This window comes from Mirounga leonina, unplaced genomic scaffold (genome assembly GCF_011800145.1).
Source record: "Mirounga leonina isolate KUSES-001 unplaced genomic scaffold, KU_Mleo_1.0 Mir_165, whole genome shotgun sequence".
Lineage (NCBI taxonomy): Eukaryota > Metazoa > Chordata > Mammalia > Carnivora > Phocidae > Mirounga > Mirounga leonina.
In genome coordinates, this window is record NW_023270415.1 from 37536268 (window position 1) to 37608356 (window position 72089).

The window sequence follows — 72089 nt, forward strand, 5'->3', positions numbered from 1 at the left end:
CTGAGCCGAAGGCAGACGCTTAACGACTGAGCCACCCAGGCACCCCTCCTTTTGAATTTTTTAAAAATGAATTTTATATGGGTTTGAAATGAAAAGTAGTAAAATCAGGCAAGTTGTACAAGTTCTTGATTTTCATAAGCAAGAGAAATATTGCTTAACATTCTTCCTTTTGTGATAACGGGTAAAAAGGGGGAAGCTTTATGATTTTTTTAATGTGTTAGAAGTGTTCATCCTTTTACATTGGGCATATTGTATATTCAAGTAATAATGTGAAAAAGAATCTTGTGATTAAATATTGGCTTCACTTCCTGCCTTTGCATAGTATTGACTATTAGATCTGGAAAAGACTGACTCTTGAATCCTGACTCTGACTTCTAATGTTGTGACCATGGTCAAGTAACTTAAACTAGCTGTTAATTTCCTCATTTATAAAATGGAGATTATGATAGTATTAACTGCTACATAGGGTTTCTATAAAAAGTGAGAGTTAACATATTTTAAACCTTAAATTTTAAGAAAAACTTTTATGAATGTCCAGTTATAATTTGTAATGAATTATGTGAAATTATTAGGGATGTTTTTACTGCTACTTCTTTCTAATTGGGGCCCAGGGTTTAGGGGTATTAATGCCTATTGCCTTAAAGTTCAAGTGGAAAAGGAAAGAAACTCCTCTTTAGGAAAAAAGTACATTACTGTATTTATAGATTTCCTTATGAACAGGAAAACACAAATGTTTTATGTACTTAGATTAAGATTTTTTTCAGAAGACGGATGTGAATTTTCAGTCATTAGGAAAAGAGCAACTGATGAAAAATCATGTCAAAATCCTGTATATTAAGAATTACATATACTGTAGTTAGACTTGCAGAATCTCAATTATAATCTAGTTCAGTCTTTTACAATATGTAGAGTGAATAGTATATAGACTGAATTATTTAGTTGTGAGATAAGACTATAAAAGTGTATTTCCACATTTTAATTCATTTATTTAATAAATTTCTTGATAAAGGTAGCTAATCTGAACAGATCCTGTGCAAGGCACTGGGGAAACAGATGCATTAAAATACAGTTTCTACCCTCATGGGACTTCTGTTGATAAAACTAATTCTTTAACATTTTTAACTAAAGAAAACTTTCTTTGTAAAAGGATAATTTACAGCTAAGACAGTCCAGAGGAATTAAAAAGATGGTTTATAATAGCTTACTAGGAGGAGCAGGAATAATCATGGAAACTATCACAGTACTTTTCTCATAGGATATTTTTCCTTTTCCTTTTTTAGGAACCTAAAAGGAGATAGAGTTATGCCAGAGGAAATAGCTCGCTACTATAAACATTATGTAAAAGTCATGGGTCTTCAGAAGAATTTCAGAGAGAATACTTATATCACCTCTGTATCAAGACTCTACAGAGATCAAGATGATGATGATGGACAAGACAGAAATATGTCAACACAGCATTTACAGATAGAGAAGTCTAAATTTATCAAGAGAAATTGGGAAATCAGGGGTTATCAGCGAATAGCCGATGGTTCCCATGTTCCCTTCTGTCTCTTTGCTGAGAATGTAGCTCTGGCAACTGGAACATTGGATTCTCCTGCCCATCTGGAAATTGAAGGGGAAGATTTTCCTTTTGTGTTTCATTCAATGCCTGAATTTGGAGCTGCTATAAGCAAAGGAAGGTTGCGTGGCAAAGTGGATCCAGTGTTAATTGTAGGTTCTGGGCTTACTGCAGCTGATGCAGTACTGTGTGCTTACAACAATAATATTCCTGTGATTCATGTGTTTCGCAGACGAGTAACTGATCCAAGCTTAATTTTCAAACAGCTTCCCAAAAAGCTTTATCCAGAATATCATAAAGTCTATCATATGATGTGTACTCAGTCATATTCTGTAGACACCAATCTTTTATCTGATTATACCAGTTTTCCTGAGCACCATGTGCTTTCCTTTAAGTCGGACATGAAATGCATTCTTCAAAGCCTCTCTGGATTGAAAAAAATATTTAAGCTCTCTGCAGCAGTAGTACTCATAGGTTCTCATCCCAATCTGTCTTTTCTGAAGGAACAAGGCTCTTACTTGGGCCATAACTCAAGCCAGCCAATCACATGTAAGAGTAATCCTGTGGAAATAGATGCATATACCTACGAATGTGTTAAAGAAGCCAACCTTTTTGCATTGGGTCCTTTGGTTGGAGACAATTTTGTTCGATTTTTAAAGGGAGGGGCACTGGGTGTGACACGCTGTTTAGCTACAAGACAGAAAAAAAAACATTTATTTGTTGAAAGAGGAGGAGGAGATGGAATAGCTTAAAGTGAGTTTATAAGTAATTTATATGGACAGTTAACCATTAAAGATTTTTCATAGTGGTTTTGCAGTGTACTGGCTTGAATTTTCTGGACTTGAATGAACTGTGGAAGAGAGCCTCAAGCTATAGTAACTATTTAAAGTTACAAGAACTTGGTGTTCTGATTTATATTGTATCAGAGGTGTCTGGGAAACACTGCCAGTTTGGTCTACTTTAAGCTTTCACTTAAACATTCTTTTCTTCCAAGACTTACTTTTTATGATCATTTGTGGCTATGTTTGATTCCAAAATCTTACAGCCTTGAATAATCTATAAAACCATACAGTATATTAGGCCAGAAATCATCTTCACTATACTTTAGGTCCACCTTGCTGCTCAAGGGTGGTCTGAAGACCAGCATTAGCTTCATTTGTAGCTTGTTAGAAATGTGGACCCTCAGGCCCCACAACAGAATTAGTGAATCAAACTGCATCTAATGAGATCCTCAAGGAATATGTATGCTTACTAAAGTTTGAGGCACATTGGTCTAAAAGAAAATGTGATATAAGTTATGTATGCTGGGGGTGGGCACGGTAGGAGGCATTTACAACTCAGGTTTAATTTATTTTGAATTATCAATTTCTATAAATCTAATTTATTACCAAATGTGGTATTTTAAAAAAATATTTTTATTGTTGAAACCTTGATAAGTACTTCATATTCTTAGCTTCTAATAATTTAAATAGTCCAATAATGTTGGCATACACTTAGACATTCAGGAACCTGCCAAGGTATTTTTGGAGATTTATTCTCTAACTCACATAACAACCTAATTTGCGATTCAATAAATTGTGAATGAAACTACTTATCCCTGTGTGAATATTGAGTTTGTCATTAAAACTAACATTTGGGCATAAATTCTTATAATATGTAATACTGTTTGGGTACTGCTAGAATTATTTAAGGTTAAAAACGGTCTTTCCCATTCCAGTGCTGATTACTTTGAAATCTGTTCATTGGAGATGACATAGTAGCTTATCCTATCGTTATTTATTGAATTATATGCCCTATCTTGATTTATATTTATTTAGATGTGCTTAATGTCTATATTTTCACCGACGTCTCCAGCATTTGTAGTGTTAGGCAAAAAAGTCTGATTTTTGAAGTTCTTCATGGCAAATTTAATTTCTCAGCCTTCATTTTTTTTTTTTTGTAAAACTTCATCTGGAATGTGTTTATTGAATGTCTATTCCTTTTTCTTTAGTATAAAAAGACTAAAATGTCAATATTTTTCTGTCCAGTTGCAGTGTTATATGCTTACAGGATCATAATTCACCTTAAAACATCAGTGTTTATAATACACTTCTACAAGTAGCTGTTTCAGATGAATTGAATTCTTACACTCGATATGTGTCATGTCTTGATTTAGGTTGGATTAGAAATGATGTAATCCAGTTTTAGTTAACTATAGTTGTAACTTTCAAATTTCACACCTATTGAAATGGTTATAACATCCTCTGCATATGATTGAGCACACTCTTGTCCTTTTGAGCTCTGAATGAGTTGGGCTGGATGTTTTTATAAAATTGAGAACTGTTAACATCCCCTTGTGTCACAAAAGTTTGCTCTTATCCAAATGATAGTATTTTTGTAATGAAAGTATTCATCAAAAAAAAAAAAAAACTTTAGGGAAAATAAAGCTTCAGTAAGGGCCTAAATAAACCTGGTGAATAATTTCACCTGTAGTAAACAACCTTCATTTCTCCCTCCAGCCTAGCTCTTCTGGGGTACAGATAACATTATAGCCTTTTCTCTGATATACTATACTCTTGTACTCTTAACCAATTTCTGTCCCATAACTCTAAATCTTTTATTCAGTATCAGCTAGCTATTCAGGCGGTGGGGGAAGCACTAAATAACTGACTTAGTTATTCATTCCATGGATGTCTCCTTCATCCCTTAAAAGTCTAGCTCAAAAAAAAAATGTTTAAAAAGCAGACTCTTTGGGGTTTGGAAAAAAAAGATTTAGGCAGTCTGAGTATGTGAACTTCATCTTTAGAAACTAAACTGAAGCACAGAGTTAAAAGGATTTAAAAAATGAGCAGACTTAATAACATAAATAGCAAGTGATCTAACATGGACAGCTGGAATCCAGAAGGAGAGGAAGAGAGATTAAGGCAGAAAAATATATGTGGAGAAATAAAAGTTGAAAATTTTCCCAATTTGATTTAAAAAATAAGCAATGCACAGATCCAGGAAACTCAAACTGCAAACAAGATAAATACAAGGGAAATCACACCTATCACATCATCAAACTGCTGGAAAACAAGATGAGAAATTTTAAAAGGAAAAAAGGCAGCAGGGAAAAATGGTAAGAACGAACAAATGACCAGAAGAAATGTACAAATGGACAAATGTCTTCATAGTGCTTAAAAAACTATCAAACTAAAAGTCTAAATGCTGATCTTCACATAAAATTCTATATCCTTTAAATTTAATGAAAGCTGAGAAAATTTGATTTCAGAAGACCTGCACTACACAAAATACTAAAGGAAATTCTTCACATTGAAGGTACATGATACCTGATGAAACATATCTTCATGAAGGAAAGTGCCAGAAATGATATTTTTCTAGTGCCTAAATTAAAATCCAATTTACTTTAAATTCAATTAACGTATTTGTTTCAGGGGTACAGGTCTGTGATTCATCAATCTTATACTTAGTGTTCATTATAACACATACCCTCCCCAATGTCCATCACCCAGTTACCACATCCCTCTACCCCCCTCCCCTCCAGCAACCCTCAGTTTCCTATGATTGAGTCTTTTATGGTTTGTCTCCCTCTCCGGTTTTGTCTTGTTTCATTTTTTCCTCTCTTCCCCTATGATCCTCTGCCTGGTTTCTTAAATACCACGTATCAGTGAGATCATATGGTTAATTGTCTTTCTCTGATTGACTTATTTCGCTTAGCATAATACCCTCTAGTTCCATCCAAGTCATTGCAAATGGCAAGATTTCATTTTTTGATGGCTGTGTAATATTCCATTATATTCAATATATACACACACCACATCTTTATCCATTCATCTGTCGATGGACATCTGGGCTCTTCCCATAGTTTGGCTATTGTGGACATTGCTGCTGTAAACACTGGGGTGCAGGTGCCCCTCTGGATCACTACATTTGTATCTTTAGGGTAAATACTCAGTAGTGCAATTGCTGGGTCGTAGGGTAGCTCTATTTCCAATTAACTTTTGAAAGGAAAATAATAGTGTATTTAAAAAATTTAAAGCAAAATTTAAAAAACTAAGATTTAGGACATGTAGAAGTAAAATACATAATTACACCATAAATAAAGGGATAAGTGGAGTACACATATCTGACATATACATTATACAGGCATAAATGGTATGTTATTTAAGGTAGGCTGTATTAAGAATGTATATCCTTCCAGCAAATATTAAGAAAATGTAAATGGTGTAGTTATAAAGCCAACAGAAGCAATAAAATGGAATATTAAAAAATACTTGATTAATGCAAAGGAGAAAAAAAAAAAATGGGACAAAGAGGAAAAACATGGTAACAGACCTTAACCCAACCACAAATTATGTAAATAGATTAAGCATCACCAATTTAAATGCAAATATCATACTGGATAAAAAGCAAGCTTCAACAATATTGTGTTTAAAAAGACAGGAAAATATAAAGACACGCATAGGTTAAAAAGGATTAAGAAAGACAAAGACATAGGATGCAAACACTAAAGAGAAAGGTGACTTCAAGGCAAGTATTACTAGAGCTGGATATTTCATAACAAAAGATATAGTAAGTCCAGAAGATGTACCAACCTTAAATGTATATGCACCTAATTACTGAGTTTTAAGATAAATGAAGTTCTGGTTAAGACAGTGACACAGGAGGCCCCTGAATTCATGTCCTCCCATGGATACACCAAATCTACAGCTACACATGGAACAATTCCTTCTGAAAGAAACCCAGAAACTAGCTGAGAAACTCTGACATGGTCACACACACACACACACACCCACTCCCACCCCACCCCAAAAGGGGTTGGAGAGGTTTAGAGACACTTGCCATAAGCTCCACTTCTGGCACAGCAGCGAACAATGAGGAAGGAACTTACATATACTCCCAGAGGACTGAAGGGTGTGGATGCAACATCTAATGTCCCAATTTTTAAGACTTCTGAGGGATGAGCCCCTGAAACACCTAGGTTTGAAAGCCAACAAGCCTGGTGCCCACAGGACCCATGAGACTACAGCAAACAAAGAATGGTTCTTAACTGGCTTGGATTTACTGTGGATAACCCACCAGAGGCAGCAGAGATAAATGCGCATTTCCTTCCCAGTCTTTACCGAGGCTTCTTTGCGTATCTTACAAGCTGCAGCCTGAAAGTCTGGTTGCTGATTTAGGAACAGACTGCTATCTTTTCTGAGCCCAGCAGGTATTATTTCTGCACTCTCCTTTGCTCTAAGTCACTTGTGTCTTCCTCCAAGGGGCTGGCACCCATATCAGGTGCAGGAGCTCTTGTAGCTGCCACCCAGACGATACAGCCCTTGACAGCCTGGCACTGGTGGCCAGCAGGGCTTTTGTCTGTGGGTTGAACAAGACTATGGCTAACAAAGAAACAGCTTTAAACCAGCTATATGCCCAGGGCTCAAGAAAGAATCAGTAGGCAAAAATGCCCTTATCTCAGTCTTTCCGTGACAGAGGCCTATCTGCCTATTTTTTTTTTTTTAATTCATTTATTTATTTGACAGAGAGAGACACAGTGAGAGAGGGAACACTATCTGCGTATCTTAAAAGCTGTAGTGTAAAGGTCAGGCTTCTAATCTATTTCACACCTAGGGAGAGACTGCCATCCTACTCAGAGACCAGGAAAGCCAGCATACACCATGGCTGCATTCACCCTGTATGTAGCCCAATCCAAATCACCAACATCACTGGAACTGTAGCTAAACAGAAACAATTCTTAACTAGCTACTCCCCCAGGGTTCAGTGGAGAAGAAGGAAACACCCAGCTCACAGGTCCATGAAAGATGGATACTTAAATAATTTAAAAGCTTCTGCCTGAGGGTCCAGCTTCCTGTCAGTCTGTATCTAGATGCTAAGATCCTTCCCTTTAAGACACTTACAGAACTTGGCACACCTTCAACTATGTTATCTATGTTATCTAATACACAGAAATCAACACAGGGAGTCAAGGAAAATGAAGAAATACAGAAACCTTTCCCACATAGAATAACAAGATAAAAATCTAGAAGTAGACCTTGGAGATTAGTGATTTATCTAATAAAGAGTTAAGAATTATGGTCATAGAGATGCTCACCAAGGTCAGAATAACACATGTACAAAGTGAATATTTCAACAAAGAGAAAACAAGAACCAAACATATCACAAGGCTGAAGAATACAAAACTGAACTGAAAAATTCAGTAGAGGATTCAAAACAGATTTGATAGATGAAACAGGAAGAAAGAGTGAACTTGTAGAGCACGGAATCAGCATAATGAGCAGAAAAAAGAAAAAAAGAATGAAAAAGTACAGACAGCTTATGAGACTCATGGGACCAATATTTGCATTATAGGGATCTCATAAGAAGAAAGAGATAAGGGGGCAGAAAGCTTATTCAAAGAAAGTGTCTGAACATATCCCTAATCTGGGGAATGAAACTGACATCCAGATCCAAGAAAACCAAAAAGTTTCAGTTAATCCCAAAACACCCACACCAACACATTAAATGAATTGTCAAAAGTTAAAGACAAAGAGAATCTTAAAGTCAGAATAACAAAAGCAATTTGTTACTTATGAGGGAACCGCTACCAGATAATGAGATTATTCAGCAGAAATATGGCAGGGCAGAAGAGAGTGGAATGATATATTTTAATTGCTAAAAGAAAAAAACCTGCCAATCAAGAATAGCCTACCCAGTGAAGTTGTCCTTCAGAACTGATGGAGAGATTGAGCTTTCCAGATACAAAAACTGAAGCTTATCATCACTCAACCAGCTTTACAAGAAATGTTAAAGGGACTCCTTCAAGCTGAAAAGAAAAAATGGTAACTAGTAACAGGAAAATATATGAAATTATAAATCTCACTGGTAAAGGTAAATACATAAATTGAAAATACTCTAATATTGTAATGGTGATAGGTCACTTATAAATCTAGTATGAAGGTTAAAAGACAAAAGCAGAAAACGTTAAGTACAATAATTTGTTAATAGTTACACAAGGTAAAAAGATGTAAATTGTGACATCAAAAACATAAGGCTTAGGGGAAGAGTAAAAATGTGGAGCTTTAGTATGCATTCAGTTAAGTTCTCACCGGATTAAAATAGACTGTGTAACTATAAGGTGTTTTATTTAAGCCTCATGGTAAATACAAAGCATCTACATTGGATATGCAAAAGATAAAAAGAAAGGAATCTAAATAAACCACTACAGAAAATTGCCAAATCACAAAGGAAGAGAGCAAGAAGGAAGGACTAAAGGAATTAAATTACAAAACAATTTACAGAAATTAATTAGCCAGAAAACAATTAGCCAAATGACATTAAGTTCACATATATCCATAATTACTTTAAATGTAAATGGTCTAAACCTTCCAATGAAAAGACATCAATAGATGAAAACAAAACAAAACAAAGAAGACCCAACTACATGCTGATTACGAGAGACTCATGTCAGCTTTAGGGACATACATAGACTGAATGTGAAGGGATGGGAAAAGATATTCCATGGAGATGGAACAAAAAGAAAGCAGGAGTAGCTATACTTAAACAAAATGGACTTCTATCCAGAGAGTGTAATAAACAAAGAAGGTCACTGTATAATATTAAGGGTCAATCCAACAACAGGATATAACAAATGTAAATATTTATGCACCCAACATAGAATTACCTAAATATATAGAATAAATATTAATAGATTTGAAGGAAGAGACAGACAGCAATACAATAATAGTTGGAGACTTCAATGCCCCATTTTATGCAATGGATAGATCAGACAGAAAATTAGGAAATATGGGGCTGAAGTGATGCATTAAACCAGATGGACTTAACAGACATTTACAGAACATTCCATCCAACACCAGCAGAATACCTATTCTTCTCAAGCACACACAAATATTCTATAGGACAGATCATATGTTAGATCACAAAACAAGTCTCAAAATATTTAAGATTGGAATCCTATCAAGCATCTTTTCCAATCACAGTGTGAAACTAAAATTCAATTACAAGAAGAAAACTGGAAAGCTCACAATATGTGGAGATAAAAGAGCATACTACTGAACAATCACTGGATCAAAGAAGAGATCAAAAGAGAAATAAAAGTACCCTGAGACAAATTAAAATGTAAAGAAAGTACGTCAAAATTTATGGGATGCAGTAAAGGCACTTCTAAGAAGGAAATTCATACCAATAAGCTGCCTACACCAAGAAACAAGATCTCAAACAAACCACCTAAATTTACACCTCAAGGAGCTAAAAAAAGAACAAACCAAGCCTAAAGTTAGTAGAAGGGAGGAAATAACAAAGATCAGAGCAGAAATACATGAGAATAAAAAGACAACAGAAAAGATCAATGAAACTAAACCTGTTTTTTTCCTCAAAAAATTAACAAAACTTTAGCTAGATATAAAAAATAAAAAGAGAGAAGGGACTCAAAAAAGTAACATTAGAAATCAAAGAGGAGACATTACAACTGATACCACATAAATAGAAAGGATAACAGACTATAATAAACAATTATATGCCAAAAAACTGTAGAACTTTGCAAGAGTGGGTAAATTTGTAGGAACATATGATCGACACAGGTGCAATCATGAAGAAATAGAATATCTGAATAGACCAAGTATTACTAAGGAGATTGAATCAGTAATCAAACACCTCCCAACAAAGAAAAGCCGAGGACTAGGTGGCTTCACTGGTAAATTCCACAAAACATTTAACAAGGAATTAAAACCAATCCTTCTCAAACTCTTCCAAAAAACAGAAGTGGAAGAAACACTCATCTTATGAGGCCTGCATTATTCTGATGGCAAAAGCAAAAAAATAGCACTACAAGAAAGTAAAATTACAGGCCAAAATCCCTGATGAACACAGATGCAAAAAAATCCTCAACAAAATATAAGCAAACCAAACTCAACAATACATTAAAAAGATCATATACCATGACCAGGGACACAAGGATGGTTCAACGTTTGCAAATAACTCAATGTGATACATAACTTTAAGAAAATGAAGGTTAAAAATCATACAGTCATCTTAATGGATGCAGAAAAGCCATCTGACAAAATGTGACATCATTCATGATAAAAACTCTCAACAAGGTAGGTACAGAGGGAACATACCTCCACATAATAAAGGCTGTTCACGACAAGCCCACAGCTAATATCCCACTCTATGGTGACAGGTTGAAAGCTTTCCCTCTAAGATCAGGAACAAGATAGGGTGTCCACTCACCACTCCTATACAATATAATATCAGAAGTCCTAGCTAGAGCAGTCAGGCAAGAAAAAGGAATAAAAGGTATCAGGGGGCGCCTGGGTGGCTCAGATCATGATTCCAGGGTCCAGGAATGGAGCCTCACATTGGGCCCCCTACTCAGCGGGGAGTCTGCTTCTCCCTCTGCCCCTCCCCTTGCTCATGTGCTCTCTCTCTCTCAGATAAATAAAATCTTAAAAAAAAAAGGTATCAGAATTGGAAAGAAAGAAGTAAAATTGTCTCTATTTGTAGACACGATTTTATAAAAAATTACTAAAGACTCAACCAAGATACTGTTACATCTAATCAATGAATTTGGTAAAACTAAGGATACAAAACAAAATTAACTTAAAAAATCCGTAGCATTTCTATACAGTAACACTAAATTTTCTGAAAAATAAAGTAGTAGATCCCATTTGAAATGGCACCAAAAACAAAATACTTAGGGACAAACTTAAGGAGATAAAAGATCTCTACTCCGAAACTACAAAACACCAATGACAGAAATTGAAGAAGATACAAATAGAAAAGTATCCCTTGTTTGTGGATTGGAAAAATTAATGTTGTTAAAATGTCAATACTACTAAAAGTCATTTACAGATTCAATGCAATCCCTATCAAGATTCCAATGGCATTTTTTAGAGAAGCAGAAAAAGCACTCCTAAAATTTGTATGGAACCACAAAAGACTCCAAAAAGCCCGAAAAAATCCCGAGAAAGAACAAAGCAGTAGGCACCCCCTTTCCTTATTTCAAGCTCTTCTATGAAGCTACAGTCCATAAAACCATATGGTACTGGCATAAAAATAAATATACCAAGACAAATATAGAATCGAGAGCCCAAAAATAAACCCAAGTATATATCACCACCCAGTGTTTGTCAAGGGAGCCAAGAACACTCAGTGGAGGAGTCTCTTCAATAAATTGTGCTGGAATAATTGGATATTCACATGTGAAAAAATAAAGCTGGACTCTCAGAAGAAAACTCCGAATGACCAAAGCAGTCTTGAGAAAAAACAAAACTGGAGGCATCATACTTCCTGATTTCAAAGTATATTACACAGCTATATTAAGCAAAACTATTTGGTATTGGCATAAAAAGACACACAGAGGAATCAAACATGACAGAGATAAAAAAATAAAGTCACACGTTTATGGTCAGAAATAAAGTCACACATTTATGGTTAATTAATTTTTGACAAAGGATCCATGAGTATACAACAGGGAAAAGATAGTCTCTTCATAAATGGTTGCAGGAAAACTGGACAGCCACATGCAGAAGAATGAAACTGGACCACTATCTTGTCCCATGTGCGAAAAAATCAACTAAAAATGGATTAAAGACTTAAATGTAAGACCTGAAACTATGAAACTCCTAGAAGAAAACATAGGAGAGGTAAGCTTCTTGACATCAGTCACGACAATGACTGGGTCTTTGGATTTGACATCTAAAGCAAAATCAATGAAATAAAAAATAAACAAGTGGAACTACATCAAACTAAAAAGCTTCTACATATCAAAGGCAGCAATCAACCAAACAAGAAGGCAACCTGTGGAATGGGAGAAAATATATGCATATCATATATCATATATCTGATAAGGGGTTAATATCCAAAATATGTAAAGAACTCCTACAATTCAACAGCAAAAAAACAAACAATCCAATTAAAAAAACGGGCAGAGGAGCTGAAGAGACTTTTTTTTCCAAAGATATACAAATGGCCAAGTTAATGAAGAGATGTTTAACATCAATAATCTTCCATAGGATCTAGCAACAGTACGTATTAACTTTGAACATAATTTTTCATGCTAGGTTATCTCTAACAACATAAAATGCTTAACTCATTAGGGTGGCAGAACCTATGTGGGACCATGAAAATTTCAATCAGTATAAAAAGCTTGTTCTACCTCCCAGAACTTAATGCATCAGTCGTTAGAGTTGATAAAAAGTCTACTATAATTCTAATGTACAGCCAAAGTTGTCTATATTACAAAATCTGAAAAAAGACATTTTTTTCTTACCATAGTCCTTTAACAAAGAAGACAATGTTATCATTTCTATTTTGCAAATAGGAAAACCAGGACTCTAAGAAGCTCAAGAGATATACACCCAGCTCAGTAAGACCACCAAGTAAGTCTTCCCATTCTAGTAAAATCTATCCACAAGCTTGATGAAGTCTTCCATATTGTCTTTTCTAGTACTAGAATAATAAGTGGGTGATATCTTCACCCCTGAAATCCATTTCATGTGGGTCACGTCAGCTCAAGGAAGACTACAGTACAACGGGAGGAAAATGTATGCTCTGATATGTGTATGATCTTCCAATCTATTTGGCAAAAAACAGCAAGGTGCAGAATACTATGCTATGCTATCATTTTTGTAGGAAATTACTGGAAGAATAATATGCATAGAAATTTGAAGAGGCAGCAAAAATCTCTGGAAAGACTCATAAGAAATGAGTATCATGGCTTTTTTTGGAGGAGGGGAACCAAACAGCTAGACCAGTGGTGGAAGGGAGATCTTTTCATTTCTTATTCTTTTATACTTTTAGAATTTTGAACTGTGACTATATTAAATATTCAGTAAGTAAAAAGCCACATTTAGAAATGAAAAAATTACCATAAGAGATGAGATGACAAAGACTGAAAACTGAATAATACTGTCACATACAAAAAAAATGGAATTTGTGCATTTTATTCAACAAATTTAGGCCATAAAACCTTTGTAATTTAAATCCCTTCTATATACTTAATGAACATATGCCAGAGGAAACTTGATGTAAATGCTTGAGAGGGAATGTTTTTCTGTGGCTCCTTTATAAAATCCTCAGTTATCGTCTCCTTTTTACATTAGGATTGTATCTGCAAAGAAAGAAATAAAATTAAAGGGCTTTCAAAACAGTCACACTTTGGCAAACACAATGAGAATGCCAATTTATCCTTAGGATCCGGTATTAAGCACTGACATTTTTACTTTCATTTATCCTTTTGACGTTAGTTTGATGACCATTTGGTAAAAATAAAACATCAACTCTAGAAAAAGTCCTGTAAAAGCATTAAAATAATTAATGAAAATGGTTTAAAAATAAATACATGTTTACACCTATCCTAGTATGGCTTCAAACTCCTTCCACTCCCAACTAAATTATAACATCTGCATAAGAGAGTATAATGAGCCTAAAATAAACATATTTTATAAAATTTTCTCCTATAGTAATTAAACAAATTTAACTGGCAACCAGACAGTCTTAACTACTTACGAAAAATCGGCACCATTTGTCAACATTTTCACCAAAACATATACTGTCAATAACGAAATTAAAGAATCAAACTGGCTGCAAAACAAATTCAAAAATACAGTACTTCTTGGTTCTGCCTTTACATAAATTTGGGAAAATGTTATCCTCCCCTAGTCAGTACCTACCTATAAGTAGATAAAGGAATTTTATTTTATACTATTCGTATTTGAGAGCTAATTATTATAAGGTTTTGGGCCTGCAGGAATGCTGAAAATGTGTTAAATCAGAATTAAATTGTAACCGCCCATTATAACTCCTCTAAACCTCCCACAAAAACCTGATTTGAAACTCTAATCCAGTCTCTTGTTTTTATGCTTATGCCAACTAAAACTGAACAAATGCTCTGGTATTTTGTCTTAACTCAATACCCATTCATTCATAATTCAACTAAGAGCTGAAAATCTCACAAATGTCATCAGCTAAATTCACCAGTTTAGGACCCTTCTTTTGTGTGAATGCCTTCCCAGCAATTTTAAGTATCTTGTGATACAGTTTAGCTGAATCACCCCCAAACCTCGAAGATATATCCAGCAAACCCAATTGAGAGGTGCTCAAGTGGTAAAAAAATAAATAAATAAATAAAAATAAATAAAAAATGAAACATTCTTTAGGTGAAGGGTTTTTTTTTTTTTTAAAGATTTTTTTATTTATTTAAGAGAAAGAAAGAGCACGTGTGTGTCAGGGAGGAGCAGAGGGAGAAGGAAAAGCAGACTCCACATTGAGCACAGAGCCCGATGCAGGGCTTGATTCCACAACCCTGAGATCATACCTGTGCTGAAATCAAGAGTCAGCTGCTTAACCAACTGAGCCACCCAGGCACCCTGTGTCTATTTCTAAAGACAGAATAAACGAATATTTAACCTCTATGAATAAAACTGAATTTTATACACATCTCAAGGATTCATGAGAAAGATGAAATTAAACTTTACCTGAAGAGATCATCAGCAAGAGACTCTTCTTTCGCATGTTGATTTTGCACCTGCCAAAATTAACATAATTTCAAAGATGTGTTCAATGATGAATATATGGTTAATCAAGTGCTATACTGGGTGGTCAGTCATCTCGGATATTTCCACATTGAGGAAATCACCAGGTCTATGAGTTCTTGCCTCTACAGTATTTCCCTCATTCACCAAATCCTCTCCATTTTCACTTCATGCCAAGATTACTGCAAAAGTTCTCTAATTAACTTTCTCCAGCTAATCCCCTCTCCATCAAAAGCAACCAACATATGTATATACTGCTAGCTTGCTGAGTTTTTGAATATTTTTTCCTGAAGAAAGAAGAAATATCACTGTTTTGAGGTCATAGGACTGATGAAGGGGCTGAGGGCAAAATCTATCTCACTTTCAACTAGAGCAACTCTGTGGGTGAAGTGGTTCTCTCCCCCAGTGTCCCAAGTCAGGGCTCTGAAGCTGCTGTTTAACTACTTCACTGACAAAGTAATTTTAAACACAAACTCATCAAAATCCTAATGCACCTCTAAGAGTGAACCCCAGAAAAACTCCATGCTGGGTCCATCTTTCTAAAGTCTAGATCCTATCATATGCCATTCAAAACCCTTCAATGACTTTTTTTTTTTTTACCTACCAAAGAAAACACAAACTCTTGAGTTTGACCCCCAACATGGGAAAGGCTCTTCATAACTTGGCTCCATTCTACATTCTCAATCACTTCTCACGCCCCTCTTCACAATCACTGTATGCCAGTTAAAACTGAATCACAAATCAACCAACCAGACTCACCTCTTAACAAATATCCTGTGTCCCTCTGCTTGTGTTCATGTTTTCCCCTCTGCCCGGAAAATGACCTCCTGTTTCTCCTCTTCCCATCTCTGACAATCTTTCAGTGTGCATTCATTTCAATAATAATTTAGTGCCTACTACGTGTCCAGGAACATGTTCTTCACTTCTTTACCAATGGTTTTTCAATTCTCTTCATTTAAAAATATAAAAATAATGTCTGCTATGAAGAACTCCCATAAAACTTCAGCTATACAACTCATAGATGCCTATTGATTTCCCTCTGTTATAATTCTGTATCTTATCTTTGCTAAAAGACCGTAAGCTCCTTGAATGTACATACTATTTATTTTTACTGTTAATAACTTACATTGTGTATTTCCAGATACTATCTTAAAACTCCTTCTAAAAATATCTCATTTAATCTTCATATAACTTCATTATTACTATTAGACTATTATCCCAGTTTTGTTTTGTTTTTTAAAGATTTTATTATTTATTTATTTTGAGAGAGGGAGAGTGAGCACAAGCAGGGGGAACAGTAGAGGGAGGGAGAAGCAGACTCTGCTGAGTAGGGAGCCTGACGCAGGGCTTGATCCCAGGACCCTGGGATCATGACCTGAGCCGAAGGCAGATGCTTAACGACTGAGCCACCCAGGCGCCCCCTATTATCCCAGTTTTAACCAACAAGGAAGCTAAGACTTAGGTTAAGTAACTTGCAGAAGATGAAAAGGTTGTCATATGGAAGAACTGGGATTTGACCAGGTCTTGCTGAGTACAAAGAGCACCACCAGGTCTTAACTAGGCTATTACACCAATTCTGAGTCTTTGGAAAGGGCTGAGAAGAATGACTTGCAGGGATTCTTCCAGAATGATTTTCTACTCACACGGTGAAATATCAAAATGACATTACATCTTTCCACATTTTCTAATAGGTATAGCAGAACATAAATGGTAAGACAATGATTTTCATAAAGCAGCTGTCAAAAGCAGTTGGTATTATTATTGTAATTATTTTGAAATGCTTCCCAGCAGGGGTTGTTAATTTTAAAGTTATAGTAAAGAAAAATCAGTTTTTATGTGTCTTAGTAAAAACATTAAGTAAAATAGTTTTAAGAAATAGAAATCCTCACATTACTGGCATTTTTTAAGGGTTGGAGAGAGTTACATATCTAGTCTATCAAAATTCAAATCAGGTTGGATAGTGTCTCAAAGAGTTATTATGTTTAATGCACAAAATGAAAATATCCTAAATCTAAGGAAACTTCAGGAATGGATTTGGTGATTATGAAAACAAAGAGTCTGCAGCAGAAGTAGAGAAAGAAAAACTGAAAAAGAATGAAAGGCAAAAAATACTTAAGAAGAGCAGCTGGGACAGGCCTAGGGAAATAGGACATCAAGGCAGTAGCATACTTATATACAGGCACTGTAAGCGCATGAGAAAGTCAACTCTATTATCTTAAAGAGTAAATCCAACATAGTGCACCTAAAATTGCTCTAGCAAAAAGAGAGATTTGGTGGAATAAATCTTAAACATGGGCTCTTTTCTAATTCTAATCAAATAAACAAAAGACAGAAAAAAGTCAACAGCTACACTGTCATTCTCTCAACTCCTCTCTAGCCAAACACCAACAAAACCTAGGATAATCAAGAAGCCACAGACTTGAGAAAAGTAGCCTGCAGAGAACCAAAAGATTGCTGCAACATGTTCTTAACACTGCCCTAACCCATTAAACAAACTAAACCCAAACCTGAGAATGCTTAGTAATACTCCAAATTTGGGGAAAAAGTAGCCTGAGCAGAAAAACACTGCTGGTAGACTACTGGAAAAGGACAAATGGCACAGGGAAGTGAGTGGTATTGACACTGACCAAAGGCACAGGCCCCATGCAGCCCTGACAAATTAGGTAAACAACCTAAAATGACAGGTTGTTCTCTTCTGGGATAAGATGCACCCCCCTGGTACACATTTAATTCCAGTTCCAGGAAGGAGCAGCACATAGCTCCAGCTAAGCCCTTCCTTTCCTGGATTTAAAGTCTTCAGACAACAGAAATTAGATGGAACATGCAATTCACCTCTGATTGAGCATGTTGCCATATTAATGGAATGGAGCCACCAGGATAATTCTGTTCTCTACCAGAACACTAAGAGCTTGGGTAGGAGTAATTTTGACTACATTCACTTTTGCCTCACAAACTGTCTTTATTTTTTTTAAATTTTTTATTTAAATTCAACTTAGTTAACATATAGTGTATTGTTAGTTTCAGAGGTAGAGTTTAGTGATTCATCAGTTGCATGTAACACCCAGTGCTCATGACTTCCCCCATCACCCAATGACCCCATCCCCCCCCCCACCAGCTCCCCTCCAGCAACCCTCAGTTTGTGTCCTATAATTAAGTCTCTTCTGGTTTCCCTCCCTCTCTATTTATCTTATTTTTCCTTCCTTTCCCCTATGTTCATCTTTTTTTTTTTTTTTTTTTAAGATTGTATTTTATTTGAGACAGAGAGAATGAGAGACAGAGAGCACGAGAGGGAGGAGGGTCAGAGGGAGAAGCAGACTCCCCGCCGAGCAGGGAGCCTGATGCGGGACTCGATCCCGGGACTCCAGGATCATGACCTGAACCAAAGGCAGTTGCTTAACCAACTGAGCCACCCAGGCGCCCCCATCTATTTTGTTTCTTAAATTCCACATGAGTGAAATCATATGGTATGTGTCTTTCTCTGACTTATTCTGCTTAGCATAATACACTCTAGCTACATCCATGTCATTGCAAATGGCAAGATTTCATTCTTTAATGGCTGAGTAATATTCCATTATGTATATATACCATATCTTCTTTATCCATTCATCTGGGGTTTTTTTAAATTCAATTAGCCAACATATAATACATCATTAGTTTCAGATGTAGACTTCAATAATTAATCAGTTGCACAAGCTGTATTTAGATTGTAATCCCTGCACAAGATAGCATATGATGCTTCACAAAGCAAACAGAGTACCTGGACAGGGTATTTTATTCTAAACAGCTGCAAGATGAAAGAAAACTGCAAACTACTCCACATACTAAAGGGGAAAAAAAGGGCAGCAACTGGAACAGAACATGCAAGACAGATGAAGAACCTAGTCCATAAGAAATAACCCAAGGATAAAAAAATGAAGTTACTAAGAACATGAAAGCAATAAAATAAAAACCAAAAAGTTAGATGACAAAAACCACAATGACAATGAAAAGGGAACAAATGCTAAGTAAACTAAGACCTATTATTAATAACACCATTTCAGAATCAAATAAACTGGAAATACCTAATAGTGACTGTTTACACTGTTATAAATGCTTTACAAGTAGCATCTTACTTAACCCTCACAAAAATTCTGTGAAACAGAGGTATAATTATTGTTCCCATTCTACACAGGAAGAAATGCATGCATAAGAAAGTAATTTGCCCAAGATCACATAGCTGATAAGGAACAGAATACATTTGAATTTCTGACATAGTGAAAGAGCTCAGGAAAACCACAGTGAATGCAGAAGAAATGGATGTGGAAGGCAAAGGTGATCTAATAAAAGGATAGTAATGTCTTAAACATAGAGAACCCAACAAATATAAAAATGCTTTCCAAGATGTATTAGAAGAGTTCCTTGAAATAAAAAGACCTGCATCTGCAAATCAAAATAACATACTGTATTCCAAGAAAAATGAATGGAAAATTGATCAACACTGAGACATATTCTCATCGTTACTGACTTGCAAGCCTAAGAAGGAATGGGGCAGGCATGCAAGTCACCTTTTAAAAAGGGAGAAAAAGAAAGGACTGTCATAAGATGGTGGGGTGGGGTGGTGGGGGCGGGGGAACAGAGGAAGTACAAATAATTTCTTCACTGTTTACAGCAGTGACCCAAAAACCATATCTAAAATCAAAATAGGCAGTATGAAACAAATACTGATTCTAACCTGACAGTAGTTTTGTTTTGTTTTGGGTTTTTTTTGGTCATATATATCTCCTTTGGTCTTAGAGGGAACTGAGTAAATAAAACACCTTAAGAAATATTTGCAAAAATTCAGCAATGCTTTCAGCTTTACTTCCTTCTATCAATCTCTCGCTCTCTCTTCCCACTCTGGCAATTATTCCTCTTCAATAAAGAGATATCTGGAATAATTCACTTCATATTTAAATGGGTAATTCCTGGACTTCAGGATTTTAACTTCGTCATTCTCTTGTGTAGTACCACAATTCTTTGAAACGCACATTTTAAATAAGGCCATTTATTCTTTAAAAAAGAAAGGAGGAAAGGATGTGACTTCCATTCTTTCATTTTTTGACACTAAATATCCTGAGTGACCTTACCAACCCTACTTTTTGGCAACCCTCCTAACAATTTTTTGATTAAAAAGCATTTTTAAACACAAATTGCTGAAGACTACATTAACCCACAATGAAGCAAAATAAAAACCCTGAGAAGTTAACAAGTACCATGGTCAGCTTTTGCCTTGCCCTGTGGGTTTCTGCAAAGCATAAAAAAAACTGGGCTCTGCTTTGATGTCTGTATGGGGGATGAGCAACATGAAAGAAAATCAAAGATGGGGAATCTAAGAAAAGACTCCAGCATTAAAGAGAGAAAGTGGAATAAACTGTACAACACAAAAAGAAGGCAAGAAAGAAACTTGCCTGCCTCTCAACCCTAACACAGGGTGAAGGAAAAAAAAAAAAACTCTGAGTTTGTGACAAGCTGGCCTTCACTCAGGCTTCTAGTCCAAATACGTATTAACTACCTAGGTGATCCAAAAAAATCACAAGTGGAGGATAAAGTGGGTCTCATATTGGTAGAACAAGACTGGCAGACACAAACAAATCTTTTCTAGAGGAAATAAACTTGAACTTAGGACTCAAGGAATTCCCACAGATCAAATTCCAAGGAAAATGAGCAGTTCACATTCAACTACCACAAAATATATACTTGGAAACAAGGCTCCATAAGAGAAGAGTAGCAGAAACATATCAACAAACACTTTAGGCAAAGAATACAAGAAGAGCTTAAAAATATCAGCAGGGAACAATAAGACCTAGAGCTGAATGAAACAGACAACCAGAAATGAAAAAATACAATAGGCTGAATGAAAACTCAGTGGATAGGTGGGAATACCAACCAGACAGAGTGGAAAGGAAAAGGACCAGACTGGAAGATAATCTGGAGAAGTTGCCAAAAAATACAATCCAGAGAAAAAAAGAGATGAAATATATAGAAAATAAGATAGAGAAGAAAGCGAAATTTGACTTCTGTCAAATTGGAGTTTAAGAAAGAGATAATATCCCTACCCATAATTACCAAATGGCCCTACTTCAAATAGCCTGCTAAGAGGACCTATCTGGAGCCCACCTTTGGGTTCCAGGAGCACTAGATAATCAGGCAATATAAAGGCTAAGAAGAAAACTGTCTAAGCTTGGAAGAGACCTCTGGTTATCTCTCAATTCAACAGTCATGTGTTTCTGAAATCTTAACTTCCATCCAGTAACTTCCTCTAGAACAAAAAGTTGCCACTTTATTGAATTTTATTAAATTCTCCAGTTAAAAATAAGTAAGGGGTAGAAAGAATTATGAATCAGGTATATGGTTGTTTTACATAATATCCACTAGACTCAAAATACCCAGGAAGGAAGTAAAAAAAAGAGAAGCATATTTTCACAATCTTACTTATGAGTTCTCATTACAGAGTATATAAATATATATAGTTGATACATGTAAACAATGAATTCTTGAAAATCACAGTCTAACAGAGAGCTGTAAAGCAGTTCACATCTTCCCAGAAGAACAATGTTATAAGTGAGGTTTGGTTTCCTGAGAGTTAGGCAACATATTACTTATAGATATGATCAAAGACATGCCATAAAGTATGCAAAATTATAAAACTCTAAAGCAATTTCAAGTGTCAAAATTATGCTGCTGGTCCTAATCTAGGATTTAAAACAATATGAACTGATTATGTAAGTATCCTACTGTGAAAGTACATAGAAAAGCATACTCTGACATAACACATATTTGATCAGAAATCTGTATATGTTTGAACATATAAATACAAATGAAATGATAAAATGACTGGGATTTGCTTTAAAATACTCCAGGGGAGGAGCGCCTGGGTGGCTCAGTTGGTTAAGCGACTGCCTTCGGCTCAGGTCATGATCCTGGAGTCCCAGGATCAAGTCCCGCATCGGGCTCCCTGCTCGGCAGGGAGTCTGCTTCTCCCTCTGACCCTCCTCCCTCTCATGCTCTCTCTCATTGTCTCTCTCGCAAATAAATAAAATCTTTAAAAAATAAATAAATAAAAATAAAATAAAATACTCCAGGGGAAAAAAAAAAAGTTGGGAAAGAGAAGAGATGAAGCAAGATGTGCAAATACTGGTATTTGTTGAAGCTGTGTTTTGGGTTTGTTTCACGCTCCCTTTATTTTGTGTATGTTTGAAAAGTTCTCATAATAGAAAGTTTAAGACTTTGAACTACACAGAAAGACTCTGGGGAAAAATGAGATCAGTAACAATTGCCCATGGGAGGAAGCATTAAGGCGAGTTTCCCACAGCAAGCAGTTGTCAATAGCATAACTGACCTAAGAACTCCCTCCCTCACCTTCAAGATGGTGTGCTCACGCATCATTAAACCAAAGTATAAAAGTATACCACAGAGAATGAAGTCAAACTCTAACCCTATAACACCTATGAAAATTAACTCAAAATCAATTCAAGATCTACATATAACAGCTAAAACTATAAAACTCTTAGAAGAAAAAAGGGAAAAACTTTCTGACACTGGATCAGGCAGATTTTTTGGGTATGAGGTCAAAAGCACAGGTATCAACAACAAAACTGATAAACTGAACTACATCAAAATTTTAAATTCCTGTGCATCAAAATACACAAACAACAGAGTGAAAGGCAACCCAGAGAAAGGGAGAAAAAATGTGCAAATCATACATCTGATGAGGGACTATTATCCAGACTACATAAAGAGCACCTCTCATTCAACAACAAAAAATAAACAATCTGATTAATAATGGGAAGAGATTTTTGAATAGATATTTCTCCAAAAATATATACAAATGGCCAACAAGCATATGAGAAGATGCATAACCTCACTAATCATTAGGAAAGTGCAAATCAAAACCACAGTAACATTCAGACCATGCCCATTATCAAAAACAAGAGAATAACAAGTGTTGGAGAGGATATGGAGAAACTGGAACTCTTGTGCACTATCAGTGGGAATGTAAAATGGTGCAGTTACTTTGGAAAACAGTATGGCAGTTCTTTAAAACGTTAAACATAGGGGAAAAAAGATATAATAGGAAAAGGGGTAATAACTCAATAAAATAATGACTGAGAAATTTTCAGAACCACTGAAAGATAATTTCCAGATCTAAAACCCAGTACATTCATATATTATGTAACTGGTATTATTTGCAATAACACCCATATGACTGTACAACTTTCTAATTTTAATTATTATCCTTTAGCTTTCTTTTACATTTTTGTAGGTTAAGTCTCTTTTCTCCCCTTTACATTAGGATATAAACTTAATTCGTTTGTTTTTTGTTTTTTAAAGATTTTATTTATTTGACAGAGAGAGACACAGCAAGAGAGGGAACACAAGCAGGGGGAGTGGGAGAGGGAGAAGCAGGCTTCCCGCCGAGCAGGGAGCCCGATGCGGGGCTCGATCCCAGGACCCTGGGATCATGACTGAGCCGAAGGCAGATGCTTAACAACTGAGCCACCCAGGCGCCCCAATTCATTTGTTTTTTTAACTAATAAGTCTAAAAGTCTCTTAAAGAAGCATTATGGAAAGGTACAAATTAATCTTAATGCTCTATAGCTTAGGAATCTTCCTGAATGAATGACCTTAGGTCAATTATCTTAACATTTGGTTTTAAGGATTTGCTCTAAGGAAACCATGAGGGACCAAAATGTAAACCAAGCAAATTACCAGGCCTCACTCCCTACTAACCTCCATTTCCTGCCTTAACCATTCTTCTAATTCTGTATTCTTCTGAGCACGATGAGCTATTAGATCTGATCCTCCAATGATATGTGGACGTTTTCCTGCTCCAAGAAATGTGACCTGTTATATAGTAAAAATAGTAAGGTTAAATGCATTAACAAATTAAGACCATCTCATTTTTTTTCTTTTTTTTTTTTTGAGAGAGAGTGTGTGTGAACAAGGGGTGGGGGGTCGCAGGGGGAGAGGGAGAGAGAGAATCTCAAGCAGACTTGCCACCAAGGCAGAATCCAACGCAGAGCTCAATCTCACAACCCTGAGATCATGGCCTGAGTTGAAATCAAGAGTCAGACGCCTAACCAACTAAGCCACCCAGGCACCCTCAAAACCATTATTTTTTAAAAAGTTTAATAGGAAAGCACAGTATAAATCATGTGTAACGTAAGTGCCAAATATGTTTATATCCTACAACTGAAAGTGAGTGAGAGAGAAGTTAACTATGCTAGACCCATGTTTTTGCCCTATTTTTTTTGGTTATTGCTATACCCAGATTTAGATGTCACTGGGATTTATGTACCAAGAATTTAATTAAGATTCTTAATCGGGAATTTTTATTAAAAAATGGCCTTAGCTCATCATTTAGCAGTTAAAAGCGACTTAAGGTGAATATAGAGACTATAAAGTATCATATTTTGTTCTAAAGATTTCGAAGTTTAAGCCTTGTCTAGTACTCATGAAAATTTACATCTTCAAAACTTTCTAATTTATAGATCTCTAGCAAAAGATGTTGGAGATGGCAACAATTCATATTTTTAATTAAAATTTTAATGGCTTATTTTAAATAAAGAGGTGCTAAAAATATTGTGAAAATGCAAATGAAGCACACTGCTAATACTGTATTTAGGAAATAATAAATCCTTAATATCTATGGGACATACCTTCAGAATTTCAATATATGAAGTGGAAAGGGAATTTTATTTTAAGATTTTTAACTTAAGTTAATATTTATGAGAGAGAGAGCGAGCGAGCGCACCCACACACAAGCAGGGGGAGGGACAGAGGGAGCCCAGTGTGAGGCTAGATCCCAGGACCCTTGGAATCATGACCTGAGCGGAAGGTAGACACTTAACCAACTGAGCCACCCAGGTGCCCTGGAAAGGGAATTCTAAAATAGTTTTCATCATTAAACACTATTTTAAAAAGCACAAATAGAGCCATGTCATTGGATTTGGGCATAAAAAGAAAAACACAAATTCTTTCATTAGAGCCAATCTAGTTAAATCATCCTGCTATAAAAATTTTGGTTTGAATTTCTTTTACAGTCTCAAAAAAATTCCGTAGTCAAAGATATTAATATTTTTAAGAGTTTAAAATTTTTCCAAACTACTTTCCCGAAGTTCGTACTACTCTATACTTCACCATGCCTGGGTCAACAGTGAGTATTACTACTTTAATCTTTGGTAACTTCATTAATAACAAAAAAATACAATGTCTTTTGAATTTTGATTTAACAATGAGACTTGGTAACATGATACTGAACATGAAGTAACCATACAGTTAAGAATGATCCTGTGGTATTCATGAGCCACACCTGTGGGATGGAAAGGAGAAAGTGGGTACCATCTAAGTGGGAGATATTTCCATCTAAGTACAAGAAACGGAGTTTAGAACCTTTTACACATTGTCATAGTAGGCAAAAAATTAACTGACAAATGTTAACAGTAGCTCACATTAGAGAGAAAAAGCTACAACACCTCATAGTATAGCAAGAATCATACACATCATATTCTAGTGAAAAGGAGTATTCCACAGAAATCACCTGTATTCTGATTAAATGTTTAAGCAAAAGGTGGCAGTCAGTAATAGACATGGAATAAGAAGCAAATATTCCAGGAAAGACAACAAAAGAATACAGACTAGATCAGAAATATTCTTTTAACCATACTGATAAATTAAACATCTTACCAGTTCCTAGAGGAGAAGAAACTCAGGTCTGATGATATTATTTAGGGTACATATTTATATTTTTTATATATACATGTAATAGTAAAGTGCCTACTTTTCATTATTTAATGTGCTCAGCTATTTTCCACAAATCTATTATCTTCATAAAGTCCTGAGCTAAAGAACCCCTTCAGGTAGACATAGATGATTATTAGAGGTAAAAGACCCTATCAATATAACCCAAAGCCTGCCGCTCAAGGTGGAGAAGACAAGGGTAAACAGCACCCTTTAAGGAATTCAGTCTTAAAGAAGTTTGTTTCCAAGTATTCATTATATATTCATCATACATTTATTCATATATTACCTGTCAGTTCATGTCCTTCCTAGAGTAATTTTAACTGTTTTAAGCAGAAAAAATAACATCAGTTTTCAGTATGAACGGCTTTTACTATTTAGCATCAGTGGTATTTCTAAAAACATTTCAAACACTGCCCTCTTGTGATATTTTAGTTAAAGGAATACCATACCTTTTTGAATTTCTTGAAATTCTTTAGTTGACCATAATCACTATTTACCCTGGATGCATTTCTGGAGGCAGAGTTACTAACCACCAGTGATCTAAATTCAGTTAGTAACACCTTCCTTGGAAGCATATCATCATCCTCCTGAAGTTCATCTTTGATCTTAAATGGGGTTAAGATGGATACATAAGCAGAAAAAAATAAGGAAAAAGAAAATTACTTGTCATTTGGGAAGCTATAGAAAAAAGTTCAAATACCTGAAAAAAATTGTAAAAAAAGGTTTATTTCTGGCACCCAAACTTTGTATTTGGAATCAAATCATATCTACTTCAAACGAGAAAATTACTCAAATACTCCACAACCTTAGAAACATTTGTAACATCTATGCCAGGAGACTAAAAGCACATAGCATTTTAATTTAGTAGTTTATTCTAATAAATATCTCAATTAATAATTTATCTTCTTGTATATATTTTCTTAGCAAGAAATCTCAGTATTGTCTACTTCTTTTCATTAAAACCATAACTAACATTATTACAACAATCTGTTCTACAAGTTCTCATCTAATATGTTCAAGCTTTCTTGGATTTTCAGTAATTTTATTATTTTGACACCTCCAAAAAATTATTAATTCTGGATATACGACCTCACTAACTGAAAGCCACTTTTTAATCACAGGTTAATTGTTATTAAATCAGCCTGAAGATTCCGTCCTGTTGCTGGATAAGATTCTTTTTTTTTTTTTTTAAAGATTTTATTTATTTGACAGAGAGACAGTGAGGGGTCACAAGCAGGAGTGTGAGAGGGAGAAGCAGTCTTCCTGCTGAGCAGGGAGCCCAGTGTAGGGCTCGATGCGGGGCTTGATCCCAGGACCCTGGGACCATGACGGGAGCCGAAGGCAGACACTTAACGACTGAGCCACCCAGGCACCTGATTTTAGAATTTTTAAAGACAGCAAAAGGAATTCTTAACTCATAAAATGAGGAAACTTTTTTTGGGAAAAAAAACTGGATGTATTCCATCAGGATCTTCTGGGGTTTTGGTCTGGGTATCCCTACTTTTAAAAAAGCTCACCAGCTAATTATGACACAGCTGGTCCACAGAAGGGCATTTAGGATTCACTCAAAAGAAATAATGAGGATTCTCTCCTTCATATGAAGATGCCAATATTTTGACTACACAGGACATATACTCTGTTTTTTCAACAGTAGTTACAGATTTATAGTGCTTGATACACACTAGGTTCTCAACAAATACCTACTGAGTCACTGTACCTTCCAATCACTTAATCCTTATCCTTTTACTTAGTCCTATCCTTATGCAGTAGCCATTTATAGGAAGGGATGACCACAACCATGAGTGAGATTGGAGCTAACGGTCCTATATGAAAGATCAGAATATTACCTTTTAACTTCATGTGGTCAGTGCTCTCACCTAATGACCTCTAACTATTCTACAGATAGTAGGCAACTTACTTACACATATAATGGGAAATAATCTGAAGTGGTAAGACAAATTATCAACATTCAGGAAAATAGGATAGGATATTAAAGATCAAAATGAAAATAAAAATCCTTAGTGATGTTATAACTATTTTATCTAAAAATTTATTTATTAGTTTACTAACTTTCTTCATTTTTCTGTGTCTGTTTCCTCTATTAAGTCATCTCCTCTACCTATCATCAAGGCCAAAGGTCTGATATAGTAGTATAGTAATAGTACAGCCTGGAAATCTATTAAAATAATCATGAATAACAGTTTTATTTGCTGTCATTTATTATATACTATCAGAGAAACACTGTATTTTTAATATTTACCTTATCAACCAACAAATTCTTATACTTAATACCGGGTTTTGAAGATACTAACTTTTTCCTCAAGGAAATAGAGTGAATGCTTATACTATCACAAGTTTCTTTTTACCATTCTAAGTTTCTATTTGTAGTACTTCTCATTAAAAAATGTTACTTACAGATATTCTGTTACTTTCCAAAATTGCTTCATCATTAAAAGTGCCATTTGTTTCTACATCCAATCTTGGCCTTTTTCTAACATTGACATCTTCCTCTTGTTTTTGAACTTTCACTCCAATTTCTAACTCTGGTTTTGTGTTCTTAAATAACTGATCTAATACTTCATCTTCTATGGCTAAGTCATCAGTTTCTTTTCTTTTTTCTGATCTTAGTTTTTCTGTAGGAAGAGATTCACTGGCAAAATTTTTCACAGTGGATTTTAAATCTCTATCTGTAAGTAAATTATCTGGTTTCTTTTCCACAGGCTTATTCTGAGATAGATGCTCCTCCTTATTTTTCCATACTGAGGGTGTAGAAGGTTGTGTTTGTTCCAAAAGAGAACAAGACATTTCTACTCTTGCTGATTTGGGTGAAGAAATTTCTTGATTTTCGTCATCTCTTTCCCTTAGATTTAAAAAAGGAGAGAAGAAAGCAAAAACAGAAAATGAACACAGCTAAGTAATTTTTTGGTTTGGCAATATTCATTCCCCCATTTAATTCACAACATTCTTAATTTTATTAATTAATATCACTGGAAATAAAAAAATGGGACATCTGAAAAAAAGCACAATTCATATGGACACTGTTTTCGTAGGACTGTCAACCCAATGGCTAAAACAATAGGGAGAGGTTAATCTTCTCTGCTAAGGCAGCAGTAGCTGATAAGTCAATGCAGAGGAAAAGGTAGAAAGATATAAAAATACAAAGCACTTGTTGCCAGGAACAATAGCTTACCTTACAATGTAGGGAACTTGTAGGAAGGGAAAAATTACCTTTGGAATAAAACCTGATGGGTTAGTGAGAGCTAGATTCAAGATAATAAGTCAGAGTGGCTAAATCGAGAATACAGTACAGACTATAAATTGCAAATAATATGTGAATATATGACTAAGAGTTTTCTGTACACTACTGTTTCATTCATTAAGTACTGGATAAATACTTTATTCATTTAAATTGCACTAAGGTCCACAGAGAACATAAAAATATGGATCTCTGCTTCCTATAAGTTTACCAAATTCATGTTAAACTGGAATAGTCAAGGTGGTATTTTAATAATACTAATCTACTATCAGGGTACTGGACAGACTTCTTCAAAAGGAGTGCAGCAAAGTGAAACAACAGATAAGCTTAAGGTACCCACAAAAAAAAGGGATGAGGGAGAATCTATCCATAATGACCTTAGTGAAGAAGGAGATACGGACATTTTTGAGAGGGAATGAGGTCAAAGGGTCAGTTTTCTACAGAAGCATATTCAAGCAGAACACAGACTAAATGCCATTCTATTAATATTTTTCAGAGACACAGAGAGGTAGTATTTAAAAATATACCTTTTTTTGGTAGAAGGCTGAAAGTAGTTTTTGATGGAGCTGGTCTGCAGCTTCTGAGAAGGCTGATCTCTACTTTTATTTACACCTGAGAATTTAGTTGGTGAAAGCTGATAGGCTGGGATTTTCATCCTTTCCAGAGTATTTGATACTGCATTTTTATCATTAGAGCTTATTTTGGGGGGTTCCTTCACAGTGGATGTTTCTTGTGAAGGCATTCTGAATTTTTGTTCCACTCTGGAGATTTTGATTTCTTTAGGTTTTTCACTAAAATCCATACTGTAACAAAAGAAAAGAATACAACATAAACAATCAGATTTATAGCAATTTTTATCTAGAAAAAAAAGTCTTCTAAATAGTACTGTGATACAGCTTTAGAACATAATTATCTTTAGACACTAATTAAGGGAATATATTTCACTATTCCAAAAAAGTTGCTCCTTTTTCATCAAAGTTCCCTAAAGACAAATGATAACTTTCTCTTCTTCATTCCCTATAGCACACAATGTCTAGCATACTCTACTATAACAAACTGTCATACAAACATGGAATATCAACCTAGTATTCTATTATAAATTAAAGTAGGTGATAATCTTAGATAATTTTTGCTTTGTTTAAAATTTTAGAATTATTTTCATGCAAAAAATTAATTAAAAAAGGAAGATCAGAAAAACAACAATCTCCTATAATTCCAGCATCATAATGACATATTTAGATCCCATTTAGATCTAAATGAGATGAATTTAGATTCAGATGAATTGATATGGTTACATTTCAGCCAGATGGCAGTCCCTAGAATACAGTATAACTCTATACTATTAAATATTTAAATATTTAAATATTTAAATATTTAAAAATATTTAAAACACACACACAGTTTCACAATGTATGGTTAAATAAACTGCCTTTAATATTCTTATTGCACAAAAAACAAGTGGTCATACACATGACTTTCAAAACATTAATAGTTTCTTTAAAAACTTACATCTAGCCTCAGTATAAAAAAAAGGATGTATTAAAATTTTAAATGTAATCTAATACAGTGATATCACAAGTATTTTTCAATATCAGTAATTCATTATGTATTATTTAAAATACAATACACTCTCTTAAATGAAAAATACCACAGAATACAAATGATCTACCCTTGCTCAAACCCCCCCCAAAGAACAACAAAAACCTCTTCAAATAGAGAACCACTAGAAAACTATCTTTATAAAGATATTAATTATTTAGATAGCCAGGTAGACACACAGAAAGTATCTCCAAAGTTAAAATAATATTCAGATGAAGGAAACATTATAGTACAAATTTATTTCGAACTTGTTTCAACAGTCACAAATAAAGTAATGTAATTCTTTACAGTTTTCCATGTACATTTGTAAGGAACAACAACAAAAAAACTTTACCATAAGACGGGGGTTAGCAAACTATGGCTTACAGGCCAAATCTGGCTTGCCACTTGTTTTCATAAATTAAATTTTATTGGAACAAAGCCACACACATTCATTTACATGCTGTCTATGGCTGCTTTCATGCTACAATGGCAAAGTTGAGTAGCTGGGACAGAGATCAATGACTCACAAAGCCAAAAATATTTACTGGTCTTTTATGGAAAGTTTACTAATCCTTAACCTAATATATTATTTTCCCTGGCATCCCATTCTCCCATGCTTTATCTCCTAAGAGTTGATCTGATAAAGACACGACTTTACTTCTTGATTATACTATTTATTGATAGAATAACAATAGTTTGTCAACAATGAAGCTTTACCATGTATCTGCTTGCTCTGATTCCGTGTCAGCTACATATGTTGTGGTATTCACGGGGGCACTTGGCATTAGCTTTTCATTGAATGATAAGCCTTGGGAAAGGCTTGGCCCTGGAGTCATCTTCAATGCTGTAAATCACACAAGTGAAGGGAAGAATCACAACTGCTAGACACAAGATGGACATTTTGTCACTTAAAATGGCTAGACTATGCCATGCTGAGGGAATTAAGTAGGCAACATTGAACACAGTTATCTTCACTCAGTGGAACCAACAAACATTTAATGAAATAGCCTAAAAGCAGCCTGCTGGCATCTGTAATGGGCTCATCTAAATCAAATCATTTTAAAGCTACATCAAATCTTTTGTGAAGTATTACCAATTTAAAAATAAAATCAACTTGTTATAATTCAATTTATGGTTTAAATTAGGAGACAAAAAAATTGCATTTCTTCCCTGCAGAAAATCAACTCCACTGCTGACATAAATCAAAATTAATGTGAGTTTCACCTTCTGAAGGAATACTATTTGAAAAGAAGACATAAATAGCTTTAGGCATAAATTTTGTGGCCACTCCAGAAAACCATGATTACTTCATCTTTTAATTTACGGAATAGCAACTTAATTCAAGTGTCACTCTTCTGGCATACATTCCTTGAATCTCCCACATTGAATGGGGTATCCTTCATTTCAGCTTCCATACCACCCTTTACATCACTCTGCTAACTTTTAACACACTAATCATTAGCTGTATGTGTTATTTAACATCTCTGTGCCTTAGTTTCCTCATCCATTAAATCAGGACCATTTTGTTTTGAGGACAAAATGAACTGATACATGGATAGCACTTAGAAAAATGCTTGGAACACAATAAGTACAATGCAAATATTAGCTGTTATCATCATCATCACTTTACACTATACTTGTTTACTTGTTATGTTCCCTTATTAGACTTAGAATCTCCTTGAGAATAGGAACTGGTTGTTGTTCACTTCTAAATCTGCAGTCCCTGAGCAATGTTTGGAACATTATAGATATAAATAAGTTAATGGAATTAAATCATTAACTGAAAATTTTAAAACATTGACATCTACCAAGTATCTAAGCTAAATCATCACTTGTTAGGTCCTCATGACATAGGATGTGCTTAGTAAATGTTTATTACTGATTCCAAATTCTTGCCACTTCCCTTATATGATCCCCATAGAAGCTGTCATTTCCTTAAACATGCATATCCCTAGAATTCATTTCAGCTTGCACAGAAGTTTGCAAAAAATAGTAATTACAAATGCTTATATTATCACTAAAAGAAACTATAAGTTGAATCTAATGATCCAGAATAAGGGATGTTTGTCAACAAAAGATTTACAATGTTCTCCTTGCTAAAAATACTGCAGGGGTAGGGCTTTGATTTGCTCACCTCTTTATTCCAAGTATTTAGAATAATTACAGGTATATAACAGATGTTCAATAAATGCTTGAATTCATAAATAAACAAACGTGAATGGAAGAAAATAAGGAGGGGGGAAAGGGAGGGAGAGACACATGCATTTATTCTATTCCCTCCCAAAGGGTTGTATTCTAAAATTGTTTATAAGTCAGATGTCTAGGACTTGGGAGTCTACACAGACCCACCTATGAGTATGTGCAAGAAGTAACACTACTAATTAAAATGTTGATTTTTACTCCTTATGACTCTGTTTCTGTATGAAATGATACAACAGAAAAGGTACTGGTCTAAGTGTTCAGAAAACCCAAATTTTAGGATTGGCTTGGCCATGAATTATTTATGGAATCTTAACTGTTCTCAGCCTTACAAGCTCGCTTACCTTTTAACAGAAAGACAGATTAGATGATCTCTAAGGCCCTTTTGGCCATGAACACATTTCCAACAGTGGATGATAAAACATTGTTGCTCCACACTGGCAAAGATAATCCTGTGTGCCAATAATTTAGTTCAATTAAGCAAATATTCATACCTAGTACAAACAAGTACTGTGCTTGGTGCTGTCAGGGAATCCAAAATTAATTAGAGCTTATAACCAATTTAGTGGCTGAAAAGGCATGGAAACAACTGGTTATATTTCAAAGTAGGAAGAAAGTCTAGCTAGAATGCAAAAGAAAGTTACTGGGGAATAGAAAACAGAACAATTCTGACTTGGAGGAGAGTTATGGGAGAGAAAACTACATAGAAAAACTTCATGAAGGAAGTGAACATCTGCCAAATGAGTCAAATTTTGAAAAGCAGTGTTGGAACAGGGGCCATGATGAGCAAGATCGAGGAGTGTGGAAATTATAAATAATATGGCACATATAAACTGTAGAGAGATGTATTAAAAAAAAAAAGATGGGAGGAGAAAGGCTAAACTGTTGAGGGCTCAGAACTCTAGATGAAGGGCTTAGGGTTTTATTTTATAAATAATGAGCTAGTAAAAAGTTTTAAGAAAAGGTGATTCTACTGGCAAAGTGAAATGTTAACTGTAGAGATGAGTATGGAGGCAGGACCATTACTGGGCGCAATTATAACAGCCCTTACGAAAGGAAGACAACGGAAAGTTCAAGAAGTGGGGCAGTGGCTGTGAGAACGGATGGCAGCAGACCTCCTGAGCAGAAGCTGCACAAGGAGAATTTCAGGTCTTGTTTTAGCTTTTTCTTGGTGCTTGACTTTAACTGAACTGATCAGATATATGTTTGCCTGTTAACTGTTTGAAGCCTGACCTTTAGAATATAAAGTTCACAGTAACAGATACCTAAAAATGTTTTACTTTATTCACCAAGTGTATCTTCAGCACTTCTTTAGAAGCAGTACCCAGCAGTAGATGGCAGCCACAAATATTCATCAAATAAATAAATGAAATGGTAAACAGATGAGTTTTAGGAGATGGTGAAAATGGTCATCCCTAACAAGTACAAAGTAATGTGCGCATACAGCCTATCACCAAGTTACACATAAAGTTGCTAAAGAACCAATAAAATAATGCTTTAATTACCTGTACTGGGCTGGCCTTGAGGATCACAGTAATTCTCTGTAGTCATGAAAATGACCGCCAGTCCAATTTCTGCTTCAGGAATAAGTCTAAGCCCCTGCCTATGAGAATAAAATAGTTTAAGCATGATAATATATTAAAACTAACAACTTCTATTAATGTGATGTCAAGTGGAATCTTTTTATTCCTTCTCCAAAGAGATAACACAATCTTATGGTATGGAGAGAATTTCAAATACACACAGTACTGGCTTACTCAACTGGGGCAATGTTATATCGGGCAAGCCCACCACCTTTAGCAATTCAGTCATCTCATCTGTAAAATAAAGGCCTAAAGGAGACAGCTCTGAGTCAGAAATTCCTTTTCTGAAATTCTGTAATTTTCAGAATAAGAACAGTAATACCAGATGAAACAATAAAACAAATTTTTATAAGCACATCTATTACTAGGATCCAGAGATAAAACTTAAAAGAGAGACAGAAGAGGGGAGAAAGGGAAGGAGGGAGGAAGTACAAAGAAATATCATAAGCTGTATCTACACGTTTTGTAATTTTAAGTTTAGTAAATAAAATCATTTTACCAAATTTACATGCATTAAGGAATCTTCTTAAAGGAATCTTATAGTGAACCTACATTCTGTTTTCTATTATGTGACTGAAACAAAGACAATTTAATAACATTGCTTTATAAAACTATACCTCAGACTTTAAGAACTACAAAACTCCTTTTAATATTTATTGCAAATATGTTTTAAGTGGCTTAAAAGGTATTTAGTTAAAGGTAGTTAGTTAAAAGGTAAGTAGTTTAAAAGGTATTTTTCAAATGCTTAACATTTGTTTTTTGTATGTCCTGGGTTAATGTAACAGAACTCAATTATATGTGCAATTATGATAGTACTATATGAATATTTTTAAAGTATTATAATCAAGTGATCACATATAACTACTTATAAGTCAGGCAATTCAGAATTGTTTTATTATCTTACTTTTTTGAAACTGTAAATATATTACATAAATTAGTTAGAAACGTTGGCTCCATAAAATAAAAACATTTTTAATATATAATTAATAATAATGTTATACAGGTAATTACATTATCCTAAATGGGGAAACATCCTAAATGGGGAAACACATCCTTTTAGTCAACAGTGAGATAAATGTGGCTACTAATACTTCCTCTATACAACACTGCTCTACACGTCCCAGTAGGTACAAAACAGAAAGAGAGAAAAAGGAAAAGCATCAGAAGCATAAGGATTAAAAAAAACAGGAATTATTATTTACAGATAATATGATTTTTACAACAAAAAGGACTATAGATACATTAGAAATAAAAGGGGAGTCTAACAAGGTGGCAGGATATAAGATTAATATCTAAATGTCTACTGAATTTATATACACCAGCAATAAACAACTAGAAAATGTACTTAAAGAGAGAATATTATCTATTTATATTCTACCTATCTGACATATCATATCTACCACAGAATATGTAGTACCTAGGAATAAATCTAATAAAAGGTACTCAAGATCTTTATAGGGAAATTGTAAAAATTCTCACCAAATTGGTTTGTGAATTCAATGGAATTCCTAATCAAAATCCCAACAGCGTTTTTGAAAAGATGATTCTAAAATGTATATGGAAAAACAAAGAGCCAAGAATGGACAGGATGCTTCTAAAGAAGAGCAGAGACATTTGCCATACCAGATATGAGAACTTAATTGAAGTCACAGTAATTAAGACAATGTGGTAAATGTGGTATTGGTACAAGGACATCTTGACCAATGGAATAGAGAAAAGCCAAAAACATTCCTACGCATATATGGGACTTTGGTATAAAACAGAATCAATTCCAAATAGATTAAAAGCAAATTTCAAAAACAAAGTATCAAAACACTAGCAACAAATTAGTAAAAAATACAGGTGAATATTTTTTTGATCTATGAAGAGAAAGAGATTTCTTAAAATACAAAAATCACTGCTAAGAAAGAAAAGGTTGTTAATTTTTAGTATATTAAAATTAAGGACTTTCATGTAGCACACAGTAAAACATTAATTACGAAGTGGTAAAAGATTTTGCAATATACACAAGTGAAAAAAGGATTAATATCGAGAAAGAGAAAGAACTTCTACAAATAAAAAAGAATACACAAATATATAATTACCATATGATCCAGGAATTGCACTCTTGGGCATCTATCCCAAAGAAATGAAAACTTACATTCACAAAGAAACTTGTACATGCATGTTTATAGAGGTTTTATTTGTAACAAAAATTGGAAAAATGTAAGAATGACTCAAAAACTGCAGTATACACATATATATATACACAATACTGATCAGGAATTAAAAAGGATGAACAATTGATACAACTTAGATGAATCTCCAAGAAATTGTGCTGAATGAGAAAACCAGTCCTTAAGTGTATATGCTATGATTTCATTTATACAACACGTTTTTAAAAGACAAAATTTTAGAAATGGAGAATAAATTAGTGGTTTTCCAGGATTTAGGGACATGGAATGGGAGGTGGGAAAGGTAGGGAGGGAAGTGGGTGTGGTTATAAAAGAACAGGAGGGATCCTTGTGGTGATGGAACTGTTCTGTATCTTGACTAAGGTGGTGAATATATGTACCAAGTGATAAAACTGTATAGAACACACACACACTCACTCAAAAACTGGGAAATCCATATAAAAAAATACAATTAGAAAACTGGGTAAAAGACATGAGCAGGTATTTCAGAACAGGAAAAACAGATGTCCAATAAATATCAGAAGAAATGTTAAGCATCACTAGTGATGAGAAAAATAGAAACAAAAATCACGGGATAGGATTATATATCCATTCAATTAGCAAATATGGTAAAGTCTAACAATACCAAGTGTTGAAAACAATATGCATCTACTTGATCTCTTACATACTGTGGGTGGGAGTATGAAGTGGCAAACAATTTGATACTACCTCCAGAGGTTGAGTATTCACTTAACTTATAACCCAGCAGTTCTAACCCTAAGAATATTCTTCAAAGAAAACCTTGCAGAAGTACCACCAGGAAACATACAAATATGATCTCAGTAGCAATGTTTACACGATAAAATGTAATTCTTGTATATCCTTTACCTTGTTAATTCGGTACAATAAAAAAGTTACAGACAAAATTGCCTTTTTTATTTTTTTACTAATAAAGATAATTCGTACCTTTGGAGTTTATCCATAATTGAGTGAACCCATTTTTTCTGAGAGTCAGGAATTAGAGTCTGTGAATTTGTTATTCCTACATCAACAACACAAATTCCAGGGACTGAAAAGAAACTTTCTTCTTCTTCATTTTCTTCTGTTATCAACCTAGCATCTCCTCCTCCAAAAACAACTGCTGAACTTAACTTTTTATGCTAAAAATAGAAATAGAAAAAATATAATAGCCACATTCAATTCCTTGAGTACGTTCTTTTAAATTTATTTTAATTCCAGTATAGTTAACAGTGTTATATTAGTTCAGATGTACAATATGGTAATTCAACACTTCCCTATCATCCAGTGCTCATCACAAGTACACTCCTTAGTCCCTATCACCTATTTCACCCATCACCCCACCTCCTCCCCTCTGGTAACCATCAGTTTGTTGTCTACAGTTAAGAATCTGTTCCTTGGGGGCACCTGGGTGGCTCAGTTGGTTAAGCAACTGCCTTCAGCTCAGGTCATGATCCTGGGGTCCCAGGATTGAGCCCCGTCGGGCTCCCTGCTCGGCAGGGAGTCTGCTTCTCCCTCTGACCCTCCTCCCTCTTGTGCTGTCTCTCATCCTCTCTCAAATAAATAAAATCTTAAAAAAACTAATAAAAAATAAAATTCTTTAAATAAATAAATCTTAAAAAAAAAAAGAAAATGTTCCTTGGTTTGCCTTTTTGTTCTATCTGCTCATTTGTTTTGTTTCTTAAATTCCGCACATGAATGAAATCATATGGTATTTGTCTTTCTCCAAATGACTTACTTAGCTTAGCATTATACTCTAGGCTCCATCCATGTCATTGCAAATGGCAATATTTCATTATTTTTTAATGGCTGAGTAATATTATTGTATATATACCACATATTCTTTATCCATTCATTTATATAGGGAAGTAAAATAAAAGTAGAACTGAAATAGAATTCATTCTACTTTTTGTTTTTTTTTTAAAGATTTTATTTATTTATTTGAGAGAGAGAGAATGAGAGACAGAGAACATGAGAGGGAGGAGGGTCAGAGGGAGAAGCAGGCTCCCCGCCGAGCAGGGAGCCCGATGCGGGACTCGATCCCGGGACTCCAGGATCATGACCTGAGCTGAAGGCAGTCGCTTAACCAACTGAGCCACCCAGGCGCCCTCATTCTACTTTTTGAGAAGACAATCCAAGATTCCACTCAGAAAATCCCCAGTTTACCAGGTATCTCTGCAGCCCTGGAATTGTTACATTCTTTGCACTTCCTTATCATACTTACTTCACAGTGCTCTAACTGTGGGCTTGCTTGCATTTTCCACCTACAACATAAACTCTCTGAACCCCCATTTCAGCACACAGAAGACATTCAACATCTATTTACTAACTGACCAAGTAAGGACTTAAATCAGTTTTCTGTCCCCACCCCTCACTTATAGATTTATATAAACTTAATTTATTGGCCAATTAACATGTCAAAAAAAATATCTCACATACATGAATACCAGGCAAGTTCTGGTGCCTAGATAGTTTCACTTCACACTTCTACACAAAATCTCAAAAAAAATATAACTGTTGATAACAGTAATAATTTATCCTAGTTTATAATGTTTTAAGAAAATTTAGCTCATAAGATTACCTGTTTGGCATTTAGAAATACAAACGTTTTCCCTTTGAAGATATGCTTTCTTTCATGTCGTCCTGACAGATCAATGTTTTTATTTCCAATAGCTGGTTCATCAATAGGTGGGTAAAAGCTGTACAAAAAATTTAAAGAATATTTTAATTATACATTATTCTGTATGTATACTGTTAAATTTATAAATAGAGTGGCTATCTAGACACTAGGAAGGTTTAATTTTCCTAACATCATTAACTCATCATTATTTTTTTAAAAAAGAGTTTTATCTGGGACAAAATGGTGACAGATGCCATATAGAATTGCATAACTGTTCCTTATTTTCTGAAAAAATATAATCCAAGGGTAGACCATCCTAAAATATGATTTAATATACAGGAGTCGAACAAGTTATGTGAATTATAAAAGGTTGAAAGAGACACTGTCCATAAAGATGAAATTCTATCCGCATCTTGTGTTTCCTGGGAACCAATATGTGTTAACAATGTTCACATCCAATTCTATGAACCACTATTTTAAGTGTTTTTAGAGATCCCTTTGGAGAAGCCCAGGAAATTTTAAAACTTAAAATATTTGTCAATTTAAATAAAATTTCCAAAGTGAGATTAGAAAACACAATCTTTTGGGGTGCCTGGGTAGCTCAGCTCATTAAGCATCTGACTCTTGATTTCAGCTCAGGTCATGATCTTGGGTTTGTGGGAGTGTCAGGCTCTGCACTGGGTGTGGAGCCCGCTTGGGATTCTCTCTCCCTACCATAAACAATCTTTTAGCTCTTTAACATAAGGCTATAAAACATCTTATCCATGAAAATGAAGGAAAAGAAAATACATAAAATCAACAGATAATTATTAAGCCTCACATCAGTTCAGTTTCAACGTTCTTTATAATCAAATCTTTTGCTACAGCAATTTATAGCTGATCAGTCTTTCAGCTTAACTCTACCTTCAAGTAAAAATTACCAATTACTAACGCTCATGGATAAGAAAACTCAATATCATCAAGATGTCAGTTCTTCCCAACTTGACCTATAGATTAAATGTAATCCCAATAAAGCCCCCAGCAAGTTATTTTGTGGATACTGACAAACAGATTTTAAAGTTTATATGAGAGGCAAAAGACCTAGAATACCCAGCATAATATTAAGGAAGAACAAAGTTGGAGTACTAATACAACCCAAATTCAAGATTTACTGTAAAGCTACAGTAATCAAGAGTCTGATACTATGAAAATAGACAAAAGAGAATAGAGAGCCCAGAAATAGACTAACATAAATATACCCAACTGATTTTTAACAAAGGAACAAAGGCAGTACAATGGAGCTCAGATAGTGTTTTCAACAAATGATGAGGATACTGGATACTGGACATTCACATACAAAAAAATGAATCTAGACGCAGACCTTACAGTGTTCAGAAAAATTATCTCAAAATGGATCACAGACCTAAAGTAAATGCTAAACTATAAAACTCCTAGAAGATAACATAGATAACACAGAAGAAAATCTAGATTACCTTTGTTACGGCAGTGACTTTTTAGATACAACACTGGGCATGATCTATGAAAGAAGTAATTATAAGCTAGACTTCATTAAATTTTAAAATGTCTAAAGAAATTTTTTAACTTCTGCTCTGTGAAAGACAATGTCAAGAAAATGAGATGATGTATCAGAAAGTGGAAGAAAATATTTGCAAAAGACACATCTGATAAAGGACTGTTACTCAAAATATACAAAGAACTCTCAAAATTCAACAATAAGAAAACAAACAACCTGATTAAAAAATGGGCCAAAATCCTGTAGCAACTTCTTGCTACACATGTCTCCAGAGACAAGGGAAACAAAAGCAAAAATGAACTATTGGGACTTCATCAGGATAAAAAACTTTTGCCAGCAAAGGAAACAAAACTAAAAGGCAACCTAGGAAATGGAAGCAGATATTTGCAAATGTCTTATCAGATAAAGGGCTAGTATCCAAAATCTATAAAGAACTTATCAAAATCAACAACCCAAAAAATAAAAAATTCAATCAAGAAATGGGCAGAAGACATGATGAACAGACACTTCTCCAAAGACATACAAATGTGGCACCTGGTTGGCTCAGTCATTAAATGTCTGCCTTCGGCTCAGGTCATGATCCCAGGGTCCTGGGATGGAGTCCCACATCGGGCTCCCTGCTCGGTGGGAAGCCTGCTTTTCCCTCTTCCACTCCCCCTGCTTCTGTTCCCTCTCTCACTGTCTCTCTGTTGAAAAATAAATAAAATCTAAAAAAAAAAAAAAAAAAAAAAAGACCTACAAATGGCTAACAGACGCATGCAAAATGCTCAACATCAATCCTCATCAGGAAAACACAAATCAAAACCACAATACCATCTCACACTGGTCAGAATGGCTAAAATTAACAACGCAGGAAACAACAGATGCTGGCAAGGATGTGGAAAAAGGGGAACCCTCTTACACTCTTGGTGGGAATGCACACTGATGCAGCCACTCTGGAAAACAGTATGGAGGTTCCTCAGAAAGTTAAAAATAGAACTACCCTACAGCCCACAATTGCACTACTAGGTATTTATCCAAAGGATACAAAAAGAGTGATTCGAAGGGACACATGCACCCCAATGTTTATAGAGCAATATCCATAATAGCTAAAATATGAAAAGAGCCCAGATGTCCACTGACAGATGAATGGATAAAAATGTAATATATACATATACACATACACACACACAGGAATATTATTCAGCCATCCAAAAGAATGAAATCTTGCCATATACAATGACATGGATGGAACTAGACAGTATTATGCTAAGTGACGTGAGTCAGTCAGAGAAAGACAAATACCATAGGATCTCACTCATATGTGGAATTTAAGAAACAAAACAGATGAACATAGGGGAAGGGAAGGAAAAATAAAATAAGATAAAAACAGAGAGGGAGGCAAACCGTTAGAGACTCTTAACTATAGGAAATAAACTGAGGGTTGTTGGAGGGGATGGGGGTAGCTGGGGAGATGAGGTAATTGGGTGATGGGCATTAAGGAGGGCACTTGATGTAATGAGCATTGGGTGTTATATGCAACTGATGAATCACTAAATTCTAACCCTGAAACTAATAATACACTATATGTTAACTCAATTGAATTTAATAATTTTTTTTAAAAAGGGCTAAAATCTTAACAGCTACCTCACCAAAGAAATAGATAACAAAGAAGCACAAGATGCTCAACACATCATGTTATCAGAAAAATGCAAATTAGAACGAGACACTATTACACATCTATCAGGATGGCCAAGATCCAGAACATAAACAACACCAAAGTTTGTGAGAATGTGGAGTGGCAGGAACTTTCATTCACTGCTGATGAGAATGCAAAATGGTAAAGCCACTTTGGAAGACAGCTTGGCACTTGCTCACAAAACTAAACACATTGTTACTGTATGATGCAGCAACTGCACTCCCTGGTACTTAATCCAAAAGAGCTGGAAAGTTACGTCCACACTAAAACCTGATACGGATGTGAATAGCAGCTTTATTCTTAACTGCCATAACTTGGAAGCAACCCAGATGTCCTTCAGGAGGTGAATGGATAAACTGTAGTACATTCAAACAATGAAATATTACTCAGCACTAAAAAGAAATGAGCTACCAAGCCATGAAGACATGAAGACACTTTAAATGCATGTTACTAAGTGAAAAAAGCCATTCTGAAGTGGCTACCTACCGTATTATTCCAACCATATGACATTCTGGAAAAGGCTAAACTATGGAAACAGTAAAAGTTCAGTGGTGGCTGGGAGTTGGCGAGGTGGCGACGATGAACAGGTAGGGTACAGAGGGTTTTCAGGGCAGTGAAAATACTCAGTTTGATATTATAATGATTGATATATGTCACTATATATTTATCCAAACCCACAGAATGTACAACACCAAGAGTAAACCCCAATGTAAACTATGAAATTTGGGTGATTATGATGTCAATGTAGGTTCATGCCACTTTGATGGAGGTACCCCTATTGGGGGAGGCAAAGCATGTGTGGAAACAGGAGGTATCTGGGAAGCCTCTGTATCTTCCTCTCAATTTTGGTATGAACCTAAAACTGCTCTTAAAAAAAAAATCTTAAAAAAGTTACTAACACATCATGGTGATGACGAGGAAACAATGTAGGACAGGGGAAATTCACAACCTGGACAATTAGTCACTAAACAATCCAGACTTAGCCATCTGCAGAGAGGAACATCCAATATGGTAAAAATATTTTGGTCATGAGGATCACCATCCCACATTTTACAACTAATTTTCTTACATTTTTTTTCCCCCTCAGATTTCTCCTTGGCAACATACCTATTTCTCAAAGTTATCTAAGTCATAATTAAAAAATTACATTAATTTTTTTAAATAACTGATTAAATCACAAATGTGTTTTAACCTGCTACAATGGATATTGTACATCTATTCCAAGACAGTGATTCCTAGAAACTGCAATCTCAAATAAATGAGTTATCTGCAGGCAACAGCTGACCTAGCCAACAAGATGAAATGCAACCCATTGCATTATTCTGATTTTCTAAATAACTGACTTTATAATTCTATTTATTTACTTTTAAAGACACAGATAATAGTGGAAACTATTTTAACCGTTAAAGTTAAATCTACGATAAGAAAAGTTAGTGCTAGAAAATTAGTAAATATTCTTTCTAATTCATAAATAGGATAAACTTTTAGTATTTCTTTGAATGCCTTTTATCCTCTCCCTTTTAATAAGAATTCTCCCATATTTCACACTTCTTTCAGTGTGAAAGGCAACTATCACTTCACTTAAACACAAATGGCTAGTCCACGAATTAGTGTACATAGTACTCTAACACCGGATGATGGAGCCAGTCCTAGGCAAAAATGGTGTGTAAATGTTTGACACATACATATACCTCAACAGATGTGAGTCTTACTGCCTTCCAATGACAATGAAAAATGATTTTTAAATTACCTACACCACTATTACACTGTCGTTCTTAATTTTGCCCCAAATAATAGTTTATTGTCCCCGGAGAGCAGTTAATTATAGTTTAGTTCAATGAAGAGTAAACATTTGTTAAACCTTGAATCAGGTTCCTAAAGACAGGTGCCTAATATACCCTTAGTTTTTCTCGATGGCACTACCAGAGTTCTAATTTTAATGTGTCTGATTTTTAGTATTTGGCTCTTCTACCAACTGCCATGAGGGCAGAAACTATAATGCTTTTTGGCTCATCACTATATCCTCAGGTCTATCTTGCCTAATTCATGGTAGGCATTCAGAAATATTTGATAATAGGGGCGCCTGGGTGGCTCAGTCATTAAGCGTCTGCGTTGGGCTCAGGTCATGCCAGGGTCCTGGGATCGAGCCATTCATCGGGCTCCCTGCTCCACGGGAAGCCTGCTTCTCCCTCTCCCACTCCCCCTGCTTGTGTTCCTTCTCTCGCTGTGTCTCTCTCTGTCAAATAAATAAATAAAATCTTAAAAAAAAAAAATTGGTAATAAACTGATAGTACAAAATATAAATTAAAAATGCATCTAATAAAAATAGACAAAAATATAAACATCCCTTAATTCCCTCAATATACAGATTTGAGCTTTAAAATTCTGGGACTGAAAAAATATATTTTGGTTTTCTTTTAAAAACAGTGGTAAATTGGGGCACCTGGGTGGCTCAGTCGTTAAGCATCTGCCTTCAGCTCAGGTCATGATCCCAGGGTCCTGGGATGGAGCCCTGCAGAGGGCTCCCTGCTCAGCGGGAAGCCTGTGTCTCTCTCTCCCACTCCCCCTGCTTGTGTTCTCTCTCTCGCTGTCTCTTTCTCTGTCAAATAAATAAATAAAATCTTAAAAAAAAAAAAAAAAGTGGTAAATTTGAGCCACTCAGTAAGACTGATTTTGCAAAAAAATACATCACTGTATTGTGAAGAATCTAACCAAATGTTGGAGTCTGGTACACGTGTATACATATACATATATATGCATATGTATGATAAATAAAATTATTAATACAGTGATAAATAATACACTGTGCTTTGAACTTTATATATCTAAACAAGCTTTTTTCTCGTTAATAGTATAAAGATGAGAACAAGAAACTAATAAATAAATGTGAGGAAAACACCACTAAAAATCAGTATTTCTGAAGCAATATGTTCTAGAACTTTTAAAGTATTTCTGAGGCTCCAGTGATTTGATAGCTAGTAAAAAATTTGGAAAAGAGTAAACTAACTTGGCAGAGACCAAGGTTAGAGGCACATTGCCTAAATAATAGGCTACTGCAAATATAATCTCCAATTTCTATAATGAAAAAATTAAAACATTTTTTGGCACACTTATATAGAAACTTTGAGAGCTACAAATAATGTTTTATTAAATAGTAACTAGTACATATAATTCACAAATTCTACAAAAATATTAATCTAGAAATACTGATTTTTTTCTGTACATTTTATGACTTGTTTAAATTCTTTGTATCATCTTCAATAAATCTCATCTAATTCAAAGCACATCATCTTAATTTCTGTCCCAAGATTTTTCAAATACACAATTTTTCTCAATTCATGTATAATCCTTGTCATGGAAACTGTATTTCAAGCCACACCATTCATTTGCCCAACATCTGGACAGCTGTTTATTTCATTAGTCAGTCCTATAGGTATATGTTCATTATTTGTACAACAACTTATATTGCTTCCTTTTGGTGATCTCTAAAAGGCCCAAGTTACATTGACATTCACAACTTGTAAATATAAGGTTATATAGTCAGGAACAAATTTCTGCTGTATGTTAAATTTCTTTGCCTTGAATTTTGATTGATTATATACAGTCAACTCCATAAACTAAGACTGCTTCAGACTAATGTGTCTCTTGGGTCCGATATTTGATTACAAGCCAGTAAGTTAGCCTGTTCCTGTTTCTTGGATGTGGGCAGAAGACACAAGACTCCTAGATCAGAGACAAAGTGAGCAGCAAGCCTCTGCATATCTGTGGTAGATCTCCCTGACCAAGTCTGGTCAGGATGATATAAAAGGCACATACAGTAGGTTGTGTTACAGGAGAGAGGAACAATGAACTTGAGAATCCATGAGTTTCATAGCAAGCTATAAGCAGGCCTGTTCTTTGTCCCGAAAGGGACACTACCTCTTCCCTTAAGGCTTTTCAATGCAAACCCTGAGAAATGGCCTGGGTATATAGGGCAGTCAGTGCCTTGCATTCTTGGCACATTTGACAAGTTGTATATGAATGCAAAGGTTAACTTTCTCCCAAAAGTGTTTTCCCAAATACAATGCTTGTTATTTGAAATTCAGTAATTGAGAGAGCACTCCATGATACGAAATTGTAAAAATTCAAGCAAAAGTTAACTCCTTCTAAGGGATCATTTCTTTACATTCAGAAAATATACAATATTTTAATGAGCTTCCTTTAATAAAGTATTGATTATCAAAATAAATATTTTAAATGGAGTCTTCTAAAAATGACTTCATCTACATTGGTATTTTGATGACAATTTAGGCAAATGAGATCTCACAAATCATGTCAGGTACATGAAACTTAAACTCCGTCTTACCCTGTCTCTTGGCAACAGTGCAAAGATGAAGACACAACTGCACTAAATAGAGCTATACTTTTTGTTAGGTTAAAAATATCCCTTTTATTTTAAATACAGTGAAGTTATTAAACAATCTTAGAGCAAGATGTTTTATTATAGTCATCTAAGTTAATATAGTCATACATTGAAGCCAGAAAAAATTACGCTGAACCTAAAGTCAAAAATAGACCCAGGTTAAACATACTGGGGAGTCTGAACAGTAAGTAGAAATCAATGACTAATCCTAAAACTTTCAAGACTATAAAACACATATCATCAGTAGTAAAAACCTATCAGACTATTCCACTCCCAAGTAATATAGGATTAACAATCGTTTATTATCTGTAGCAAGCGTCTTTATTTATGGTATTTATTGGCTTCCATAGGGAGGATCATGAAAAGGCTTTAGAGGAAGATGTGATTCTGTTGAAATACTAGGCACGCTGGTAGTATGAAAGTGAAGTTTCTGGAGGAAACTGTGAAAACAGTGTTTTCACGTTCTCACAGGAGTCTAGGATTCAAAAAAGGTTTACAATTATCTATTTTAAAATCTGAGGACCTCTTTCCAGAATCCAAAAATATTACATTATTAGTTAACCCAAATATAAAATACAAAAACCTCCCAAATGGAAAAAAAAAAAAAAAGAAAAAGAATAAAAATCTGACTTTCAGTTACTTTTAAAAACAGGCACATATTATTAGGCATAAATAATCTCCCCACCTCAAAAAAAAAAAACAAAAACACCAGCATTAGGCAAAATTGTTTATGACAGCTAATGATATTTTACAACTACTAATAAAATTCTTAACTTGCATTAACATTTTAGATTTTTAAAGACTCAAATATTCAAAGTTGTCTTATAGAGATTAAGATGAGCTTATAGTTTGCCTACTATGCCATACAGACTATTATCTATTGACTTTTTTTTTTTTTTGGATTTTATTTATTTATTTGACAGAGACAGAGAGAGAGAGCACAGATAGGCAGAGCAGAAGGCAGAGGGAGAGGGAGAGGGAGAAGCAGGCTTCCCACTGTGCAGGGAGCCTGATGCGGGGCTTGATCCCAGGACCCTGGGATCATGGCCTGAGCCGAAGGCAGCGCTTAACCGACTGAGCCACCCAGGCGCCCCTTGACATATTTTAAGCAAGCATGTTCTTGTGCTAAGTTGACTAAAAACACCCACCATTTTATAGTCACCAGCAATTTAACCATGCAATCTGAAAATAAAAATCCAAATATCTTCCTCCTCAACCACAGCTTATATTACCTTCAAAGCATCACAAATACTATACAGTAGAGAGATCCCTTAGTCTGGTGGTTCACAAATTCAGCAGAGCATCTAAAATCATCATCACCATCATCATAAAGCTACTGTGAATCTTACACGGTATTATTGCAATTGGCAGCATTTCTTTTAACAAGCACCTATTATAGTGCCAGGCAAAATGCTCAGACTTTGTATACTCTATTACTTAAAATAACTAATACTACTTAAATACTTAAATATAGAACAGATATTAGTCTCATTTTTCAAGGGAGGTAACTGATGATCAAAAGAAATAAGCTCCATTCCCAAGGCCACAGTGCTGTTAATATTTTGGCCCAGGACTATGTGACTCCAGAACAGGGTTGCTGCACAACCCAATTCCAGGGGTACTGCTTCCATGATGTCAGGCCCTGGAACATGTTGTGGCCTTTTGATTGTACCTCCGTGCCATTTGCTGTCCTTCAATTTTTTTGTTTAAATATTGGCACATATGGGGGCACCTGGGTGGATCAGTCGGTTAAGCATCTGCCTTCAGCTCAGGTCATGATCTCGTAGTCCTGGGATCGAACCCCATGTCAGACTCCCTGATCAGTGGGGAGTCTGCTTCTCCCTCTCCTGCCCAGCTCTCCTCGTGCTCTTTCTCTAATAAATAAATAAAATCTTTAAAAAAAATATTGATACATATGTAACATTTGTTTTACTGAGATAAAGAACACCAACAAACCCTTCTTTTACATACTAACAACAAAAAAAACTTTGTTAAACTGAACACTACATCCTGAAACAGTCGTTAAAGAGGGAATCAACCTAAATAAAATCAGTGCTATTGCATTCTGTATGCTGTATTATATTTAAAATACACAATACAGGAGCTTCCAGGTTGGCGAACACATGGAGGTGCTGGGAGAGTAGTGTACCTGGAGAGAGCATGAAGCTCCTTGCCCTTTCCCCATACCTTGCCTTGTGTATCTCTTCATCTGGCTGTTGGTTAGTATCCTTTATCATATCCTTTAATAAACTGGTATAGGTTAAAAAAAAATACAGATATACCTTTCAATTTGTGGAGGTTGTTTATTGGACTTAACTGCTTTAAGAAATTCAGTAAAATATTCTGGCTTTACAATCGGACGTCCACAAATGAGTGCGCATATTGTCTGGAAAGAAGAAAACATATGTGAATACAAATACTCATGTGCTAGCTTTTCTTTAAAGAAAGGTTTTAAGTTAGAGACTACAAAGGGGCTGTTCTGTTTATTATGCTTTTCCTTTCATTTCTCTAAATTTATAAAGAAGTCACAATCTATAAAACTGAAGTATTTGGTCACTGTTTAGTTTTAGTATACAAATCTCTATATAATCATTTAATTTTAAGAAGCCACCCATTACAGTATTAATTTAAAAACTGCTTTGGGGAGGGCAGAACAATGTAACATAAAATAAGTCAATTTTAAAGTGTATTCCAATTTAAAAGTTCTTAAATTGTTAAAAAGTAGATCGCAGAATTAAGTAAATATAACAACTACCCTAGAGAAGACAGTATCAAGAGATAAACATGAACTATAATAAGATCTTTTCTGCCTAAATACCTTTTGAACAGATTCTAACTATGGAATAAAGTATTTTCAATAAAGTAAATAAAGGAATAACTGTTTGGAGTGGGGTAAAAGCTCAAAATAAGTACACAGAGATTGGGGGTAAGGGTGGAGAAACTTTAACTAGCAACTGACCTAAGCTATAAACATCAAATAAAATGTACCACAAAATCTGAAAAAGATTAGAAAATACCACCACTGGAGATGAAAATAAAGATTCAGCATAATCTTAGGAAATAATCCCACTGAAGAATTTCTAAGTATGCTTCTAATAACATGGGGTATTAATTAAATATGAGCACGCAATGTAGGGTGCCTCTCAAAACTGGAATCTGAATACAACAACCTCAAATGTGAGTGAAATAACTGGCCTCTGGCAGGAAGGAAGCTCCAATAGATGTGATCCTGGGCAAAGGATTTAAGTGCTCCATGTCTCAGTTGCCTCTTCAGAAAATAAAAACTGAACCGAAATGTTCCTTAAGTTTCCTTTTGGTTCTAACATTTAACGATTTTAAAAATACAAGGTAACCTGTACTTTTGGAAAATTTACTCAAAAAATAATAACTAGTTTTCTTTTTTGGCACATGACTGATCAAAAGTACTGAAAAAGGATTGCTCTGCAAGTCGTTGCTGGTATATATACAGTGACGCTCTAATATCCAGTGCCGTTAGTATCTCGGTCACTGGAACAGCGTGTACTCCGGTGAATGGACGCTAGTTCCAAGTCTGTCACAGACTCAGTAAAATATCTCTCAAGACCATCTAACTGCCTTTGCTCATATTTCATATCCACCAAGTGAGCACATAATGACCTAAATCTCACTTCTCAGGTACCTTAGTATCTTTAAGGGGATTGTGTTGGGAGTGCACACATAAATATGTGGTCACTATAAAGTTCCATACCTACTATAAACTAATAAATGGATGTTTTGATTTATTAGCATAAATTAGTACTCAGGAGGCCAATTACTCTGCTGAATTTATAAACTTCATAAACTTGCAAAGATCCTTCATCAGAGATAACCCCACCAACATACAAGTTTAACCTGAGGTTCAATCTGAGCAGCAAGCCTTTCTCTACGACATCTGTTTAGCTGTAATATACATATTTTAATTATATTAGATATTAAAGGATTTTTGTACCATCTAATAAAGGAATCTAAATATTTGTTGCTTTTTACTATAGATATTAACCTAAAACAATCTCACATATCTATAATCAACCTGTTTAAAAAGAGACGAATCACCTCCCAATGTCATTCTTCAATTAGCTTTGGATATAACCAAATCTGATGAAGATGCAAAATCTGAAAACATACCAAAATATATCACTGTTTTAATGAAGAGTTGGCATCTTCTAATGGTACATATCTACATATCTCTAGATGGTGAAGATACATTAAGGTAATATTAAACTATACGAACTTAAAAAGTTGGGGCGCCTGGGTGGCTCAGTCGTTAAGCGTCTGCCTTCGGTTCAGGTCATGATCCCAGGGTCCTGGGATCAAGCGGCATCGGACTCCCTGCTCAGTGGGAAGCCTGCTTCTCCCTCTCCCACTCCCCCTGCTTGTGTTCCCTCTCTCACTGTGTCTCTCTCTGTCAAATAAATAAATAAAATCTTAAAAAAAAAAAAAAACTTAGAAAACCAAATAGAAACTGAGTAAGAGAGGATGAGACCATGAGATGAGCTGGAGGAAGACAACTTGATAGAAGGGACTAGAGATGCTAATTTTGGAGCACTGCCAGTGGACTTCACTTTGCTTTTAGACTGAAGATACCAACTACACACTGTAATAAACTCACTGGTGAAAATATGACATATATCATTTTTAAAATGTTAAGTCAAAATCAAATATAATTTTATATGCTTTTGCTTGTCTCAAATAATAAACAGGTTATCTGAAACATCATTCGAGCCTAAATGGCACACGAAGGCATGGGTTGACATATATAAACCCACAACTAACAGTTCTGATAGTTTTAAAGTTAATGGTTTTAAAAATGTTTTGTGTATAGTTGGTGAGTAAGCTTAAATACAAAACTTATTTTAACATAATAAGATGGCATTCAACCTACTTTAATGGTAACTTTGACTGTTATCATGACAAGATGAGTACATTCTTCTGTCCAATTGTTCACAGTAAGTCCTCCAAGTTGCAATATAGCTTGATTTAAAGCAGTTTTCCCAGAAACATCTAAACAAGAAGAGCATGCAACCAAAGGCTCATATTCTACTCTGTAAATGAGAATAAGTTACATAAAGTTGTATTATCATAGCTCCAAAGATGGCAACTTACGGTACTTTAAGCTCACATCACATGCTATTATTTTAATTTTTATGTATTAAACTTTCTAATTCATGAAATTATCACTTCCTAAGTCTTGAGTTGCACTTAAGAAAAAACAATGATCAAAGTTAACATTATATTTTCACTTATGTGTAATCAAACAAATGTAGCTCCCATCAAAGTTCTCAGAGACCATTTGAACTCTTATTCACTCTTGGCACTATCTGTGATTGACAAAATGCACTAACCACATGCGATGCAAAGGGCACTAATGTGCTAAGCAAGAACTAAATTAAATGGTTTTAAATTCATTATCCATAAATCTCATGTCCTTTAAAATTTGCTCAGTGCAAAACAAAACCATCCATTTTTAATATCAATTAAAAAAATTCTTACGTGAATTTACTTTCAAACACTCCAAAAGTAACTCTATCCCCTGTCTTCAAAGCTTGGGAAAGGCCATTCTGCATTTTTTCCTCATTAACAAAGGTACCATACTTAGAATTATCTTTTATTGTCAATATAGGAGGCTCATCTGTTTGACTCTGAAACAAATAAAAATCAATACAGTTAAAGTATTTTACCAATCAGTAAATACAATTCCCGGGGGGGAAAGATTTCAAAACAAAAAGCTGGTAACTTTTTGAATAGGCAACTGGATAGATGGCTAACCTCCCAACATAGAAGGCAATAGTTATTGTTTCGGTTGTGGGCACAGAAAGATCACTCAACTAGAAATTAGTAGTAAATGTCTGAATTCCAGGATCACTCTTCTTAGAACATGCATTTTCTTTATTTTTGTAAGTCAGTGCAGATTTTTCTGACCCCTCAATTTCACACATTTGAGAATTTCTTTGCTTTTGTGTAGTCTGTTTTATCCATGACAGCTTCGTCCCTAAGTTTTTTTTTTTTTACATTATCAAAATAACACTGTAAAAAAATATTCCACCATTGTTGATATGGTTCCTGGCAAGCCTATGTGTGTTGAGAGCTTCTCTGACTATCCCCCTCTGGGCCGTTTTGCTGTTCATGACATGAGACAGATGGTTGCTGTGGGTGTCATCAAAGCAGTGGACAAGAAAGCAGCTGGAGCTGGCAAGGTCACCAAGTCTGCCCAGAAAGCTCAGAAGGCTAAATGAATATTATCCCCAATACCTGCCACCCCAGTCTTAAGCAGTGGTGGAAGAACGGTCTCAGAACTGTTTGTGTCAATTGGCCATTTAAGTTTAATAGTAAAAGACTGGTTAATGATAACAATGCATCGTAAAACCTTCAGAAGGAAAGGAGAATGTTTTGTGGACCATTTGTTTTTTTTGTGTGTGTGTGTGTGGCAGTTTTAAGTTATTAGTTTTTAAAATCAGTACTTTTTAATGGAAACAACTTGACCAAAAATCTGTCACAGAATTTTGAGACCCATTAAAACAAAAGTTTAATGAGAAAAAAAAAAATATTCCAAAGAGAAAAGGTTAGAGTGTCTGACTTAAAGTAATAATTATATTTTTCCTTTAGGAATTTCAATAATCTTTTTTTATACCTAAAAGAATACAGGCACAAAAGCTAAATATTACTGAAAGATCCAGCATTTGTTGATATGTAGTCTTTGCTCAAAATAATGGCTTTTCTTATTATCACCAGTGTTATCATGAGCACAGCCATTTATATATATTATTATTTTTACCATCCACTGTTGTGATTAAAACTAACCAACCAAAACAAACTCAAAGCCATTCAAAGAACTGAGAGAAGCAACAGCTATTTTTCCTAATAAAACAAACCAATTCCCACTGTGAAAACCTACATTATATGGGAAATGCCTGTGTTCACCTGGCTAAACAAACTCTATAAGCAGGAGTGTGATGCTATGTTCACTGCTCTATTACCAGGTTTGGCACAATGATAGACACTGTAAGCACCTACTGTTCATTAAGTAAGTATAACTGTGTTCTACTTCCTTTGAGTTTCTAAATCACAACAACAAACACTGGAACAGAAACTTCAAATATCAAAACAAACACCGCTGTTACCACTACCAAAATTAAGTATTTAATTTTAACATTAAAAAAACTAACACCTTTATGGAATTAAAAATCCTACAAACTCTCTCTTACATACACACCAAAGTAATCATGTAATTTCAACCCCCTTACTTTAAGCTAGTGAAATAAAATTAGTAACATACCAGATTGGTTACAGAAAAGTTAGCAGTTAACACAGCATGATTTCGACTGATTGACTGATCACCTTCAATTAGAATGCCACAGTTTTTCCGTCCAACAATGTATTCAACACCAGTCAAAAGTCTGAATGGTTCTAAGAATTAAAAAAAAGAAAAAAGTAAATGTATAGACACACACATGATTATGTATACATAGGTATAGCAAATACGTAAAATATTTTTGTTTTTAAATGTTAATAATCAACTTCATATAAATCAAACCTGTGATTTCTAGTAAAACCACTGAAAGATGCAAAAGATATTTTATTTTATTTTAAAGATTTTATTTATTTTTTGATAGAGACACAACAAGAAAGGGAACACAAGCAGGGGGAGAGGGAAAACAGGCTTCCTGCAGAGCGGGGAGCCCGATGCGGGGCTCAATCCTAGGACCCTGGGATCATGACATGAGCCAAAGGCAGATGCTTAATGACTGAGTCACCCAGGCGCCCCGCAAAAGATTACTTAAACAGATGGAAAGCTCTAGCATTTTCTAAAGTGAAAACAATACTGAAGTGTCAGAGGTGACTGGCTCAGTCTGCTAAGCGTCTGACTCTTGGTTTCGGCTCGGGTCATGATCTCAGGGTCATGATCTCCAGGTCATGAGACTGAACCCCATGTTGGGCTCAGTGGAGAGTCGGCTTGGGGTTCATCTCTCTCCCTCTGCCTCCCATGCACGTACGTGTCCACTGGCTCGCGCGCACTCTTGCCCTCTAGCAAATAAATTAAAAAAAAAAAACAAGTGTCAATGCTTGTCCAAATTAACTTATACATTTTATACATTACCAGACAAATCACAATACTATGTTTGGAACCTGATAAATAGATTCAAAAATCCACTGGGAAAATAGAATGTAAAAAAACTGTAAAGAAAAATCTGAAATTTACAGGAACTTCCCCTACAAGATGGTAAACTATGCCATAAAGCTATAGTAATTAAAATATATGGTACTGAATTAGGAGTAAACATAGGTCAATGCAAGAAAAGTTCAGACCTGATTTAAGTATATATTTTGGGGAATTTTGTTTTTATGTTACAGGTAGCATTTCAAGTAAGTGAGAAAGTGTTTAGTTTCTAAAAAAAAAAAATGTTGAAAATCACAAATTGTTGTGTAACAGCATATTTGTTGGATTTGTGGGGGCTCATGAGTCCATCACTGGAGTGGTAGGGTAATTAGGGCATATAAACTAGACAAGTAGAAAGGCAAGTCATGTTTGGATCACATTTTGTTATTCAGAAACTCAGCCTAGAGTGGGGTGTTTCAAGGAAAAGAAATCGTGCCTTGGTTTACTTACAGTTTTCTTCTAGAGGAATGGGCCCATAGTGTCCGTTAGATTCTGAAAAGAGGTCACAGTCTCCTAGAAGTCAAGAATGCTGGCCACTGACGGTAAAAGCGTTTTCCCACTGTGATCTACCTCTCTCCACAGGAACTGAGAGCCAGCCACAGACCACAACTGTTCCTGGAAAGGAACTGAGTCCTGCTTCCCAGCAACAGCTTATGTTCTACCTCGGCTCCGTCCAAGTCCACAGGGATGCCTGGATCTTAAGAGTCTTTTACTCTTTATTTTCTAACCACGTGTTTGGTCCTCTTCATACACTGTTCGTAAATTCAGCTTCGAGGCAGATCTTTTGCCGATCAGAATAAACTCCCTGGGGGCAAGACCCAAGCATAGGCTACAGCTGCTTATCCACTAATAAGGACGTTGAGTAGGCGATCAATTAACACGAGATAACCATCTGCCACTGATGAAAGTGCAGAACAGAAAACCAAAACACCCCACTTTCTCAGTTCTGATAACAAAAAAAGGGCTCTAAAACAAAACTGAAATTACGCCTTCCCCGTGGCTGCCATTTACCCAACTCATCTCTGTTTTCTCACAAAATCAAACAATGTGCTCCAACCCAAGTCATCTGTCGCCACAGCGCGTCCAGCCTGGGACAACTTATTCTAGGTGTTGGGCCAAGAGCGGCCAACACTAGAGGCCACAACAGGCGGCCGGCCAATGCTCAACTCGGCGGGGCCTGTAAGCCGCGGCAGCGCTGGTTTTGCCGGAGGAGCTGGTCCCAACCAGCGAGAACCTGGCGGTAGGTCGCGCGAGGGACGCCGCCGCCGCTGACCGGCCCGGCGCCCGGGAAGACAACGCGGTCCCCACACGCAGTCCCACGGTTCGCCTACCCCGTTTCCGCAGCCTCCCGGGGCGGGGACGAAGGCGGCGCCGGAAGGCGGAGAGAGGAACGGGAACCGACCGGAAGCAGCCCTCCTCGGACCCTCTGCCCAACGCGGCTGCTCCCGGGAAGACGGTCCCGGGGCAGCTCCCTTCCGCCCTTACCTCGGGCAGGGCCCGCGGCGGGTAACAGCTTCCACATGGGTCCGGGTCCTCTGAGCCTCCGCCGAGTCGCGAAGGCGTAGCCGCAGCTGAGCGACGTGCGCGGCCGCGGCTCCCGCAATCAGCGAGGGCTCCGGAACGTGCGCGCTCCCGGGAGCTGGGCCGCCTGGGAAGAGGAGGGAGGAGCAGGAGTGAGACGTGGGCTCCTGGTCGCCACCTGGTGGTTAAGGAAAGGAAAAGCGCAGTCTGTATAGAAATGGGTTGTATTAGGTTATGTATGAAGTACGGATCCCATTGGAAGGTGTTCAACGAATATACGATGAATTACGTTTTCTGATTGTGAATGGAAATAATTTGTAAAATTAGCCACAAAGCAACTGAAGGAAATTTTCTAATTAAAGACATTAGCATACTAGCCAGTTATGTAATTTCATGCATTTGTGATTTCTGAAAAATTGCTGTTATTCCTTTGTATGCACCCTAATGATGGTGACAGTTATGAAGATAAAGATTTTACCCCTCAGCTTATTATTTTTGCTCTTCTCCAAGTCGAAATCAACTTCTCCCAACTTCTCTATTTCATAATGTTACCCCTCCATCTAATCAGGAGCTAAACACTGGGGAGTCTATCCTTCCTTTTCATTTCTGCTTGTACCGAACTGGTCCAAGCTCTTCTCTTAATACTCCAGGAGACCCCTAATCCTTCACTACCCATCTCCTGTATAATCCATTCTACATCCTGTACATCACAGAGTAAACACCCTAGAGAATGCTGTGATCATATAATTTCTGGTTTTCTAAAGCATTTGTAACGAGAAGAAAAAAGTGTTAAGAGGCAGTTTTATAACTGTTTTATAATCTCTGTTATAAACATAGATGCAAAAATCCTAAAAACGAAATTAGCAAATGGAATCACCCGAAGTCCTCAAAAAGAAATAAACCTAGCAATAAATCTATCAAAAGATGTGATACAAAGCATTACTGACTACAAAACATTGGCAGAAATTAAAATAAATCCTAAATAAATGCAGTTATACCATGTTTGTAGATGGTTAAGATGTCATTTCTCCCAAAACTGATCTATAAATTCAATGCAATTTCAATGTCCCAGAAGATTTTTTTGAATGGAAATTGATAAGCAAATTCTAAAATATATATGAAAATTCAAAGGCTGAGAATAGTCAAGGTAATTTCAAAAACCAAAGCTGGAGTACTTACACTACCAGATATCAAGATCTATTATGAGGCTAAGATTATTAAATCAGTGTCTTTCGGCACAAGGATAGAAAATAGGCAAATGGTCAAGAGAGACTAAAAAAATCCACACATTTAAGGTAATTTGATTTTTTTTTTTTTCCTACAGAACATTGTAGGAAAGTTGTTTTTTTGGAGGGAAGGGTTCAATGTATGATCCTGGGGATATCGATTAACAGAAGAAATAAAGGCTGCCCACCTACCTCACACACATACAAAACATCAATTCCAGATGGATCATAAATCTAAATATGAAAGTAAAATAATAAATATTCTGTAAGAAAACATGACTGAGAAATAGGCAAATTTTTCTTAAACAGGACACAAAAAATATGCTCTGGACCCCATAATTCTTAAATTTCACTGATTTGCTGGATCCCCAACAACTTGTAGGGATTTTCATCTATTTTTCTGGAGTATACATGCTTCACCAAGGCCTCCAATCTTTGTTAATCTAACCTGATTAGGATAATGCCATCAATATAGCAGACCAGTATTGTGTTCTGTGAGATGTCCAAACATTTCAAGTCTCTTAAGACTATAATACGACAGAGGGTGGAAGAGACAATGTAGCCCTAGGGGTACACTATAAATATTTTCCCATTATTCATTCTAATTGAATGCAAACACTTTCTAATTCTACTTTCTAATAAGGTTGGGAAAAAACACAATCATCATATCGATCACCTCAAGCCAGTTACCTGAGGTCATCTGGCTCTGCTCTTGTGAAGATACCACATGTGGTACAGTTGTTCTAATTGGGGTTATTACTTGGTTGAATTGCAGTAGTCTATTGTTTATTCTCCAGGAACTGTTGGGTCTTTGGAGGGACGTGTATGGTGAATTAAATGGAGATACAATGGGAACCAAAAATGGCATTAATATCTACCATTCTCCTATATTGTTTTTTATTTAATATATTGACTGTGTAATTTCAGAGGCTCCCCTTTCCCACTTTGACAACTCTTATCCCCTAGGCCAAGGAACTGATGTGGGTGTTATACTACCTATCAAGTATGTCTGTTCCAATGATACATTTAGGACTGGGGAAATGATCACCACATAGGCCCATGTGCTTAATGGACCCGCTGTATGCCAGATCTGGGCAAAAACTCCATTCATTCATTATTTGGCTCCTTTACACCTCTACTCTAATTGGGGACCATAATAATATTCAGAGTTCCTATGTGTCAATAATGATTGTGTCCAGCAATCTTCAAAATGTTTAGGCATTCTCTCTTCTTCAGTGTATGGTCTTCCAAGGGGATGGCCATATGTCCCTTTGGGGAAGAATTGGGGGTGGGGTGGGGGTGGGAGAAGTCATTATCATATATTCTCACTACGGTGTTTCAGGGTCCTCCCTCCTTGCATTCCTGCCTCTCCTTCAGCCACTGGGCTCTGGATTGATGAACTGCCTCAAGTCAGGAATCTGGGGAAGAGACTGAAACTTTTTATCGAGGCTCCTGCTCTCAGCCTTGTGTTCGTCCATCCTTGATTTTTTTTTTTTTTCCATTGAGCACACTCTTGTTGGCTGGCTTCTGTCTTTTCCCCTAGGGGTGCCATATTCTATTAATCATCTTCACAGCTCTCTCTAGGTCAAGGCTGCTGAGGGCCACTCCAATTCTGCCACTCAGTAGGACAGTTGTACCCTTCTGATGGTTAAGTGCTGCCACCTGGCCTCTATTGTTTCAGGAATCTATTATCCTTGTTGCTATCTTTGAACCTAGTTTGGTGATAGCATCTTTTATCATCAGCCATGACCCGCAGAGGAGTGCCACCACTGAGCTTCTCAGCGATGGGGTACCCCTCTCACCAGAAAATTCCTAGTCACTTTGACAAATGGAGCATCTGAATCAGAACTTTGTCATCAGGTGGAATTTCCAGCTTTACAGGGGATAGCCACTCTAGCATGCCCACTTCCCCGAGCATTTTGCTCCCTTGCTTCCACCCTCTGCCATGACAATTCTCCTTCTACTTCTCTCAGTGTGGGTCACCACTTTCTTCAAGCTTCTAAGAGCCATCATGGAAGTATGATAGTCGTGCTTTCCAGGATCCTTCCCAAGGCATTCATTCTTCTCTTCCTGATGAGTGCTCCCAAATTAATAAACTCTCCCTTATCCAAATTCATTTTCCATTTGCCTCTTGCTCAGCAGCCTCAGAATACAGTCCCCAAAAGTACTCTCCTTGCTCATACTGGCACATGTGGATGGCCCTGCTGCTACTTTACTGTAAAGCCACGTCTCTCCTCAGCAGGCCAAGTCCTTTCCCAGCTGGGTTACACTGTCTTAGCCCTTTATTTTTTGGTTTCCAGAAGGGAAGATGGGACAGTGTCAACGTGATAAAGGAAAATTTGTCTGTTGCTTAGCAACAGCATAGGTCTGATAATCAGAGCTTAGAAAAATTTTGAAAAAGGTAGCAGATTGCTTACTATTCCATGCGCCCTGCTTCCTGTAGCTTACCGGCATCTGCTCCCACCCCCTGTTCTGTTGTAAACAAACCCTGCTCGATTTTTTTAAGTCTTCATGAAAACTTCCCTCTATGTTTTGCTTTATATTAAACATGGCTCCCACCCGAGATCGGTTTTTCTCTACTGGTTTTAGGATAGTGGCTGCAATACCTCTCCTGTAGCTACTGACCAATAGGATGTCCACCATATTTTTTGGTCAAGAGGATTACTCTTTCTCCCTAAACCTATACCTTAACTTTCCATTTCAGCGTCTTACTCTTCTCCAACTCGCAAAATCTCTCCTAGATAGAATCATTATGTGTGAATACCCACCCTTTATGAATCCTGTGCCTGCTGCCTATTGCAGACATATCCATGTTACTTGTCCATATTCATAGAGAAAATTGCTACCTGCGTGAGAGCTTTCTGCTCCATCCCAGTTCCTGCCATTATTCTCAAGTAACTGTAAGATACAAGTGGAAAACTCATTTTACCCATTAGGCTCACATTTCTTTGACTTTCTCAAAACCTATGATTTTCATCTCTACTGCATATACACAACCTCTTCGATGGTCACCCTTTAGATCTTTCCATCACCAGAAACTTCCCCACCTTTAAGATCCTACTTTCTGACTGGAGCTGCCTAGCCTTCTAGCTTTCTTATATACTTATTCCATAACACCTGCTATTTGGCTTCATCCAGGTCTCTCACCTCTTGATCCCTCCACTTTCCCTAGGTGATGAGTCTCTTGTCCTCCAGCATATTTGGGCTGGATACCGGGATCGGAGCTTGAAATAGCCTTACTCACAGCTCGGCTTTCAGTACTAAGAGCAGCTCTCAGAACTACTTTTAGTCTCAGAGCTCTCATCTCTGTACCTCACTTGTGTATGAGCCCTAAGAAACCCCAGCCATGAGCCAATTAATTATACAACCACCCTCTATACTAAAGCTTCTGGATTAAAACTGCCTATCTTTGAAAACATGGAATCAATGAAAATTCATAAGCTCTAACATCAGCTGAACTATAGAACATGACTCATCAGTCCCACTTCCTGCCTTTTAAAAAACCCACTCTCTGGGACACCTGGATGGCTCAGTCAGTTAGGTGGCTGCCTTCAGCTCAGGTCATGATCCCAGGATCCTGGGATTGGGTCCTGCATCAGGCTCCTTGCTCAGTGTGGAGTCTGCTTCTCCCTCTCCCTCTGCCTGCCGCTCCCCTTGCTTGTGCTCTCTCTCTCTCTCTCTGTGTCAAATAAATAAATAAAATCTTAAAAAAAAATTCTCTGAAATCCTGAAGAGCTATTCCACACCTTTGCTAATATCTACTCAGATCTGGTCATCTCCTGGCCTCCTTCAAAGAATATGGGGTGTTGTATCTTACTGAGGAAATTCCTGTAAGGACTTCTTTACAATTTCTATCCTACTTTGCCCTTATCCTAGTCATAAGAGAAACTTCTTTTCTTTTAAAATCTATACCTACACCTCATCCTTACCCCCTTCTCTCTGGTTTCAGGGTATGATTTGACCCTTCAGTTTGGGATCAATTCCTCCATTTGTGCTCAGTTTAAATCCGTCTGCTCTAATCTATCCCAAGGCCTTGCTTTATCAGTTATCTCCTTCTCCTACATATTTTCCATTTTTCTCTTTGATTCCTTCTCTCCCTTATCTTAAAAACATTTAAAAGGCCATGTTGCAGATAAATCAATGGAACAGAATAGAAAACCCAGAAGCGAACCCACAATGCTATAGTCAACTAATCTTCAACAAAGCAGGAAAGAATGTCCAATGGAAAAAAGACAGTCTCTTCAACAAATGGTGTTGGGAAAACTGGACAGCAACATGCAGAAGAATGAAACTGGACCATTTCTTTACACCATACACAAAAATAGACTCAAAATGGATGAAAGACCTCAATGTGAGACAGGAATCCATCAAAATCCTTGAGGAGAACACAGGCAGTAACCTCTTTGACATTGGCCATAGCAACTTCTTATTAGATAGGTCTGCTGAGGGAAGGGAAACAAAAGCAAAAATATTGAGACTTCATCAAAATAAAAATCTTCTGCACAGTGAGGGAAACAATCAACGAAACTAAAAGGCAACCTACAGGATGGGAGAAGATATTTGCAAATGACATATCTGATAAAGGGTTAGTATCCAAAATCTATAAAGAACTGATACAACTCAACACCTAAAAAACAAATAATTCTATTTTTAAAAATGGGCAGAAGACATGAATAGATATTTTTCCAAAGAAGACATCTAGATGACAACAGACACATGAAAAGATGTTCAACATCACTTGTCATCAGGTAAATACAAATCAAAACTACAATGAGATATCACCTCACGCTGGTCAGAATAGCTAGAATGAACATAGGGGACAACAGGTGTTGGCAAGGATCTGGAGTAAGGAGAACCCTCTTACACTGTTGGTGGGGATGCAAACTGGTGCAGTCACTCCGACAAACAGTATGGAGGTTCCTCAAAAAGTTAAAAATAGAACGAACCTATGATCCAACAATTGCACTACTAGGTATTTACCCAGAAAATATAAGAACACTAATTCAGCAGGAGATACCCAGCCTTACATTTATTGCAGCATTATTTACAATAGCCAAATTATGGAAGCAACACAAGTGTCCATCAACAGATGAATTGATAAGGAAGAAGTGGTATGTGTATATAGAATATAATGGAATATTATATGTGATATATATATATATGGAATATCATGGAATATTACTCAGCCATAAAAAGAATGAAATCTTGCCATTTGCAACAATATGGAAGGAGTGAGAGACTATTATGCTAAGCAAAATCAGTCAGAGAAAGACAAATACCATATGGTTTCATTCATATGTGGAATTTAAGAAACAAAACAAATGAATATGGGGGGGAGAAAGGAAAACCAAGAAACAGATTCTTTTTTTTTTTTAAGTTTTTATTTATTTATTTGACAGAGAGAATGAGAGAGAGAGCACATGAGAGGGGGGAGGGTCAGAGGGAGAAGCAGACTCCCTGCCGAGCAGGGAGCCCGATGCGGGACTCGATCCAGGGACTCGATCCAGGGACTCCAGGATCATGATCTTGAGCCGAAGGCAGTCGCTTAACCAACTGAGCCACCCAGGTGCCCCAAGAAACAGATTCTTAACGTTAAAGAACAAATTGATGGTTACCAGAGAGGGGGTGGGCATGGGAATGGGTTAAATAGGTGATGGGGATTAAGGAGTACACTTATTGTGATGAGAAATGGCTGTTGTATGTAAGTGTTGAATCACTAAATTCTACACCTGAAACTAATATTACACTGTACGTTAACTAACTGGAATTTAAGTAAAAACTTGGAAAAAAGATAAATAAAAGACCATCTTGTCTGTCCCCCAAATTTCATTAATTTGGCCATTAATTTCTAACTAATGTTATGCTAAAGCATAGGTTTAATAGAGCTAGGATTTTATTGTCTCAGGATCACACACGGGTAACAATAAAGGTAGCTCAGTCTCCTCTTACATGTAAGTGGGCTTAAATTATATCTACTTTGCAGTATTATTGTTAGCGTGAAATGAGACACTACAGGATGCATCATGGGTTTAAACAAATATTAGTTTCCTTTCCTTTCCTTCCTTTCTAGTTCCTTAAGGGTAAGGGCTGTGTCTAAATCATTTTTGGGTCCCTACTGTCTAAATCACTTTTATATCTCTAATATTTACCCTGGTGATGAACACCTATTATAACTGTTTATTGAGTTTAACTACTCATCGAAACACTTTGCACCTGTGTCTAGTACTTACACTGAACTGTGAAAGTAGGTGTGGTTTGGAGAAATGAGAAGCATGTGGAGAACCAGTGATGACTCAGCGTGCGTCTTTTTTAGTCTGAAGATTACCAGATAGTAAGGAACAACTGAGTTCTATTTTTGTAGCTCAGCCCTAATTCTATTTTACTGTAATTAATTTAGTGTAGTAAGTCTATTTTACATTTTACTAGAATAAAAAAATTAACTTCTACATGTCTTAATTGTTTTATCTTTATATGGGAGTAAAACAGTATATATCAAGTTAATCTATAAATTATTAGTAGAGTTACCTGAAGCAGCAGTGGATTACTGGAATCAAATTGGCTGTTTAAGTATAATTTATTTTTTTAATTGAAAAATAAATGAATGTAAGATCCCAAATTGCCAAGTTTAAGACTTGCCTTTACAGAACGAGAAAAAAATAAGCCTTTCTTTGGGATCATGGGTAAGCTTCCCTTCCAGAGGTCATTCAAGAAGCTAATTAATGATTGTAAAGCACTTTGAAAATATGAAGTTTAATATTCACCTAAAATGTGTAAAATTAGATGAGGTACTCAAACACCAGAGATACACTAGAGCTAATATATTAAAGAAAGAGTATTATCTATCAGTTTTTTTAAATCTTAATAGCATTTCACAATGACCTCCTTAGCACCACACCAGGTGGCCTATAATTACTCTGCCAAATCTAATTTATTTGTAATCACAGATTTTTAGAACTACAAGTGATTTTAGAGAGAGTTTACACCAATACCCAGTTTTATGATGAGGAAAATAAAGTTGATGAAAGTTCACTTGCCCATTATCAGAAAGCCAGTCTGTAGCAGAGTCATGACAAGCATGTCTTCCGCTTCTCAGTGCAGAATCTCTGCAGATCCCTTCAGCAGCAGCTGCCTGGACCGCGTCCTCTGAGCAATAACTGTGCACTAAAACTGCAGTAGGTGAATGATGTTAGCCTCTTGTGACCCTCTCAAGTGAGCTCCAGGAGAAACCAAAAACAAGAAGAATCAGAAAATCAGTCAAGTGGAGGCATGAGGGCAATATTTTTATCAAAATATGATAGAAACATAATGAATGTATTAAGATGACCTAAGGGTCTCGCATGTATCTATGTGGAAATCAATAAACCTTAATTTTTGCAGCTGAACAAATTATACCATGTGATGTGCAGACCTTGGAGAACTGCTTGCAAGCACCTCTACCCTCTACCCTTTTTATATATAATCCCCTGTAAATTGACAAGCTTTGGAGCAGTTTTTTCTGCTGGGCTATAGTCCTCAGTAGGATGACGACTAAAGCATTTACTAACCTACTTTGAGGTTGGCTTTTCTTTCCAGCTGATACTACCATTTAGCAATCCCCCCGCGCTGTGCAGCCAGGAGTGAATGCTGGATGGAAAACCAGAGGTAGGAACATTATCGTTACCTTTTCTCAGACTCAGACTTGTACCCTTAAGAATGTTACTGGTCTGATGGCCGGTACCTCCCACCTAAAGTACTCATGAGGTCCCCCTTTCAGGCGAGCCTTCCTCCTATTCTTCAGGAGTGAAACAGAAACCAGTCAAAGGACTGCTCATGCTCTTTCCAAGACAATGCTAAACAACTCTCTGGCCTTTTCTGGAAGACGTGGTTCTTTATTACCCTGGCAGTCAGGCCTAAGCTGTTATAACTATGTGACTTTAGACCTGGGCACTAAGGGGTTTGCTGCAGTTTGAAGGTCATTGCTATTGGGAAAACTTAATTAAAATCTTCTGGCACCCCAATATAGAAGAGAAAGGAAACTGTTTTATTATTGAATAAGCGTAAACCAGAATCACAGGCAATCTGCTAAAGAGATTGCTGAGAGAAATCTCTCCCTTTTAAATAGGCAAGCAGATAAAACCCATTCCATACATGTTTTCAAGGTAAACAATGGCTACTCTTTGAGTAAGAGGACTTGACAGCATCATTTGTCACACATAGTTCATCCTAAATTCACTCGGCAATTGGAGTGACCACTGTGTTAGCTAATAACCTTTATCCAAAGGACAAATAAATTTCTCAAATCTTTATGACAGGAGATAGTTTTGCAGGTTGAACTAGGAAATGGCTCTATCTTCCCTGATGGTTACATTTCAAGGAGATGGCCCCAGGTACTTGAGAAAGACATGGCTGGGTCGTAAAGGTGGCAGAGTTTTACCTACCCTTTTAAAAAAGATTTACATACATTTCCATAAAGAATTTATAATGACAAGCTTTCTAAAGTAATGTTCTAAAAAAGGGAGTCTTTTCCCTTATTTTCAATAGGGAGAATTGTCTCTTATTTTATTTTATTTTTTTTTTTTTTAAAGATTTTATTTATTTATTTGACAGAGACACAGCAAGAGAGGGAACACAAGCAGGGGGAGTGGGAGAGGGAGAAGCAGGCCCCCCGCCGAGCAGGGAACCCCACGCGGGGCTTGATCCCAGGACCCCGGGATCATGACCCGAGCCGAAGGCAGACGCTTATAACGACTGAGCCACCCAGGCGCCCCTGTCTCTTATTTTAATGCGTATTCCCATTCTTTAGGGAACGTGATGGAAAATGATATGACCACCAATTGACCCGTGATCTGGACCAGGGCACTTTGCAGGCTCCTTACCCCCTCCCCTGCCCTTGGAATGTGGGTTTGACTTGCCTTTCCTGCTCCCAGAGGCTACTCTGAGGACATAGCCTTTGATGTGATGTGATGTTGAAAACGCCTGCAGGTATACACACGATGGAGCCCACTTAGGGCCTCTTTATAAGCTTTTAAGATTTGGAGGGCAGGTGCAGGGACCCATCCGTCTTGCTGTCCATTCACCTAAGACGAGCCTCATATGTAAGTTCCTTTGCTATTATTAAAATTGCTACCTATTAACATGGAGTGGCCTGTCTCTTTCTTCAGTCTCACCCTGCCTCTGGGACAGGGGGCTGGTTTCTGATCCACCGTTAGAGCTCCCAGGACAGCTGAGAGCTTACACTGCTTAATTGCCAAGCTGATTGAAACTGATCGTCACCCTCTTCAACTTCCTCCCCTGGGACAGAAGCTGTGGGCCTTGGTTTAATCAAAACACAACTTTGTAAACTTATTTTGGACACTTCATATTAGGTGTCTGTAGAACTCTCTTAACAAAGATATGAAATTTCTAGACAATGCTTGAGCAAGGCATTTTGTAGGTGTTCCGCTTTTTTTCTTCCATGGGTAGTGTATCTTCTGGGTGATAATCTTGTTGAACTTGGGGCGCCTGGGTGGCTCATTCGGTTAAGTGTCTGATTTCAGCTCGGGTTATGATGTCAGGGTCCTGGGATGGAGCCCCGCATCGGGCTCACTGCTCAGCAGGGAGTCTGCTTATCTCTTTTCCTCTCCCTCTGCCCCTCCCCCTGCTCATGCTCTTTCTTTCTGTCCCTCAAATAAATAAAATCTAAAAAAAAAAAAAATCTTAATATTTACAGCCTGTGGTTCCATGAGAAAAAAGAAAAACCATTGTATAGTGATTTCAGGGTTTCCCTTAGCTCTGGGTTACCTACTGCTCAGTCTCTAAGTGCAGGATCATAGTGAGCATTTTCTGCTGTTTTGTATGTGCCAGGCCCTGTTGTAAGTGCTTTAAATATATTATTTCATTTAAACCTGAGTAAAACCTTCTGAGGTTAGCACTCTTAATACCTGTACTTCACAGATAAGGAAATGAAACAGAAAAAGTTCTTAATTGGCTAACTGTGACACATCTAGTGAGCCTTATAGCTCTCCCTGAGGTCCAGGAGTCTGACTCCCCCGTCTATGCCCCAATAACGCAGAGAACAATGCAATGGCTGACAGCTGGAGCCCCAGGGCCAGCCTGGGTGGCTCAGACTCTGTCACTGTTAGTTATTAGCTTCTCAGTTTGCCTAATTGTTCTGTGTCTCAGTTTCCAAATGGGGATAAGAATAGTATAAACCACAAATGCTTGTGAAGACTAGGACACACGTAGGGTGCTGAGCACCACCTGACACACGAAAAAGTTGAGAAATATTAGCTTTCAGGAGTAATACACCCTCAGGCATTGAAGTCAAACCCCTTGGCTCCTGCCTAATTGAAATAACTCCTTACATTTGGAAGTGGCCTCTTTTTTTCATGCCCCCAGTTTATTCTTTAGTCATGCCTAACAGTGCTACAAGTTCTCTAAATTATATTTATGCTACTGCCTTTACAAGATGGCAACGGCCTCAATGCTTATTCCTCCAGCAAATATTTGTGGAAGGCTCACTATGTACCAAGCTTTTCTTAGATGTGAGGGATAGAAGGATGGTTTAAAAAAAGACACTCACCCCCACACCCTAGTATATAAAAGAGAGACACGACTGCAATTGTATTAAGAGCTACAAAAGGGCGTTTTGAGCATCGCACCCGGGAGGCTGGGCCAACGGGACAAGATGGAGCTCTTGCAGGTCCTGAAATGTGGGCTGCAGCAGGTCAGCGGCCACGGCGGCCTCTGTGGCTATCTACGGGTTTCTTCAGGGCAAATGATGTGAGGGTTGGTACCTTAGTGGGGGAAGACAAATATGGAAACAAATACTATGAAGACAACAAGCAGTTTTTTGGCCATCACCGATGGGTTATATATACTACTGAAATGAATGGCAAAAACACACTTTGGGATGTGGATGGAAGCATGGTGCCCCCTTGAATGGCATCGCTGGCTTCCCTGTATGACCGATGATCCTCCAACAACAAGACCACCTATTGCTCGTAAATTCATCTGGACAAACCATAAGTTCAATGTGAGTGGCACTCCAGAACAATATGTACCTTATTCTACCACTAGAAAGAAGAGTCAAGAGTGGGTCCCACCTTCAACACCTTACAAGTAAAGACACTGGAAAACAGTTTGAACATGTGAAATATGGGGCTCTTCATGCAATTGCACTTTTACTGCTTACTATTCACTTGATTAAAATTGTTTGATTTAAAAAAAAAAAGAGCTACAAAAGGAAAATTCGGAGCTCTATGAAAATGTGTAGTAAGGGCAAAGGTGGATGGACCTGGAGCTGGTAAACTTCAGGGCCCCTTAAACATACAGCCCTTCCAAGATGCCAGGGCCATTTATTTTCCAAAATTTGCAAAAGTAAGATATCGTACCATTAGTGGTTAAGATAACTGTTTTCATTCCTACTTTTATTTGTCTTTGTGCCCTGCTCTCCTTCCCTCTCAGAATCATGAGAAGAGCCCCAGGTTTTACACAGGCCTTTGGGGAGACCTCTCTGGTATTCAGTTCACAGTGGTTATTTTTTTCCCTCGCTGGCGTGTTCTCTTGAAGTCCAACCCTCTGCCAATGTGTACAAAGCTTGGTGCATAATCAGTTAAGCCGAGTACCCAGTGTCTTCCCTGCCTGAGTATATTTCACGGCTCTTCTCCTCTGACTGGTGGTAAAGTGTGGGTCTACCTAAAATGTGTCCAATCACCTTTCCTTCCCATGTATAGCCTAGTGGTTGTGGTAGGCAAAATTTTAAGAGGTCCCCATAATCCCTACCACCTGGTATTCACCTCAGTTATAATCCCTCCCTTTGAATACAGATGGGACCTGTGACTTGATTCTAGCCTACAGAATATGGCAAAGGTGAAGGGATTTTGCAGATGTAAGTAAGGCCCTAAATCAGCTGATTTTTAGTTCATCAAAGGATATTACGATTATTCTGGGAGGGCCTCACTTAATCAGGTGGTTATCCTTAAAAGAGGGACTGGAGCCTCTCTGAGATGAGAAATTCTCCTTGCAAGCTTGATAAAATAAACAGTCACCCTGAGGAAGCTCATATAGAAAAAATTATAAGTGACCTGTGAAAGCTGAGGGTAGCCTCCAGCCAACAGTCAGCAAAAGCTGCGGGCCTCAGTCATACGGGCACAAGGAAATGAATTCTGCCAACAACCTGAATGAACTTGGAAGCAGATTCTTCTCCAGGTGAGTCTCCAGATGAAAACACGGCCTAGTTGACAACTTGATGGCAGTCTTTTGAGAGCCTGAGCATACCTGGACAGTCCTAGAGTCTGTCTAGGACTATCTATGACCATATCTGGATTTCTGACCCATAGAAAATGTGACATAATGAATATGTATCATTTTAAGACACGAATGCTGTAATATCTCTGTGGAAACAAGATGGATTCCCACCCAAATTTAGTTCGGATGTCAAGACTAATGATGCCACACACACACCCACACACCATGAGAATATAAAAATGTTTATTATTTATGTAGTGAGACTATTTGGGAGGACAGAGCAGGCCTCCTGAGCTGATCTAAAAATGGTTTGAGAGAGCAAGTATTATGGGCTCAATTGTGTCCCCTTCAAATTCATATGTTGAAGTCCTAACCCCCAATACCTTAGAATTTGAGAAATTGATCAAATCATCTATTTTAGAGATAGGGCTTTAAAGAGAGAATAAAGTTAAAATGAGGTCATTATGGTTGCCCCTAATCCAATATGACTGGTGTCCTTATAAGAAGGGGAAATTTGGACATAGAAATGTAAAGAAAGAAAACCATGTGGAGACAGTGTAAGAAGGCACCATCTATGAGCCAAGGAGAGAGGCTTCAGAGGAAACCAATTCCACCAACATCTGGATATCAGATTTCTAGTCTCCAGAATTGTAAAAAAAAAAAAAAAAAAAAAAAAAATTTCTGTTGGTTGAGCCACGGAGTCTGTGCTTCTTTACTGTGGCAGCCCTGGAAAATTAATACAGTAAGGAAAAAAGAATGGCTTGGGGGGTTTTATTGTGGTTAGGGGCTGGTTAGGGGTCAGAGTGTGGGTATCCATGTGTGAGAAGGGGCTTGACTGCAGCACCGAAGGAGAGAGTATCTGGGCTTTTCTGTTCACTTGCCCAGCTGACCCAAGACATAAGAGAAAGGGAGGGATGAGGCTTAAAAGCTACCAGCAGTCAAACATCAACAAATGAGGACATATTTTTGTTATAGCTAAGGAGGTGGTAATTTGTTACATTCTAACAGGAAAAAAAAAAAATACAGTGGTAAAGAGTACAGGCTCTAGGGCTGGACTGCTGGAATCCCAGCCCAGCCCTACCACTTAAAGGCTGTGGAGCTTGAGGCAAGTTCCTCACCTACTCTGGTTTATGCCTCTGGGAAATAGGGAAAAGAATAATAAGCCTTATAGGGTTGTGAGAATTAAATGAGGATGGTTGATAGTGTGGCATTCCATTCTTAGATCCCTTGGGCCTTACCACTTCAAGGCAGCATGTATACCAACTACAGTGCCTGCATTTCTTTTCTTGAGATCTTTCACCAAAGCCCTGATGCCAAGTCCACAGGGGAGACAGTCTGGAGAATCAACACCTACACCTAGCAGCCCTCAGCCATTGGAAAAGGAGTGGTGTGTAAATACTCCAGCTCCCTCATTTCTCAGGTGAGATTTCTCTGAGGCAAGTCTGTTAGTCCATTCAGGCTGCTATAACAAAATACCATAGACTGGGTGACTCATAATCAGCAGAAATTTATTGCTCGCAGTTGCAGAAGCAGGAAGTCTGATGCTAGCATGGTCAAGTTCTGGTGAGAGCCCTCTTCTTGGTTGCAGATTGCCCAGTTCTCCTTGCATCCTCACATGTTGGAAGGGATGAGCTAGCTCTCTGGGATCTCTTTTATAAGGGCACTCATCTAATCACTTCCCAAAGGCCCCCCCTCCTAATACCATCACCTTGAGGGTTAGGGCTTCAAACTATGACTATTCAGTCCATAACAGCATGTTTTCTCCATCTTCTCCCAGAGTTTCCTCTGTGGTGTTAGCTCTAATTGCCCACAGTGTCAGCTAGCTGAATAACTTACCCTGTATCGCCCGCCTCTCTTCCCCACTGGTGATTCCCAAAGTTCCCAAATGAGTCACTTGCACTGGATCCTTGTTCCTTGATCTGCTTTGGGGGGACCTAAGGTGAGACAATGAGCTAATACTGTAAGGGCACTGTCAATGCCCTCCAGCCAGAGTCCACCAGGGACACACCTACGATCAAACAAATTGGGTTCATTATTTTTTGCAGCAAGGAAGGACACCATGGTTTACCAAGGTGTGTCTAAGTAAAAGGGTGTTAGAAAGAACCTGTTATAGGATTTGGACTTTG

General features: G+C 36.7%; 2 protein-coding genes and 1 pseudogene across 6 annotated transcripts in view; 2 read left to right on the top strand and 1 right to left on the bottom strand.

Moving 5' to 3' along the window:
• Positions 1-3570, top strand: part of OSGIN2 (oxidative stress induced growth inhibitor family member 2) — a 24892-nt gene extending 21322 nt beyond the window's left edge. For both annotated transcript variants that reach the window (XM_035011489.1, XM_035011490.1), the window contains exon 6: positions 1281-3570. In XM_035011489.1, coding sequence (XP_034867380.1) covers positions 1281-2310 — 1030 coding nt within the window. In that variant the 3' untranslated portion in view covers positions 2311-3570. The remainder of the gene's footprint in view (positions 1-1280) is intronic.
• Positions 3571-12498: 8928 nt separating this feature from the next.
• On the bottom strand, positions 12499-56641 carry NBN (nibrin). Of its 4 annotated transcripts, none has more exons than XM_035011494.1 (16): positions 56495-56598; positions 55460-55814; positions 54128-54258; positions 52345-52493; positions 51737-51896; positions 49119-49222; positions 39205-39322; positions 37572-37765; positions 34375-34472; positions 31388-31514; positions 29617-29892; positions 28249-28693; positions 26283-26438; positions 23821-23934; positions 15016-15065; positions 12499-13649 (listed from the first exon to the last, which is right to left on the bottom strand). In XM_035011494.1, the coding sequence occupies exons 4-16, from the start codon at positions 52416-52418 to the stop codon at positions 13619-13621; spliced, it is 1947 nt and encodes a 648-aa protein (XP_034867385.1). In that variant the 5' UTR covers positions 52419-52493; positions 54128-54258; positions 55460-55814; positions 56495-56598; the 3' UTR covers positions 12499-13618. The 4 variants fall into 4 exon arrangements, with proteins under 4 accessions (XP_034867385.1, XP_034867384.1, XP_034867382.1 ...); XM_035011493.1 differs by having other exon boundaries at positions 55460-55907; positions 56495-56579; XM_035011491.1 differs by lacking the exon at positions 55460-55814 and having other exon boundaries at positions 56495-56641.
• Positions 56642-68401: 11760 nt separating this feature from the next.
• LOC118014745 lies at positions 68402-68839 on the top strand (annotated as a pseudogene).
• The last annotated feature ends 3250 nt before the right edge of the window (positions 68840-72089 follow it).

Bases quoted from the DNA above. Each gene is read 5' to 3' on its own strand.
- NBN (XM_035011491.1), bottom strand. From the start codon at position 56,531: ATGTGGAAGCTGTTACCCGCCGCGGGCCCTGCCCGAG. The intron at 26,439-28,248 runs GTAAGTAACATT...ACCCCATTTAAG, and splicing joins TGGAAAGTAACAGAATATCT to ATCAAAGATGAACTTCAGGA. The intron at 15,066-23,820 runs GTTAGTAGGGAG...TAATTTTGGCAG, and splicing joins GGTTAAGGCAGGAAATGGAG to GTGCAAAATCAACATGCGAA.